We start from the raw sequence: 61,023 nt of genomic DNA, 5'->3' as shown, positions 1-61,023 counted from the left end.
AAGGATTCTGACAGTGCTTCCCTATACAGAGTACAACACTGACAAAGTGTGGAAGTCTGTTGAATCAAACGAGTTCAGCAATTGTTTTCAGAACATAACTATTTAGTAGTAACACAAAATCCTGCTGTTAGATGACACAGGCGTCAGCAGCAGTTAACTGCTTCACAAATCCACACTTTACCAGTCTGTCAAATTTTTCTGAATGATTAAAAAGGTTAGTTTTTGGAACATAATGACAATTGCACTTTATAATTGTGTGTTCCCCCCCTGCTCTAATCTCTTCAAGATTTATTCAAAATTGGGAAGGAAGGCTACAATTTTAACTGTTTAGATGTTTTATGGTTTTATGCTATTTTTATGGTTTTGTTTTTAATTGTTAATTGATGTTGTTTTATTTTGATGTAAACCACCCTTTTGGGGGCAGTTTTTGGAAGGGCGGTATATAACTTGAATAAATAAAAATAAATGAATAATAGAATAATATATATCTGTGTTGCCTGTGGGCCATCAAACAGGGGGATGCAGTTTTGAAATGTATCTTCAGTATTATATTCAGTGGTGTAGTGCAGTCCTGGTACTCCCCCACTCCCCCGCTCCAGGGATGCAAAGCCCTTCGATTCCTAAATGTAAATCACAGGCTGCTTTTACCATTTCACCAGTTTGTTACACAATTGGATATATAATTGAATCTAGGACTAGAATTGATTTTATTACCATTCTTCGTGTCTTCAGTCACAAGGAGTATCCTTTACCTTTTGTGGTTGGCAATCCAGACTGCTCTTCTGGGTTAATAACCCAAGAAGCCTACAGAGCGCCAAGCTCTGTAGGCTGAGGAAATTATTCTTGGCGTCTTGCAACAGAACCCCTCAAATTATTGCTGCCGGATCTAAGTGGAGTGGTGCCGCCATTGAGTTGGGCATGGCTATGGGGCGTGGGTGGTTGTGGCTACGGGGCTGTCATGGGAGCATAGGTCATAGGAAGCTGCTATATACTGAGTCAGGCCCTTGGTCCATCTAGCTCAGTATTGTCTACACAGACTGGCAGCAGCTTCTCCAAGATTTGCAGGCAGGAATCTCTCTCAGCCCTATGAAGAGTACACTTCTGAATTTGCGACTTTACCACTGATTGTATTTGATTAATTCTGGATGGGTTGTTTGTTTTTAATTGCACACATTCCTAGGCCTGAAGTGGATTGGACTATAAATGAAAATCAGTAATCATAAATGCACGATGGGAATCCTTTGCACAAGACTGCTTGAAAGCCACACCTCTGAATTCCTGCATAACTTCTTCGTCTTGGAATGCAGGTAGGGAGGCTCACGCCCTCCGGTAGGGCAAGAGGGGGCTGAAGCAAGTTTGCTTGATCTTGTCTGGGAGAGGATGGAGGCAAGAACTGAAAGGAGCAGGTTGGCTAAAAGGGCTTGGAGAAAGAAAGGATTGAAAAGGGTTCTCAACCTAGGGTCCACAAATGTTGTTTGACTACGATTCCCAACATCTCCCTTTAGCTATGGTGGACGGGGATGATGGGAGTTATAGTCCGAGATCCAAGATTCGGAAACTATGCAATTTAGGGCATTATCACATGCACATTCAAAAACACCACTGCCATCCTTCTCCCTAGCAAGTGATGCTACATACAGATTTGTCACAGATGGCAGTTCAGCATTATTGCCGTTTTTGCTTAGGAAGCTGCCATATACTAAGTCAGATCATCGGTCCATCTAGTTCAGTAGTGTCTGCACGGACTGGCAGCAACTCTTCAAGGTTTCAGGCTTTCCCAGCCCTTTCTGGAATGCTGCCAGAGATCGAACCTGGGCTCTTCTGCATGCAAAGCTGATGCTTTAGGACTTCTTAGAAGAAGGTAGAGCCATTATGTTATCACAGCTCATTTGGAAACACAGGGATGCCTGTCCTTTCGCTCACCTGGAGGGTTTTCATACAGCGGCTTTACTGTGGATTTACTGCAAGGCTTTACTGCAAGTTCAAAGTTGCCCCAAGAAGCTGATGCAAAAAATTGAATTTTTAAAAACCCTGGCTCTAATGCCTGAATCATGTGTGAAGTGCTCCCTGATACCTCACAGGGATTTCGGGGTAAATCTGGCCGATATGTGAATGCACACCTCCATTCTGGAGGAGATGTGAGCTAAAAGATAAAAGCCCTTGTGTGAAAAATGCCCTGGAGGAAATCCACTTCTGAATATGGGATAAGCATCAACCTGTTATGTGTTTGGAAAGCCATTCATGGAGAATAGAAATATTCAAGAAAACATCTTTTTGCCTTCCTGTCTTCCAACAGGCCAATCCAGGAGGCTTTACAGACAGGGCTTTTATTTCGAATCCACTCCGGATTGGAGTGTGCCAGTCCACATATTAGCTGGATTTACCCCAAGCTCCCTGCGGGCTATCAGGGACCAGGACAGACAGGACTTTGTTTTTCCCCGAATGGAGGCTGCACATTCTGGCTTAGCCTGAAGTATGTCCGGCTTTTAAAAAATCCTCTATTATTATTGTTTACATTTATATCCCACTCTTTTTCCAAGGAGCCCAGAGCAGTGTACTACATACTTGAATTTCTCCTCACAACAACCCTGTGAAGTAGGTTAGGCTGAGAGCGAAGTGACTGGCCCAGAGTCACCCAGCAAGTCTCATGGCTGAATGGGGACTTGAACTCAGGCCTCCCTGGTCCTAGTCCGGCACTCTAACCACTACACCACGCTGGCTCAGAGGCTTTGGGGGGGAAAAACTGGGGCTTCTGTTATGCCCCACAGTTTCTCTGTTATGTAGGGGGTGGACATGCCAGCAAATTGGCATTTTTTTCAAAACTCAGTGAAGGGTAGTTTGACAGCTGTTTGGGGTATGGTCTGCTCTAAATGATCTGCAATTGCAAGCACTGGGGGTGGAGTGGGGAGGTGTTGTTGCAGATTGGTGATACTCTGTTGAAGGAGTCCAGAAGGGGAGGGGGAGGGAGAAATTCCTGAGTTAAACACAAGCACAGGCTGCAAAATGTGTGTCTTGCTATGCTTTCCATAGGCTTTAGCTATGCAGAATGGATGCAACCTGAGCCCTTTTTTGTCTGAGCTGATTCCATTAGGGGTGTGTGTGGGGGAGTGAGAACATGAGGTTCTGAAGGCAGTCACTCACTCACAAAGGCAAGGGTTAAGCATCCTGCTGTTTGATCCATCTGCTACTTGGCAACCCGTCATGCCACCCTTCCGCTCTTAGCTGTGAAACAAACAAAAAAACCCCAACAACACTCTCTTGCCTCTTCCTGTGGTGGGAACGTACAGGAAAAAGGTCTGCCCGGGAATGCGGGGAGGAGCCGACGGCTATGTGAACTGTCAATTTAATCCCCTAAATTAAGCATCTGATTTGCTCTTCAGATACCCCACAGCGTGAAGCCATGTGTGAATAACTCCCAGGAGAGTTAAAATATATTTCTTTTTCATCTTGTAGTTATTATTAAAAAATACTTCTACCACTTTTCAACATAAAGTTCTCAGAATAGTTTACATACCAAAAACAATGAGAAAATGGTTTCCTGTCCCAAAAGGGATCACAGTCTGAAAAAAGGAGGCAGCAGCCACAGCCACGGGAGAGATGCTGTGCTGGACTGGAAAGGGACAGGTGCTCCCCATCGACCCTGGGAAAAATGAGAGAAACACCATTTTAAAAGGTGTCTCTTTGCCCAGGTAGCAGGAGTGATGTTAGTAGTGGCTTGCCCTAAGGGGGCCAGGGGAGCACCCCAAAGGAGGCAGCTTGGGTGGCTCCTCTGTCCTGAGCTGCATGCAGGCTGGCCATTCATCAGGTAGAGCTGCACGGTTAACCACATTGCTCCGCCTGATGAAGAGCCAGCCTGCAGGCATTGAGGTTTTTCTGGTGGGGCAGAAGAGAGAGGGGCCACCCAAATTGCCCCTGTTGGTGCCCCCTGGCTGCTTAGGACAAGAGAAACATAAAGAAGACACCAGCAACAGCCACTGAAGGAATGCTGTGCTGGGGTTGGATGGGGCAGTTGCTCTCCCTCTGCTAAACACAAGGCAGCCTCTTATCTGTTTTAAGGGATCTTTTAAAAATGAACTGGGCTATTGCTACTAGTAACTACACATCAATGCAATATTAATTACATTAATAATAATGTAAAAGTAATTACATTAATAATAATGTAAAAGTAATGTAAAAGTACAAACACTCATTTGTACAATAAAAATAGCTCTTCTTGATGGTGTAGGATATGCATTCACAAAAAAACCCTTTAAGGAAATGTAACTTTTGCAAATTTTATTTGAATTTTCCCCATTTATGGGAATAAAACATGAAACACACACTCCTTGGTAATGTAAACATCAAAATGCTAACAGATCTACCAGACCTAGTCCCATTCCTTTGGAAAGGAATGGATACACACACACAGAAGCTTATTGGGAAACACACCTGCAGTCCTATTCCCTATATCAGGCAGTGGGAAGGGAAGACAGGACTGAAGGGGAGAAACAGTCAGAAGAAACTGCCTTATTATTTTACCCCTACAGCATATTTAAATGCACAGGAAGAATGTTCAGGGTTGTGAGCTGGTGATCTGAATTACTGGTGCATCTATTCCATCAGGATCTGATGATGAACTTTTAGAGAGACAGTCCAGTTGCCAAGAGACTGCTCAAAAAAAATCAGATCATGGTAGCAAGAGGCATGATGGTGTTAGACTTTCTGTGCCTGAAACTGGGTTTTCAAACGTCACCCTTTCCCCTTTCCCAAGGGGCGGCTGCAATAGCCACCAATTGATTCCATGTGCACACTTACTGTATATGTGTGCACATGCCTCCGCCACCACATGGCATACAGCATGGCATGAGCATCTCCAGTCCACTAATGCCCTTTCCACATCTTATCTTCCACTTACTCCCCCTTTTCATTATCAGCTCAGCAGAAATCAACAGGGGAGAAGGAGGAGGAGATGGTGGCAGCGAATCTCTACTCAGTTGGGGAGGACAGTAAAGAGAGGCAGGCGAGGTGCCTGAGGACACCTTGCTGCCCTGGTGACACCCAACAATTTGCCGTCCGAGGTGACTCATGGAAGGACCACCCCAGCAAAAGGCATCTGAATGAGGGGTGTGTGTGTCTCAAAATACTGGCCACACCACACATTTCATGAAACTTGTCATTAACAGACGGGTTTAATGCTGAGAGCGGACCAGAAGTATACGTTTTGTTGATAAAAAGTAGCCACATGGTGAAGATTTGGCTTGGGATGGGGCAGTGGCACAGTGATTTTGGTGGCGTTCAAACTTTCTGGCAGTTTGCCACCACTGCCACTGCCCCTCCCACCACAGTCCCAGTTCACCCACCACTGCAGCCCTGCTAACTGCGGCAGCCGGCAAAGGGAAGCAAGCTGGTTGTAGCATGGTATAATGTCATGATACTGTCCCCTGGTTGAGTTGCTTCCCTTTGCCAGCCACGGTGGCTGCAAGGATTTGTGGGGCAGTGGTGGGGAGGGTGGGCGTGGCAGGATCACAGCAGCAGTGGCAGGCCACGGAGGCTGCAAATGGTGTGGCGGATGGTGAATGGTGGGGTGGATGAGGGAGGCCACGGCAGCTTCAGTGCCCCGTATTCTTCAAACACAGCTGTACAAGTATAGATTTGCTCCTGGGAGGGGAGATAAATAAAAATATAAATAAATAATAAATAAACATTTTCCCCTTGCAGCATGTCCCTACAAAACATCATTCCCTGAAGCAGGTATTTGCCAAAATGGCTATTTGCTGCAAATAACCTATTCAGGGTCAAGCAGTCACCCTGAGCGGAGGGCAAACGGAAGATTTTCAATCAAAAATGATATGGGGGAAACGTTAACCTCCCCTCCCTGCCTGCCACAGTCCCTAGGCTGATCTCCCCACTCCCTGCAGCTACTGCTTATTAAAAGAGGAACACTTCCCATCCACTTCTGTCTGTCTATGACAGGCGTTAAAAGACTACGTCGTTTGTCTCTTTGTCATAGAAAACCTCCCAAAGAAAATACTGCTTGAATGACTCTCTCTGTAATTTGAAGGGGGTGCAGATGGTGATTTCCTACACACCCAGCAATTCTGGGGGACAGAGTTGAAAGCCAGCTCTGTGTGTTCCTGGGAAGTCCCTGCAATGCCGACCTACAAGAAATACCACACATGTGGACGCACAATTGGCCCTTGAATCTAGGGGTTAGCATCAGGCAGCCACTGAGTCAAATCCAGCCTGTCGAGGATGCAATCTGGACCCCCAGTAGCCAAAATCCTCTCTCTCTCCCGCTCTATGTTTTCTGAAAAGACTTGGGAGGACTTGGAGGCAGGGAGAAAGAGTGTCAGTAGCCTTCAAGCAAGGGGGGAAATAGAGGCCATTCTCTGCACCAATCTTCCTCCATTCCCCTTCCATCTCCCAATTATTTCAGGCCATGTGGAGGAGAAAAGGCAGAGGAGCGAGTGGGCGGAGCATTGGCAGGGCTTCCCAGCTCAGTCTACCTTGTTCTCCTCTGGTTAGCAGAAGAGCGGGTGACAATGCACAGTAAATGCTATATGAGGTATATGGACATACAGTATATAGATAAATTCACATCCACCCACCAAAGATATTCACACACCACTTCAGTGTAGGGATGTGCACAAACCGGTTCAACGCTCCTTTTCTGGAGTGCCAAACCGGTTCGGAAGTCTGGCGTTGGAGCTGGTTCAGAGGCGGGGGGTGGGGGCTTTAAGCAGCAAGGAGGGTGCCATTACCTGCCCCACCGCTTTCCCCCCACTGGTGTTCTCCCCAAAACCATTGCCATGGGGCTGCAGCGTACCACCCTGCAGCCCTGGTTGCTGTCATACCGGAAATGGCCAATGCACGTGAGCATGCATGGCATGAAATCTGCATGGCCTCCCGGGAGTGCATGAACCAGGTCGTGCACATCTCGACTTCAGTGTGGATTGCAGTTCCTCTAGGTGCAATTATCCATAGACGTATCCAACAAATTAAACAACACATCAAACATGTACATGTCTTTGTTCTCCTGGCATTATGTAGTTGATGCTCACGGCTTGATGAGCTAGCTTTCATTGTGCCATGGGGCTAATACTGACTTAGAGATTTCTGTGGAGGGGAGGCGTCTCTTTCCTCACATCTTATTCAGCGAGGGAGGGGGCATTGCAAAGTTGCAGCAGAGGCAATAACAACAACAGCCACCTGCATCCATTTGTATTGAATCGAAATCTACATGGCCATCCGTCCAAAAGCTCAGCTTCCTCTCTACTTACTCCACTATTATTTTGTCCTGGACTGAAATCAAGCTGCTTAACGGATTTAAGGACATTGGCATTGGCTTGTGAATGTTTCGATAGGTGTCCAGATTGAGACTTCTTCTCACGATCAAAGTTAGGATAGGAGAGCCAGGTGTGCTCTCGGCTGGTGGTCCTGTGTTTGCAAAGATCAAAGCAGGAGGGGAAAGTGATCATGTGGGAGCCGGGGGCTGGGTAGGATGAGTGTGGCCCACCTGCAATCTGTCCCTAGCGTGTATCAAGGGTGGAGGAAAAGCCATCCTCCCCAGCTCCCGCCTCCCACGCCATCACTCTCCCCTCTTCCTACCTTGATCTTTGTAAACACACAAGACCGCCAATCATCGGCTCTTCTTTCCTGGCTGGGTGCTCCTCAGACACTGTTTAGGATCTTGAGAACAGCCGTAATATGTCCTGACAGATCTTCAAGAAGACTGAACTATGCTGTGTTCCTGAACTGCAGTCTGGGCCATGTGGTTGAACCCTTGACCAGACTGGGACAGTACACCCAGATCAACTGAGCTTGACCTCATGAAAACTTCTCAGGTGCACACCCAACATAGCAAGACAGGCAGCATGAAACGTACACCTTGAATCTTCTGCTTCCTTTCTCATTCTCCATCAGGGAAATTTCAATCCTGGTACCCTGTTTTGACTTGACTAGCTGTAACAGAGTTGTAGGGTTTTTTTTTAAAAGCCTCCGAATTACTGCAGCATGTAAACATGAGAAACAAGGGATACAATGGAAAAATATGGGAAAGAAGTACAAGTCAATGGCTCTGCCTGTCTCCTCCACTTATAATGATATCCCAAGGAGCTCTGATGGAAAATATGAGGGTGGGGAGATGACCCACATGACCTGCAAGGCAACGCAGCCTTACCCAACGGCCGGCATGGCTACACATACACAATCCTCTTTTGCCTTTCCAGCATGTAAAAGCCAGCCATAGTGGTATGGCACAAGAATGTGGTTGCACATTAAATTGAATGCTGCACATGCGCAGCAGAAGCATGCCTGCACATGTGCAATGGAACTAACATGGTTTCCCATATAAGTTCCGGTGTGCAAGAGCGGGTGTGCTGTTTCAAGCAGTTATGCAATGGCGCTCTTGCACAACACGTCCAGGGCTGGCTTTTACAGGCACAGGAGCTCTGCCAGTGAGAAAGACCAGAGTTGCCTTGGACATCACACAGGTTAGTACCTCCCGACCTGAGGTACTCCAGCTGTTGCTGAACTACCATGCCCATCATACCCAGCCACAATAAACTGTAGATGGAGATGATGGGAGTTGTAGATCAGCAGCAGCTGGAGCACCACAGATTGGGAACCCCTGACTGACGTAGGCCAATGTGTCTAAATCTGACTTGCATAACAGTAGGGGGTACAACACTGTGATTTCCACGTTTGTTTCTCCTTATCGTAAAATTTGCACTGCAAATTTACAGTTCGCAACGTCGACCTTGGTGGGAGGGGAATCCCTACAGCTTCTCCCATTACTTTTAGGAGACCTTTTTAGGAGGCCTCCCATCAATTTAAAGAGTCAGGAAAGGCAGGTCCTTGAAATATAAGTTGTGTTCTTGGGCCGATACCCATGGCACTTGGGTTGTCCTGGAGTAGATTCCTCTCTCAAGCCTCTGTTTCCTCCTGCCGTTCCACCCTCCAAAAGAGGCATTTCTGCCATGAGTCTTCCATGACCACTGCAATCATTCTCAAATCCATGATCATCTTCTTCCTCCTCCACCTCCCCAAGGAGTCCACAGGAGTCCTTTTGGTTATCTTGAATTCCTAATAGGGATATTTGTGTAACTTCTAGTCTTCCACAGCTGGCTTTGGGAAAGCCTGTTGCGACCGTGAACTGCACCCCAGCAGTGTCATCTCCTTCTGTTAAGGTGAAACACTGAAGCAAGAAATCTATGTCCACACTGGAAACATTTTGTCCTTCTTCTCCAGCAGTTGGACAACTATCTGGAAATTCAAGGGATCCCCCTACAGAGGAACCCTCTGAAAGTGAGCTCCTCTGACTCTCTTTGAGCCCAGAACTGGTCTCCTCTGTTTCCCAGCCTGTCCAAACAAATGGCTTCAACACCATCAAATCTGGTAAGCTCCCTCCATCTAGCTGAGCACTTTTGGATGCAGAAGATGGGTCATGAGCACTCTGACCCATGCCAGCCATTTGGTAGTTTGTGTCTTTCTTTTGGAATCGTAACGTTTCAGTGTAAGGTATGGGAGGTCCACTATCATCGTCATCTTCATCTTCTTCCTCTTCTTCGTTTGAATATGTAGGAAGCCCTATTCGGGGTGTAGGCCTTCTCCTGTTTTCTGATACAACAGGTTCCCCTGTACATACAAGAGTATCCACCTTGATCAATTCCCTCCTGCCGAATTCCAGCGACCTCTTGGGACCTTTGTGGTTGGAAAAGCCCTGATTAGGAAGAGAGCAAGAGGTTAATCCATTTAGCAATCTTTGAATTCTGGATATGAAGGACAAAAAATTATCAGCCGGTGTGGATCATGCTACTGGTCAACAGCAAGGGAGACTGTGGAGTCATGGGCAAAGAGCGGATATACATGAATACCTTCAGATATCCAATAAGTAACCCTTCCAGTTTTGCCATTCACATCCTGAAAGGGGGAGACCTTAAAATGGCAAAACGTTTCGGGGGACTGGGGAATAGAGAGAATGATGCTCAATGGCTAATTTAGATCTGCTGTGGGGACTATTCCGGGAATGTAGGAAATCTTTAGCCCTGTTCAGATGCTGGGGGTGGGTGAGGGGGAGTGCAGTCAATGGTTACAGCGCCAAAAGCAGTTTAGAAGTCCTGCCCCCAAGCGTCACTCCCCCTACCCCCAACCTCATCACTCATAGTTACAGTAGCATTTGTCCTAAGAGGGAAATGTCATAACCATGATGGCAGGCACAGCTGTTATCAGCAGCCTAGATAATCCGAGGCTACTGATTTTTATTTATCTTATTTATTTAACATATCTGTATACCACCCCAAACTCACGTCTCAAGTGTGGTTTACAATAAAAACAGTACAAATTAAAACAATTAAAACATTAACACTTTAAAACAATTTACAATTCGACACAAGGTTAAAACTGTTGAAAACTATTGGAACCTATAACCCAATTAAAAGCCTGGGTGAACAGATGTGTCCTGACTGCCTTTTAAAAAGCTGTCAGAGGTGGGGAGGCCCTTATTTCAACAGGGAACGCATTCCAAAGCCTCGGGGCAGCAACGGAGCAGCCACCAGATGAACCAGTGGCAACCGTAGATGAACCTCTCCAGATGATCTCAAAGGGCAGTGGGGAATCTGGGCAAAGAAGATGTTCTCTTAAATGTCTGATCACAGAAGGATCTGCCATCAAAGATATGGTGTTTCCCTATGAAGATGAATACTGCTGTAACTGTGAGCAGCAAGGTCCAGGGGGGTGAGTGGCGTAAGTGGGATCGGACAGCCGACCCACTTTCACCATCCTTCCATTCCACAGCGGTGGTCAGCCCCGGCTGCCTGATAGGATACAAAAAGGCCAAGAGCCCATTCTCATGACTATGTAGGGGTGGGCTGGAGGGGAGGCATGCCTCTGCCTCTGAGATGACCCAAATCCCTGATTGGGTCAACTTAACTAACTCCCAAATGAGCAGGCTGTGGCATGCTCCAGGAGAGAAGGAAACCCAAGCTGGGTCCTCCACTATCCCACTATGCATTGTGCCAACAGCAGAGAGGAAGCCCTCAGTACTGCAGCAGTGCAGCTCTGCCTGGCCCTGCAGGCCCAGAACTTGTTACGGGCACATGTATGTACCCCAACCCTAGACTTAAAGGTGCCAACTCAGAAGTATGTGGAATTCAGGCCTATGTCTGATTTTATTTTATATTAAGAGTTCAATTAAGGCCTGGACTCAAGGTGACTGACACCCAGGTCAACTGCTCTGTGAAGGAGGAAGCAATCCAGCATTGTATTGTGAAATGGACACTCAAGGGAGTACAAAAGCCAGGCCTGAATGCTGAATGCTATATCCAAATGCTAAAATGTGACTCACTACCAGATAATGTCTGTGGAAGAGGCCAGAGGCTGATCTCCCCTCTCCTGTTGCAAGAAGCCAGCGTTAATCCTTGTCAACAATTAACTCAATTGCTCTCTATAGAGATTCAACATAGGTAAATGCATACAAAGAAAACATCTGTAGACTTTAATTCTCACCTCACTGACAGGATGCTTCTGCCTTAGTCAAATGTATTGATTAACTCATCTTACACATGTACCCCTTTTTATGTTACTTTAAATATTCTCTTGTTATAATTACACACTAGATAGAGGAAGAAAGAAATAATGTAATTGCTGTCTCACACAAATAGAACTAATTCTCTCACTAACTCCTGACTTTTAACACCTTTTGGGAAGGGACCCATTTGCAACTCAGAGATGCAAATTTGCTTTGGGCAATGTTCCCCCCCTTCCTAAGCACACAGTTTGCAGAAGATGATATTCAGATCTCTCTGGACTGGCCAATATCCTGAATAATTAAAAGACATTATCCAGAAGGTAGCAGCAAGTTGTCACCTTTTGGGACCCAGGAAAAGATGAGATTTGAATAGATCAAAGGAAAATACAACTATAAAGAATGAGGCTACTGGACAGAGAGTTAGCAATCTTTTGCCTACATGCAAGAGCTGCTCACACGCAATCCCAGAGTTTGCTGCTAAGCTGCGGGGCAACAAGCAGGAACTCTGTCCATGGACAGGAGCTGTCTGTGACTTCTACTGCGCAGTGAGAAGTCAAGACTTCCCCAGCCATGGTGCTCTGACTCTCAGCCGTGATCTGAGCAACTGCTAAAACTCCTGTCTCAGCCAAGAGCCTCGCTCCTTCAGCTGAAGAGATCCACCGCTCTCAAGTCTCTCTGATCCTGGTAATATTTACAAGCCTTGGATCCCCTCATCCCTTCCCCTTCTTCTCCTTCTCCTCCCCCCTTTCCCTCTACTAATTCCTGATCTCCCCAAAACCATGCCAGCCCTCAGCCTTCCTTACCCCCCCCCTTTTTCTGTCTATATCTGAATTATGTTAGGCTCTAGGAAGATTTAATACACACACATATGTTAGTTAGGAACACTGGTTGAATATTGGTACTGGCTAGGATGTTCTGTTTAAATACTGTTGGTAATATTGATAGAGTGTTCTGCTTTCTGCTCAACTAGAATTGATGTTGTTATTCTTTTATACTCAATAAAGCCCATTGAATCTTTGAGGATTGGTTTGATCTCCTCTCTTCCATGCGCCCAGATCCTACATGGTAACCATATAAAAGAACTTGGTCACTTGGTGACACTATGAGCCAGGCCTAATTTTGTATGCTAGCTAATGAGCATATTTAGCATATAAACCAGGCCTGGACCGTAACACACTCTATGATAAACATGGCTGCCAGCAACCGGAGCTGCATCTATTGCAGATTGCATACACAGACAACCACAGAAGAAGGGAGGACGGGCCTGGTTGTCCTCCCATCTCATGTTTAACCTGGGTAGCGTATTTGGGCTACCCATGTTTGGCATGGCTGGGTTGGGAGGGCTTCTGGTTCCACCGACAACCAGGGATCCTTGGTTTAACCCTCTCCTACCAGGAATCTCTGGTCATGAGAACTGCCTCAAAGTTTATTTTAAGCTCATTTCCCACAACACAAGCATCCCCAAGTATCCCCTTATCCTTGAATTTTCTAACAGAAAACAGGGGTGTGCGAACCGGCTTGAAATTGAGCTGGTTCGAACTTGAATCAGTTCAACTTTATGGCTCAACCTTGAACCAAACCAGGTCCGGTTCAGTCTGAGGTAGAACTGAACCACTCGGGCTGGTTCAGGCCCAGCTCAAGGGCGGCAGGGGGCTTCCCTAGATGTAGCTGGTTGTAAATTGTAGTCCTCACAGTTGGTGTTGGAGGCAGCCGCGGCTGTGACAGCCCCGGGGGGGAGGGGTCTGCAGCAGCTCCCACTACCCCCGCTGGCCCTCCCTTGAGTATCCCCAGCCAGCTACGGGCACGTTTCAGCCTGTCTTGGGCCTCTACGTGTGTGTGGAGGCCCTTTTTAAAACCTTTGCACATGCGCACGGGCCATTTGCACAACCGTGAACATGCCTGGAGATCAAAAAGGCCTCCATGCACGTGCAGAGGCCTGAGACGGGTCCAAGCCAGGCAAAAGCCAGCAGGGGACACTCGGGGTGGGGCGGAGGCCAGCAAGGGTAGGGTGAGCCACCACAGCCGGTGTCTCTGGTGCCGCCAATGCCAATGGTGAGAACTTCAATTTACAACCAATTTACAACACCTAGGGAAGCCCCCCCCCCCACCACCACCCTTGAGCTGGATTCCAACTGGCTCGAATTTCAGCCGAGCTGGGCCTCAGTCCGGATTGGGGGGGAAATGAACCGGTCCAGTTCAAATGCAGTTCGGATTCGTCTGTGTCCAGCAGCTCATTCCCTTGCTGAAAGGGAATGAGCCTCAGTCAAGGCATTTAGCAAGAATCACAGGAATGTATGTTAACTGGGTAATCTACCCTCCATCGTTCTCATGGCTGGTGTCAAGGATTGGCGTCACAAGGCAGCTGTTGTCAGGCAAGCATTTGAGAAGGTCCCATGGCTGATCACAGAGGTCACTTCTATGCCTTAAGCCCAGGAGTTTCCAATCTCAACCCAGGGTCCCCAGGGTTTGTTGGACTACAACTCCCATCATCCCTAGCCACAATGGCCAAAGGCCTAAATGACCTCATAGTTTCCTTAAGACCAGGCTTCTCAACCTTGGGTCCCAGATGTTGTTGGACTACATATCCCCTGATCCCCTGACACAAAATGGCAGTTGTAGTCTAATAACATCTGGGGACCCAAGATTAGAAACCCCCGGGCCAAAGGCACAGAAGTGGCCTTTGGGATCTACTGCGGGCCTCAAGAGAGTTGTTTTGTCATTACTGTCATATAGAGTGACTCTCAGAACCCACTAAGTGTGTGTGTGTGGTGGGCGGGGAGATGGGGCAGGCAGGGCAATTTGCCAAGGGACCCCTGAAACCTGGAGCTAGTGTCCCACCCACTTTATTTCAAAAGTCTTCCATATTTCTCTTACCAAAGCTCGGGGCATCTTTACTAACGTCGCTCTGGTTTTGTACCAGTACAAGAAACCAAAGACACCAGCAGGTAAGATGAACAGGAGGAGCAACGGAAGAGCAACCAAATTCCAGTTTTCTGTTGACAAAAAAGAGAGGGGGTGGGAGGGAGAAGTTCAAGAAAGTGCAAAGGTAGAAAGCTGTTTCATGTTGAGTCAGACCATTGGTCCATCTAGCTCAGCGTTGTCTACACTGACTGGCAGCAGCTCTCCAAGGTTTCAGACAGGAGTCTTTCCCAACCCTCCCTGGAGATGCTGTCAGAGACTGAACCTGGGACCTTCTGCTTGCAAAGCAGATGCTCTGCCACTGAGCTATGGGCCGACCCCTTAGGGATGGGAGGGATCTTACAGCAGACAGTGCTCACATGTAGGCACCCATCCAAAAGCAGACCAGGGTGTACACTGCTTAGCACAGGGGCAATTCATGGTCACTAACTCAATTCCAGCTCTCCACCCAAAAATAAAGTACACAAGAAGCTCTCTATGTTTTCAGACAGGAATCTTTCCCAGCCCTATCTGGAGATGTCAGGGATTGATCCGTGCGCCTTCTGCATGCCCTTGATCCGTGCGCCTTCTGCATGCCCAGCATGATACTCTACCACTGAGTGACAGCCTCTTCGATAGACAGAGAAATGTTCTTCATATCCATATCCATGGGATTTGGGGGCATATCTGAAGAACACTAATAGTAAACAGGGGCCGTTACCTGATTTTTAAAAAAACACTTCATCAAATGAATTTTGATTGCTCAATTAAATCTTCATTCATTTGCCTACAACTAAAGCAATAGTGTTGAGAAAAAGGGGCATTCTTTGTTTTTAGATGCAACATATGTATGTCACAGCAGGAGGCATTCTCTTGTTATGTAAACTGTATTGTGAACTCTTTTTTGTTGTTGAAAAGCAGAATTAAAAATATTTGTATATATTTATTATTATTATTATTTGTTGTTGTTGCTGTTGTTTACACAGTCAGACAGGTGTTATTGACTGGTTTGTTTTATCCAGGCATCGAGTCCTTCCCAAGGACCTGGGATGGCTGAATTTTATTATCAGTGTTCTTGCTGTTATTATTATAGATATCATCGCAGAATAGAGGCTGTTCCCAGTAAAGTTGCTTTTTGTAATTGGCTGATGGTGATTTCTGTGCCCCCTATGGTGTTGAGGTGCTCTTCAAGGAGTTTTGGAATTGCATGTAGGGCGCCAATTACTACTGGGATGATTTTGGTCTTCTTCTGCCACAGCCTTTCACTTTCAGTTTGTAGATCTTTGTATTTTGTTATTTTTTCTGTTTCTCCCCCCCCCCCTTTCTGTTATCACCTGGTATTGCTACGTTGATTATATTATTATTTATTTATACACACAGTCAGACAAATGTTATTGACTGGTTTGTTTTATCCAGACATCGAGTCCTTCTCAAGGACCTGGGATGCCTGAATTTTATTGTCAATGTTGTTGCTGCTGTTATAGATATCGTCGAAGAATATAGGCTGTTCCCAGTAAAGTTGCTTTTTGTAACTGGCTGATGGTGATTTCTGTGGCCCCTATGGTGTTGAGGTGCTCTTCAAGTTGTTTTGGGATTGCACCTAGGGCACCAATTACCACTGGGATTATTTTGGTCTTCTTCTGCCACAGCCTTTCAATTTCAATTTGTAGATCTTTGTAATTTATGATTTTTTCTATTTCTTTTTCTTCTTTTCTGCTATCCCCTGGTATTGTTATGTCGATTATTTTCACTTGTTTTTCTTTCTTCTCAACTACAGTTGTATCTGGTGTATTGTGTGGCAGATGTTTGTCTGTCTGTAGTTGGAAGTCCCATATTTTTACATCTTCATTTTCTACCACTTTTTCAATTTTATGGTCCCACCAATTTTTGGTTACAGGTAGCTTGTATTTTTTGCAGATGTTCCCATGTATCATCCCTGCTACCTTGTCATGCCTTTGTTTGTACTCAGTCTGTGCGATCTTTTTACAACAGCTGATTAGGTGGTCCACTGTTTCATCTGCTTCTTTACAAAGGCGGCACTTGCTGTTTGTGGTTGATTTTTCGACTTTGGCTCTTACTGCATTTGTTCTTAGTGCCTGTTCTTGTGCAGCCAGTATGAAACCCTCAGTTTCTTTCTTCAAGTTGCCATTCTTAAGCCATTGCCAGGTCTTGGTGATGTCTGATTTTCCACTTATATTGTGCAAATATTGACCACGCAGGGGCTTATTTCTCCATTTTTCTGCTCGGTTCTTGACTTGTTCTTTCTTGTAGGCCTGCTTTGTTTTATTGGTGTTGAATAGTTTTGCGTTATTGACCATTTGAAGTGCATCTTCTTCACTGTCCTTGATATATTCTTCAAGGCCTCTTTTCTCCTCCTCTACTGTTTGATGGACTTGCAGCATTCCTCTTCCACCTGAGCTGTGAGGGAAGTATAGCCTATCTACATCATTGCGGAGTTGCAGAGCATGATTGATGGTAATTATTTTCCTGGTCTTACGATCCAGCGTCTCTAGCTCTGTCTGGGTCCAGTCTATTATTCCTGCAGTGTATCTGATAACAGGTATAGCCCAGTTGTTAATGGCTTGTATGGTGTTCCCACCATTGAGTTTGGACTTGAGGATTTTTCTAACTCTCCTGATGTATTCACTTCCAATTTTTCTTTTAATTTCAGTGTGTGCGATGTTATCAGCCTGGAGAATGCCCAAGTATTTGTAATGTTCCTTCTCTTCCAGGTTCTTGATGTTGCTTCCATTGGGCAGTTCTATTCCTTCTGTTTTTCTTATTTTCCCTCTGTTCATTATTAATGCAGCACACTTGTCTAGTCCAAACTCCACTGCTATATCGCTACTGAATATATGGACAGTGTTTAACAGTGTATTGTTGTTGTTGTTGTTAGCTTTACATTTATACCCCACTCTTCCTCCAAGGAGTCCAGAGAGTTGTGTACATGGCTATGTTTATCCTCACAACAACCCTGTGGGATAGGTTAGGTTTCCAAGCAAAAAAAGTTCTCAAAGCAGTTTACATCACAGCTGAAAATATATAATCTTTTCTGTTCCCACGGGGCCCAGAATCTAAAAAGGAGCTCAGGGGACACACCAGGAACAGCGTCCAGGAGGGGCGTTGTGCTGGGCTGAACCGGGAACGTTGCTCTCCTCATGCCGGATATAAGAGAGCGGCCACTTTGCCCATTTAGCTCCAGGGATCCCCAAGCTGTGTGCCACAAGTGGGCCTGAAGATGGTTCTAGGCACATAGCTAAGGGAGAGTGGGCTCGTGTTCGCCCCCTCCCCGCCATCCTTCATGTGCACCTGATGTCACATGCGGGCGGTGTGGCCAGCACCCAGAAGGCTCCACTATTGAGCCTATTTGCCTCCATTAGAAGCCTACCCTGGGAAGAGGAGAAGCAGACCTGAGAAGGTAGCAAGCTTTTCTTAAAAAAAACCCAAAAAAAACCATAAAGAAAACCCCAAAACAAAAAACCACCTTTTACCCTCAAACGAACAGGAGGAGTGGATTTTGAGGGGCTAGGGGCGAAGTCCCAGGGTGTGCGGTCTGTGTCTGGTTTTTGCCAGGGCTTGTTTTTGTGGCTGTGTGGCTTTCAGTTTCAGTTTCTCTCTTGCCTGGAGAAGGACAGTGGGAGGAGACAGCTAGGGCGGAGGCGAGTCACCCGTGGTGGGAGGGGCCACATGCCAGTTGAGCCTGTTTGCCTCCATTTGATGCCTACTCTCCACATAAGAGGTGGCGGCCAGCGGGCAACTTTGCGAGGTGATGCAAATCGCCTTTGTGCACACACGGAAGTTACTCTAAGTAGTAGTAAATTTTTTATTATGGTCCTTAGACCAGCTTAACATTTAAAGTAATACAATTATAATTTACAAAATATTCAGATTGCTAATACAAGCTCTACGAAGTTTGGATGCAACAAAACAGAACTTGGCCACGTTTATAGAAGTAACAAGTTTAAAATTTGACAATAAAACATCCAAGTAAAATTGATCTGTACGACCAGGATGGTTCTTTAAGAGAGGAGCAATCAACTCACTACAAGCATCCCTATAAAATTGACAATACAGAATAACATGAAGAACTGACTCTATATCCCCTGAGCCACAAGGGCAAGTCACTCTAATGGTTTCTGTGCATGCACAGAGGTCCAAACCGGGCTGCAGCCTACAGGGCCTGTCATTTGGGAGGCTGGGGGTGTGTGTTGGAAGAGCTTCCACTGTCCCCCACCGCCACGTTATTTTTAAGGTAAAGACTATATTTTCTCACACACACACACACACCCCACACTGCATTCACTTTAAAGAAAGCCTTTTATCTGTATCCACAATGGAGTCCCCTTTACAAGTATGCTGCTTGAGATGGCCCGCGAGCCAGCTCTTCGAGCCAGGCCCGGCTCAACTCGAGCTCAGACAGGCTTCACTCTTTATGGGGCTGGTCCGACCCAAGAGCGAGGCAAGCCTTTGAGCCGAGGCTCAAACTGGAGCACGGCTTGATTCGAGTCAGAGTGTGGCATGTATGATTATCCGCTTGATGGGCAGAAGTTGTGGGGGTGTGCTCAGTGCAAGGAGCTCCTGGCTCTCAGGGAACAAGTTTGTTCCCTCGAAGCCAACGTGCATGATTTGGAGAAACTCAAAGAGGTATGTGGAATACACTTTCAGGGACATGATAGAGAAATCCCACTCCTAGGCTGATTGCTCCTCTGCTGTCAGGGAGAATGACGGTCTCAGGGAAGAATGCTCTCTTAGAAGGGACCCCTTCCCTAATTTTTTTTAAAATTTAAATTTTTATTGATTTTAACTATCTTAACATTCATATCACATTAAACAAATATTGACTTCCTGCTCACACCTCCTCGTGAATCACCAACTATAGAATTAACCCTTGCTATAATAATAATTCAAAACATATATCTTAAACCTTACAAACTCGATTTTGATCTACCCAACCTGCTAATATTACTAAATTTCAAACCCTGTTGTAAAATCAATATTAGGAAAATAGTTCTTTAAGTATAATAAGAATGGTTTCCAATCTTCTTTAAAGCATTCCAAATTTTGGTCTCTTATCAGTACTGTAAGTTTTGCCATCTCCGCATAGTCCAAAATTTTTATCAGCCAATCTTCTTTGGAGGGCAGTTCATTACTCTTCCATTTCTGTGCATATATTATTCTGGCCGCCGTGGTAGCGTACATAAAGAATGTTAAGTTGGTGGTAGAAAACACTCCTTGCATTATTCCCCAAAATTTATTTATTTATTTTATTGTTGCATTTATATACCGCCTTTCGTTACAAGACAACTCCAAGGCGGTTTACAAAAGTTAAAACATACAATAAAAAGACAATAAAAATATTAAGCTAAAAAAAGATAAAAAAACAAACCAAATTTAAAATGATGAGCCCATATCCTCTTGCACAGGGAATACTCCTCCAGGGGGTGGGGGCCTCCTAGTAGTGGGTGATTCAATTATAAGGGGAGAGAGAGATGAATCTTTGACCTCCGTGTAGACTGCACGGTGACTTGCCTGCCTGGTGCGAAGGTTGCAGACATCACGTGGCATCTAAATAGACTGTTAGGCAGTGCTGGGGAGGAGTCAGCTGTCATGGTGCACACTGGCAAAAATGATGTTGGGAAATGCAGCCAGGAGGTCCTGGAAGCCAAATTTAGTTTGCTAGGTAGCATATTGAAATCCAGGACCCCCATGGCATAATTCTCAGAAATGCTACCTGCTGCACGTGCAGGGCCAGCAAGACAGGCAGAGCGGAGGGGTCTCAATGCATGGATGAGACGCTGGTGCTGGGAGGAGGGGTTTAGATTTGTTAGGCGCTGGGATACATTTTGGGGCAAGACGAGCCTGTACAAAAGGGATGGGCTCCATTTGAACTAAGACAGATGCAGACTGCTGGTGCTTAAAATAAAAAAGGTTGCAGAGCAGCTTTTCAAATGATACCTGGGGGATAGTTGACAGGAGCTAGGCAGTAGCCGGTTTGGCAAATGCCACCCCTTAAGGTGTGAGGGTGTCAATGCTTCTGACAAACCAGAGGGGGACAGAGTAGAACCAGATAAAAAGCAGACAGAAGGATGTGCTAGCCGGTCACAGAGATCAAATGGCCATAAGAAAGATAGCACACACTAGGTAAGAGATTCAGCGAATAGGTGCTTATAAGTCAATGCCAGAAGCCTCCGAGCCAAGATGGGTGAGCTGGAGTAATTGGTTGCTAATGAAAACATAGATATAGTGGGCATAACGGAAACATGGTGGAACAGGACCAGTGGGACACGGTTATTCCTGGATATAAACTCTATAGAAAGGACAGGGAGGGGTGAATTGGGGGTGGAGTCACACTGTATGTTAAAGGAGGGATAGAATCTAATAAGCTAGAAGACGGAAGACCGGAGTCCTCCACAGAAACTCTGTGGGTGACAGTACAAGTCCTGAAAGGAAATGTGTTACTAGGAACATGCTATCACCCTCCTGACCAAAACACTGATAGTGACTGGGAGTTGCAGAAAGAAATCAAAATCATCAAAGAGAGATGGAGCTGTAACAATGGGTGACTTTAATTAAAGTCACCCAGTAATTACCCACACATAGACTGGGTCAATTCACATCCAGGTAATGACAAAGAGGCCAGATTTCTAGACAGGCTGAATGATTGTGCCCTAGAGCAGTCTGTCATTGAACCAACTGGAGAAAAGGCAACCTTGGACTTAATCCTGAGAGGTGCTCAGGGCCTGATGTGAGATGTCAGTGTTGTGGAACTTTTAGGGAACAGTGAACATAGTGTGATCAAATTCAGCATACATGCAGGGAGAGAATCACCAAGGAAGTCTAACACAGACACTTGAACTTCAGAAGAGGAAACTTCTCTAAAATGAGTTTGGTTAAAAGAAAACTGAAAGGGGAAATCAGGAGTCAGAATGCATGGAATTTATTTAAAACCACAATAATAGAAGCCCAGTTAGAATGTATATTTAAAAAGGAGAAAAGATACCACCAGGTCTGGGAGGATGTCAGCATGGCTAACCTACTTCACAGGGTTGTTGTGAGGCGAAACTTAAGTATGTAGTACACCGCTCTGGGCTCCCTGGAGGAAGAGCGGGATATTAAATGTAAATGTAAAGTCAAGGAAGATATAAAGGGGGGAAAGATGTCCTTCAGAAACTGGAAGGCCTGCTCAAATGAAGAGAACAAAAAGGAACACAAATTCTGGCAGAAGAAATGCAGCGGGACAGCAAGGGAAGCAAAAAAAGAGTCTGAGGAACATTTAGCTAAAAGCATCAAGGGGGATAACAAAAACCTCTTTAAATACATCAGAAGCAGGAAACCTGCTGGGGAGGAGTAGATGAGGGCATGAAAAGGATTATTAAGGAGGATATGGAGATTGCAGAAAAGCTAAATGTTCTTTGCATCTATCTTCACAGCAGAAGACACTGAGTGTATACCTGTGCCTGAACCGAGCTTCTCAGGGACAGAGGCTAAAGAACTGAGTCAGATAGAGGTGACAAGAGGTGATGTTCTAAACTGTCTCGGAAAATTAAAGACTAGCAGATCGCCAGAGCCAGATGGCATCTATCCAAGAGACCTTGAAGAACTCAAATGTGGAATTGCCGATCTCCTTGCAAAAATATGAAACGCATCCCTACAATCAGGTTCTGTACAAGAAGACTGAAAAATAGCCAATGAACCAATTTTAAAAAAGGGATCCAGGGGGGAAGAAAGAAGTGAGTTCCCCCAGGGATCTGTACTGGGACCACTGCTTTTCAAATTTATTCATAAATGATCTAGAAGTTGCAGTAAGCTGCAAAGTGGCCAAATTTGCAGATGACACCAAACTATTTAGTGTAGTGAAATACAAAACAGATAGTGAAGAGCTCCAAAAGGATCTCTCCAAACTGGGTGAGTGGGAGACAAAATGGCAAATGCAGTTCAGTGTTAGCAAGTGTAAAGTGATGCATATTGGGGCAAACCCCCACCCCCAACTCCACGTATACTCTGATAGGGTATGAGCTGTCGGTGACTGACCAGGAGAGAGATTTTGAAGTCATGGTGCACAGCTTGTTAAAAGTGTCAACTCAGTGCACGGCTACTGTGAAAAAGGCAAATTCCATGCTGGGGATCATTAGGAAGGGGACTGAAAATTAAAATGCTAATATTATAATGGCCTTATACAAATCTACCATGCAGCCACATTTGGAGTACTGTGTTCAGTTCTGATCACCATACCCCAGAAAGGACATTAACTGGAGAAGGTGCAGAAAAGGCCAACCAAGATGATCAGGGGCCTAGAGCACCTTCTTTATGAGGCAAGGCTACAACACCTGGGATTTTTTAGTTTAGAAAAAAGACAACTGGAGGGAGACATGATCTATATACACGGTCTATAGAACCATGCATGGAGTGGAGAAAGCTGATAGAAAATTTTCTCTCCCTTTCTTGTAACACTAGAACCAGGGGTCATCCCATGAAGCTGATTGCCAGCTGATGTTTGATTAGGACCAAGAAAAGGAAGTACTTTTCCACACAATGCATAATTAACCTATGGAATTATCTGCCACAAGATGTGGTGATAGCATACAGCCTGGATGGTTTTAAGAAGGACATCGATAAATTCATGGAGGACAGGCCTATCAATGGCTACTAGTCCTATCTATTGCAACTAGTCTGAGGGGTATAGCCACCTCCAGCCTGATGAGGCCAGATGCCACTGAATACCGGTTGTAGGGGAGCAGCAGCAGTAGAGAGGGCATGTCCAATTTCTTGTGAGATAAATGTTTTTCCTTCTCTCACAACATAAGAACTAGGGTCATCACAGGAAGCTGCCTTCTACCAAGTCAGACCATTGGTCCATCTAGCTCAGTATTGTCTACTCTCCTTTCAGACGTGCAGAGTTGTACCTTCATTATGTAACAGCAGGCAATGAGTTTCTGAGAAGTTGCTCCATTTTCCTTCCTCATCTGCCAAGAATGCTCGGGCATTAAGGCAGTAATTGCCACTGCTGAATGCTGTCGTGTTAATGTGCACGGCATTTCTTTCTTTCATCTAAGAAACAAAGAAAGCAAAGGCTTGAAATCACCGGGGATATCGGCAAATGGAATCTTGGCTGCTCAAGGTCAGGGCAAGTGGTGGTAGAGCTTTCAGAATTGGCATGAGTTTCGCTCCTGTGTCTCCTCTAACACAAGGGTTAACTCATCTCAAATGCCAGTGGGCCACAACTAGGGATGTGCACAGAATCGGGCTGGGGAAGTTTGAAGGTGGGGGGGAGGGGTTAATTTAAGGGCGGGGGAGGGCGCACTTACCCCTCCATCTGCTTTTATCTCGCCAGCGCTCTGTTTGCAAAGGGTCCGTCAGGGCAGCAGCGTACCTCCCTGTCAGACCCTACGTCTGCCTCCTCTGCCCCACATTGCCTCGTCAGACCCTATGTCAGTGGAAGTATCCAACATGCCTGCGTGCATTGCGTGTGTACGTCGCGATTGCGTGCCCAACAAGCGTGCTTGGGAGCACGGTGCGGGAGCGCCAATGCACATAGGTGCATCGGATACTTCCGCTAATGTAGGGTCCAAGGAGGCAACGGGGTGGCAGGGAGGTACGCTGTCACCCTGACAGATGCTTTGCAAATGGAGCACCGGTGGGGGGGGGGAAGCGGAGGGAGGGGTAAGTGCACCATCCCCAGCTCTTAAAGCCAACTCCCCGCCTTCAAACCAGCAGAACCGCCGGTTGTTCAAACAGGTTCGGAGGTCCATAAAGGGCCTCCGAACCAGTTCCATGCACATCCCTAGCCACAACCAATCAAATTGTGGGGTGGGAGAGGGCTGAGGTCCATTTTCAGTACATGATCACCTTAGAATTAATTACAATATTAATAGCAGCAATTATTAGTTACTTGTGGATCTCCCCAACCACACGCTTACATTTGGAACACATCTAGGAGTTTGTAGAATAGATCTCAAGAACTTCATCAGAACAACCTCCAAAGATGCAGTTAGTCTACGGGCCCAACTGCAATCCATAAAGTAACTGAGAACAGGCTTTAGCCATAAATAATTTAATGGCCACTGGTAAAAATGGAGCCCCGTCCTGATGGAAATATCATTGAATGGCCAATGATGATTTACATGCATTTTGGGTAACATATTGCAGATGCGTGTTATGTTTCGTAGAGGCCTGAAAAACAACCCCTAGATATTTAAAGGTCTTTACTTGTTCTAGTTTATGTCCAGCCAAAGACCAATCTGGATGTTTAGCAAAGGCCATAATTTTGGTCTTACTATAATTAATTTCCAGGTCATACTCATGGCAAAAAGAAGCCAAAGAACAGAATGTTCTACGTAGACCAATAGGAGTCTGAGATAAAATCACAGCGTCATCCACATAAAGCAGGATATTAACCTGTCTATTGGCCAATTCGGGTGGATGAAAAGACAAATTTGTAATGAAATCCACGATGGAATTAATATAATAATTGAAAAGAGCTGGAGCAAGTATGCAGCCTTGTCTCACTCCTCGGAAGGTAGAAATTTTTTAGTGAGGATTCCAGCTGGACTGCATCGGACCTTCAAACATGAGTTCTTATGGAGCTTATAAATCAGGAGTAACAAACATCGATCAATTGAGGAATTAAACAACCTTTCCCATAATTTATCTCTGGATATCAAATCAAAGGCTGATTTAGAGTCAACAAAAGCATTAAAGAGAGTGGAACAGGATAAATTAGAATATTTCTCTGCTAGATGTTATAGAACTAGAGCATGATCAATAGTAGAGTGATTGGCCCTAAAGCCTGCCTGTTCATCAGCCAAAACCTTCTCTTCATCCATCCAATTCTGTAATTTGGTCAGTAAATGGGATGCATACATTTTACTAACATTAAGAAAGCAAATAGGGCGATAATTAGATGGTAAATGTCTTTGGCCTGTCTTATATATAGAAATAACGATCGCCAATCCCCATTCATTAGGGGGTGAGGCTGTCTGATCAATAGCTGTGAACAGAGAGGCTAATACCGGCAACCACTAGTCCATGTTATTCTTGATGGCCTCCACTGGTAAATTCTCTGAGCCAAGTGCCTTACCAGTTTTAAACTGGTTCACTATTGAAGCAATCTGTACATGTTACTGGGGTCCACTTAGGTAATATATTGGGATCCAACTCTTGTTCTCTTTGTAAAAACATTGTTGTTGATCCCTCTCTAGCATATAAAGTATGGAAATATTCATTCCATTCTCCAACAGAAATAAAAAAGGATGGCGGAGAAGTTCTGAAATTAGGATGACATGTTACCAAAGACCAAAACAAAGATACATTTTTAGCCTGTGCTGCAAAGATAAGACGTTGCCTGTCTAACCTTTTAGCCTCCTTTTTTTACTTTGCAAGTAAAATTTTACAAGATCTTTTTTTATCAATCATCAAATCTTGAGCAGTGACCTGCTTAGAATTAGGCCTATACGGATTATAAGAGCAAACAAGACCCATTTTTGCCATGCAACATTCATGATCAAGCTATGGCTGAGAAAATCTGGCATGAGGCTTAGCAATTTTTAAATTATTTACAGTTAAAATTGGATAAAAAGAACATATTAAACTATTATAATTTCCCATTAAAATATGATTATCTAGACCAGGGATTCTCAACGTTGGGTCCCCAGATGTTTTTGGACCTCACCTCCCATAATCCCCAGCCCCAGGGGCCTTTGGTTGGGGATTCTGGGAGTTGAAGTCCAAAAACATCTGGGGACCCAACGTTGAGAATCCTTGATCTACAGCATCTATTATCTTAGCACAATATTGCATGCAAACCTCAGTGATTAACAACGCATTTGTTTAACTGGGAGGTCCATTTAAGTCATCTAGGATGAACTGCATTAGATAGCCCTAAAGCAGTATCAGCAGGTCCCCTATTATCTTGATCAATCACTTTCAAATAAAGAGTAATTGGAGATGGTCACTTTCTAGGTAATTATCTATTTTAAATTTCGCTTTAAAAAGGGATGAAAGATCGAGATTTGGCTATATAATTAATCAATGAAGGTCTGGTACCTGTCCAATGTGAGTATTCCGCTGGGTAATCGTCATCTGTAGCACCATGTAGAATAAAAAGATCACATAGATCAAAAGTCAGCTTAAGAGCAAGTCCCTGAAAGTTACAACCCAAATCTTTGGACAAACGTTGAAGCAAAGGAGCATTCGCTAGAATATCAGGTGGACACTGATGATATTTATCAAAAAGTTTCAAATCATCAGGTCCTATCCTGGCATTAAAATCCCCAGCAATAATTACAAGACATAGCAGAAGCATTTTGGCATTCCTTAATATAAGTCTTCATTTTAGACCAAATGTTCTTAATCCTCTCTAACCAATATAAAGGAGGAATATATACATTTATTATTAATAAACTAGCTGTCTTAAACTTAAGAACAACTGCCATAGCAAGTTGATCAAGAGATGGAAGCCTAAAGATTTCCACTTGAAAAGATGTTTTAATATAAACAGCTAGATGATTATGATTATGATTATGATTATGATTATGATTATGATTATTATTATTAATTTGGTTTCTATACCACCCTTCCAAAATTGGCTCAGGGCAGTTTACAGATAAAACAAAAACAGTTAAAATCAATCAACAATTTAAAAAATATATAATACCATAAAACAAAAGTTAAACAATAAACAGTTTAAAAACCCTGAAAAACAGGTACATTAAAACACTTTACAACAATTTAAAAACCCTGGAAGGCCAGGTCAGATAGACCCCCTACTGGTCTGCCTCTTTTAGCATTAACTGCTGTCAAGGAGAATGAAATATAATTCTCCAAGGGGAATTCTTGAGTTGCCCAAGTTTCCTGCAGCATTAGTATATGGAAACTATTAATATAAGAAAGGAAATTTCCCAATACCAACTTTGATCTAAAACCAGCAACATTCCATGACAAGAAATTTAGAACTTCCTTAGTTATTTCAAGTCAATCGGCCTCAACTGAAGTTGAAAGGGTGCTAGGCCTATAAAGCCCTAAACAGCTTAGGCCCACGGTACTTAAGAGAGCGTCTTCTTCTGCATGATCTCCATCGTCCACTGTGTACATCAGGGGAGGCTCGTGTGTGGCTACCTTCATGTTGCTTGGTGGCCACCCAGGGACGAGCCTTCTCTGTTGTTGCCCCAAGACTTTGGAACGCACTTCCCATGGGAATCAGAGTCTCCCCATTTCTAGCGGCTTTTCAAAAGTGTTTGAAGACACATCTTTTTACCCAGGCTTTTTAACTTTTTAAATTTTAGACTGTTTATTGATTTGTTTTAAAAAAATTTTAGAAGTGTAATTGATTTTAATTATTTGTTTACTGCTTTGTTGTGAACCACCCTGAGACCTTGGTTTGGGGCAGTATAATAAATACGATAGATAGATAGATAGATAGATAGATAGATAGATAGATAGATAGATAGATAGATAATATTTCAACAGTAGAAAGAAACCACTGGTCTTGTGGATCACACATAGAACGCCCAGAAGCAGAAGAAACTTGACTTTTATAGTTTTCAACATTACTCCTTAAATCAAATAGGTTGAAAAATGATGACATAGAATTTGCTGCATCGGCAAATTTTCAAATAGATTTGAATCTGATTCAAATTCAAATTGAATTAGATTCAAAATGAATTTTCAGAATCCGATTCGAATTCAAAATGAATCGAAAAGTTCATTTCGTCCACATCTCTAGAAGCCACATTATATTGAGTCGGTGCACCAGGCTGAGCATTGTCTACACCAGGGGTTCTCAACCTGTGGTCCTCCAGATGTGGCTGAACGGCAACTCCCATCACTCCCAGTCACAATTTAGTAGCTCATCAGCAGCTGGAGGACCACAGGGAACCCCTAATCTACACTGACTGGCAGCAGCTTCTCCACAATTTCAGGCAGGAGTCTTTGCCAGCCCTACCTAGAGACGCTGCCAGGGATCAAACCTGGGACCTTCTGCATGTGCAGCAGATACTCTGCCACGGAGATCTGGCCCAGTCACCATATGGCCAAGTCCTCTTCTTTCCCTAAATCACTGTTGCTTACTGGGAAAACCGTGGGGCATATTTCTGATTAAACATACACAGGATGCACAGGACGTACTGTGAGGCAGTTTCTAGAGAAGATGCCCCCCCCCCCGAGAAGGGGGATCGAACCTGTCACCCTCTGCCTGTGCCTACCTGATACTGCAATAGCATCCGTCATTCCTGCTCACTCATAGGAACATAGGAAGCTGCCATATACTGAGTCAGACCATAGGTCCGTCTCACTCAGTATTGTCTACCCAGACTGGCAGTGGCTTCTCCAAGGTTGCTGGCAGGAGTTTCTCACAGCCCTATCTTGGAGATGCCAAGGACAGAACTTGGAACCACGATGCTCTTCCCAGGGCGGCTCCATCCACTGAGGGGAATATGTTACAGTGCGCACACATCAAGTCTCCCATTCATATGCAACCAGGGCAGACCCTGCTTAGCTAAAGGGACAAGTCATGCTTGCTACTACAAGACCAGCTCTCCTCTCCTGGGAGAGATTGGGCTGCCCTGGGAAGAACACCTATATGCTTGCGTGCAGAAGGTTTCAAGTTCCCTCCCTGGCAGCATCTCCAAGATAGGGCTGAGAGAGACTCCTGTCTGCAACCTTGGAGAAGCTGCTGCCAGTCTGTGGAGACAATACTGAGCCAGATGGAACAATAGCCTGATTCAGTAGAAGGCTGTAGGGATGTGCACGGAACCAGGCACGGGTGGCTTAATGGTGGAGGGGTGTCTCACTTTAAGGGCAGGGGAGGGTGCACTTACCCCTCCCTCCACTTTCCCCCTGCCGGTAACGTACTTCCCTGCTGCCCTGTTTGCTCTTTGACCAGAAGTGCCCGGAAGTACCTGGCACGAATGCACCCACTAGGCTCACGAGCGTGCACATTGCAAGCACTCGCATGTGCGGCCCATGTGCACGGACACAAATGCAACGTGCACCTGTTGGGTTCATGCGCATCAGCTACTTCTGGCCACTTCCAACCTAAGAGCAGACGGGGCAGCGAAGTACGTTGCTGCCCCGTAGGACCTGTAAAATACCGGGAGAAAGCAGAGGGAAGGGTAAGTGCACCCCCTGCCCTTAAAATGAGACACCCTCCCACCTTCGAACTTTGAAACACGCCCGCCCCCAGTATTCAGACCTGTTTGGAGGCCCGTAAAAGGGCCTCCGAACAGATTCGCACACATCCCTAGAAGGGGCAACTTCCTGTGTTCCTAAAAAAGCCACCAGATACAAGCTGCTGATAAGATATTAAACACCTCTCTAAAGAGGTGGGTCTTTCAGGGAGGTGTCCTTCCTAGCCCTATTTGGAGGTGCTGCCAGAGACTGAAGCTGGGACCATTCTTCACACGCCAAGCAGGTTCTCTACTACTGAGCTCTTCCTAGAGAAGAGCCTTCTCTAGCTTTGCTGCCTACCGGCCAAGACAGATGCACAGACTCAATATGCTGTGAACATCCTTTGGTCCCTCTTCTGCTGTTGTTTTAAAATGAGTCTCAGAAGTCTCTGGGAACATTCAACATTTTCTCAGATTCCCTGCACGGACTCAGCTCTGTCTATAATTATAAGAGCGTCTGCTCTGAAAAGCTTAGATCCACGCAAGGGGCTAACTTTTTGAAGATCCCTAGGGAGTACCACATCTGGGCTTGCCATGATTTTGCAGATCGGATGAGCCCACACGTTATCAGTCAACGGCATGCTGGCTCTTCTACTCAACAACAATACAAGAGGAGCTGATGAAATAATGAGGTCATTCACGCAATCGAAAATGGTGTGCTACCCAGGGTTAGGAGTTCTGTATGCTCCCAATTTTCGGTTGTGTGCAAGCAAGGTAAGAGGAAAAGCTGGATAGCTTTTCCTCCTATGTTGCTTCCACACAACCAAAAATTGGGCACACACACAGCTCCCCCAAACCCAGGTAGACCATCATTTTTGATTGTGTGAATGATTGTTATTCCAATGTGTTTCAATATTATCTTTTTCAAGGAATAGTTATTTATTTATTTATGTCATTTTTTTATACCGCCTGATATGTACATCTCTACAAACAAAAAAGATACACAAAATAAAACCTCTGCACATACGCACAGAAATATATATAATCATATATATTTGTCAGGCAGTCAAGTGAAAGTAACGATTGAATCTTGTTATTTACTTTTATATAAAATGTTTTTGGTTTTATGTTAGGGATTATATATATTTCTGTGCATTTAACTGTTTTGAGTTTTTAAAGCCAAGCTGAAAGGACACATATTTTAAGGAGTATATGGTGTTGTACCTTTATATATTCTTATATATTTTTATATTCTCATAATTCTTGTAGTTCCATATACATATGCACAGGGATTTTATTCTGTGTATATTTTTTGTTAATAGATATTCCTTGAAAAAGATAATTTCATAACACTTTGGAATGTCCCCCCCTCTCCCGTCAGTTTTTCATGTATTATTGTTGAAACCATCTCAGCTGACATGGATTCTCTATATTGTTTTGCAATTCTACTCACCTTAAAGTCTGACCCAACGGCCCAAACCTGCAATTCATTGGACAGTTCCCGTAAGATGTCCATCAAGCAGGATGGATACGAAAAACTGGTGTTCACAACCAATTGATTCTTGGTCTCTCTCACATGCAGAATCGGGGGAGCAAGTTCCACTGGAAATTATTGGGCAGATGTTAGGGCACTAGGTAGGTAGGTGGTAGTAACTATTTTTATTGTTCCAACCACAGGCCATAAACAAAAGCAGAGGCCACAATGCATACAGACAGGAAAATTGTATACAATAGAAGAAAAAAGATTTTAAAAACTCACAGCAGATACAGTCATAAGAACATAAGAAAATAAGATCAGGCCTGCTGGACCAGGCCCAAGGTCTATCTAGTCCAGCATCCTCTTTCATACAGTGGTCCACCAGAAACCTCCAAGAAGCCCACAGGCAGGGCTTGCCCCATCTCCTGCTGTTGCTCCCCTGCAACTGATATTTAGCAGCACTTGCCTCTGGGGCTGGAGGTGGCCTATAGCCACCGGATTTGTAGCCATTGATAGCCCTGTCCTCCATGACCTGTCTGTTGGAAGTTAAGGACTATGCGCTGTCTCTTGTCTCATTGACATAGGAGGACAGACTATTGAGTCAGAGGGCTAGAGGGTCAAGGCATTGGTCATCTCTTCTCTACTACTCTGACACTATCTCTTTGATATAGAGATTGCAAATCTCAGGGACTTCCTTCCTTCCTGCCACTTCCTCTTCCCTTCTTCTTCCCTTCCTTCTACCTTGCAACACGCAAGCTCTTCTCTCCCTGCACCATGTGTGCAGAGATGCAGAATCTATCTGCATCCAGCTAGCTAGCTAGATTAGAGATCCTATCTCTTTACTTTACTATCTAGAATGGAGTTCTATAATAAATACTCCTTATATTGATTTGAAACTATGAACTGGCTCCAAGTTATTTTATTCTCAGCATACACGCATGCCTAACCAAATTCCGCTGTGTTGTGCCTCTGTGCACTCTGCTATAATGAAAAAGGGTTTCTCTTACCAGAGAGAATTCCCAACACTGTCCTCCATACTTTAAAGGGTGAGAAAAACGGAATGTATGCATATATTATTGGATCCAATAGGATTCCAAGAAGCCTCGGAAGGGTTTCAAGCTGGCTGTGCTAGTGATTCTGTTGATGCTCTGGTGCAAATATGGAATAATGAACTTACTAGAGCAGTAGACACAATTGCTCCTATACGTCCTCTCCGACCTGCTTTAAAGTCAGCCCCATGGTATTCGGATGAACGGGAGTTGAAGCAGCGAGGTAGATGACTAGAGCGCAAGTGGAGGAAGACTTGGTGTGAATCTGATAGATTGCAACACAGAGTTCATTTAAGGATCTATGCTCTGGCAGTGCAGACGGCAAAAAAGCGGTTCTTCTCTGCCCGCATTGCTTCTGCAAATTCACATCCAGTTGGGTTGTCTAGGGTTGTGAGGGGGCTAGTTCATGCCCCCTCTGCCTTGAATTTGAATTTGGAACCATCTGTCACTTGCTGTGATGTTTTTAACAACTTTTTTGCAGATAAAATACCTTGTATTCGCGCTGAACTAGACTCCACAGTTACTGCAGAGTCTGTTGAAGAGGTACCCAGCAACCCCTCTTGTAGGACCGAATTGGATCACTTTCAGTTTGTTATTTCTGAAGATGTTGACAAACTCCTTCGGACTGTACACCCCACCGACTGCTCTCTTGACCCTTGCCCAACTTGTCTTATTTCACCTGACAGTCATATTATCAGAGAGGATCAGATAAATATAAGAAATGCTTCTCTGAGGGAGGCCAGGATGCCTCCTTGTCTTAAGGAGGCTATTATTAGACCTTATTTGACCCCTCAGCCTCAAAGGCGAGATGCTGCTAAATATCAGTTGGAGGGGAGTGATGGAAGGAGAAGAGGCAAGCCTTCATCTCTTGCCTGTGAGCTTCTCGGAGGATTACAGACCTGTCCCTAATCTTCCTTGGTTGGGTAAGGTGATCAAGCGAGTGCTTGCTTCTCAGCTCCTGGCAGTTCTGGAGGAAACAAAAAGGAAACACCTGCAACAGCTGTTGGGAATTCTCTCTGGTAGGAGAAACCCTTATTCGTTAAAGCAGAGTGCACAGAGGCACAACACAGCGGAGTCTGCCCAGGCATGCGTGTATGCTGAGAGTAAAATAACCTGGAGCCAGTTCATAGTTTCAAATCAATATAAGGAGTATTTATTAGAGAACTCCATTCTAGATAGGAAAGTGAGGAGATGGGATCTCTAATCTATATATCTAGCTGGATGCGGATGGATTCTGCATCTCTGCACACATGGTGTAGGTAGAGAGGAGCTTGCATGTTGCAAGGGATAAGGAAGGGAAGGGAAGAGGAAGTGGCAGGCAGGCAGGAAGTCCCTGAGATTAGCAATCTACATCTCAAAGGGATAGTGTCAGAGTAGTAGAGAAGGGATGACCAATGTCTTGACCCTCTAGCCCTCTGACTCACTAGTCCGTCCTCCTATGTCATTGAGACAAGAGACAGCGCATGGTCCTTCACTTCCAACAACAGCCACTGGAGGGATGCTACGTTGAGCTGAGTAGGGATAGTTGCTCTCCCCCACAAATTATAGGAAAGTCCCCACTTTTAAAAAAGCACCTTTATGCCCCTTTATCATGGGCACAGGGTCATAAATCTAATCAGGCAGATGCGTTCCAAGAACACGGACCCAAAGAGGGGCCACCATGGGCCGCTCATCTGTCACTTGCAGCTCACCCCTCCCTCCCTCCCCCCCCCCCGCTTGTTACTGCTTGCTGCTATTCCTGCCACCCGCCTGCCTGCTGGCCAGCCAGGCCACTGGCCAGAACCACTGCTTGCCAGCCAGCTCACACGGTGATAAGGGGCTGAATGGCCTCTTTCCTCTCTCAGTCGCTGGAGAGGGGAAAGAAGCTATTCCGCCCTCATTAGTAAGCGAGATGGCTTTGAAGTGGAGGGAAGGGGCAGGCAGCAGAAGCAGCGGTGGGCGGGCGGCTGGAGTGCAACATGGCGCTGCATGTGCTGAGCGGGCGGACATTTCCGGGGGGAGGGGGCTTTGCGTTGGCAGTGGCCGCTACCCAAATAAGATTCTAAATAATTTCACAGCACCAAAAATTTTTTAAGGGGGAGGGTCTAATTTTCATCTCTTGATTATGGGCCCCCTCTGACCTTGCTCTGAGCCACCTAATGGCTAAGCAGGGAAATAACTTGCCTAGCAAGCATGAGGTTGCTGGTTCGAATCCCCACTGGTACGTTCCCCACACTATGGGGAACGCCTATATCGGGAGCAGCGAAATAGGAAGATGCTGAAAGGCATCATCTCATACTGCGCGGAGGATGGCAGTGGTCAACCCCTCCTGTAGTCTACTAAAAAAAAACCCACAGGGCTCTGTGGTCGCCAGGAGTCGATGCTGACTCAACGGCACACCTTTACCTTTACCTTGCTACACCACTCCATGGGTGATTCCCAAACTGTGTACTATCAGAAGGTCTGAAGATAGTGGCCTATCCCAGAGGGGCTCCCAAGAGGAGACATCACTGCCAGCTAGGGGTCGGATAGGGACATTTGCTCTCCCCCTGTGAAACTCAAGAGGACTACCCCTGTAGAAGGTGCCTCTTTGCCCAGAGCTGAAAGCAAGAATTGGGATCATTAGCAATACAAGTCACACCGTAGACTGACTTAGGACCAGAAGGTGCCAACCGTACCAAGAAGTGGGGGATCTATCCATTCTGAATTCACCCACACTGAAGCAGATCCGATCTTCGTCAGAGCTTGCACCCGAACCTTAAATCGGTTGCTTCGGTCTGGATACACACAAGTTATATTGCAGATTGTTTCTGAGATGCTCCTACAATGTGTAACGTTGCCCCACTCTTTGCGATATCGGTTCCTGGAAGAGGAAATAAGATAAGTGCTCGGTTAGTATTCAGATTCCAACAGGATGTGGTGGTTTCAGCAATCAAGATGAATCTGAGAGGTTCAGCTGCACATGGGAGGCTTTTTGGAGGAGAAAGTATCACAAGAATTAAGCTCCCAGTTTGGTTTCACAGATATTTTTTTTTACTTACCCCCTCCGGGGGGGGGGCTTCTCCAACCGCAGGGGGAGGTGTCCCGTGGTGGTTCCCCTTGCCCCCTCCAGCCTTCCTTTTGTTTAAAAAAAAAAAAAAAAAGCTCCCGGTTCAGGTGATCTTGGGGCCTTTCCCCCATCACGATGGCCATTTTGGAGGCCACCATGCATGGTCACCGGGGAAAGTCCCGGAAAGGACCAAAGATCGCCCAAACCAGGTGCTTTTTGACATAATGCTGGCAAGGGGAGGGGAAATGTCCGCGGATCCCCTTGCGGCCTCAGAGAAGCACCCTGGAGAGGGTAAGTAAAAATAATAATAATACAATTTTAAAAAATATTCGCGAACCCTCCCAAATGGGTGGTGGTGGGGTATATTCCAACGTCAAGTTGAACTGGGGAGAGGTTTGGCTCGACATTGAGCCATCGAACTGAACTGGTTCGGCTTCGAGCAGGTTCAGATTCAAACCTGTTAGCACATCCCTAACCACAACTCCTGTAGAAATGCCAGCATGGTGTAGTGGTTACAGTGCTGGACTAGGACTGGGGAGACCTGAGTTCAAATCCCTATTCAGCCATGAAATTCACTGGGTGACTCTGGGCCAGTCACATATCTCTCAGCCTAATCTACCTCACAGGGTTGTTGTGAGGATAAACATACCCATGTACATCGCTCAAGGCTCCTTAGAGGATGAATGGGATATAAATGGAAAATAAATAAGATGCCAAGATGCACTGTCAGTTTTCAACATGACCGAGGTCTGAGTGATGGACCACGCTCCTCTGATCAATAATGGATCTTGCAAAATCTTTAGAGAGGGGCTACAACAGGGGTGTAACTACAATCCTGCAGGCGCATTCAAAGAATGCGAGTCACCTACTTGTGAGGAGTTACTGAGGCCCCTCACCTGTCACCCCACAGCTCCTCTCTATTGTCATGTGGAGGGCAGCAATAACTCCTCCATGCTACCTTCTGCTCTTCCCAGAGCGGCTCCATCCCCGAAGGGGAATATTTTCTAGTGCTCACACATCAAGTCTCCTATTCATATGCAACCAGGGCAGACCCTGCTTAGCTAGGGGGACAATCAGTCTTGCTACCACCAGACCAGCTCTCCAAGGGTCTGTCTCAGTCTAAGGCAGCTTCCGATCTTCCTGTGTATTTAAAGTAAAGGACAAACACATCTTCCTTTAATACTCACCGCCACTGGACAGTGTAGAACACTCCAGAAGAGCCAGCGTCCACTGGCAGCCATGTCACAAACAGATTGAAATCCTTGGACACAGGCGTCACATTGCGAGGAGGTGGCAGGATCTCTTTGCCTGCAGAAAAAAGGGTATCTAAGTGCTCTGGTGTTGATTTCTTGTACTGGACCAAGACATTCTCATCATGCCTCCAGCAGAAAAAATCTAAAGGGCCAACCACCGGTGTTCCCTCTAACAGGGATTCCCAGATGTTGACTACAACTCCCAGAATCCCCAAGCAAAAGCCATTACAGCTGGGGATTCTGGGAGTTGTAGTCAACAACATCTGGAAATCCCTGTTAGAGGAAACACTGCCACCCACCCTTCCACTTACTCACAGGAGGCACAGTCCTACCGGGAAGTTCTCAGCCAGCAAATGGTTGAATCAGAGCAGATGTGTGTGTGTCACATGATGTATAATAAATAATAAAAGTTGGAGCGGATGGTAATAAATGAGTATTATTTATGTGGGGGCGAGCCTTCCTTATGAGGCAAGGCTATAACACCTGGGGCTTTTTAGCTTGAAAAAAAGACAAAAGAGAGAGCCAGTGTGGTGTAGTGGTTAGAGTCCTGGACTAGGACTGGGGAGACCCGAGTTCAAATCCCCATTCAGCCACGATAACAGCTGGGTGACTCTGGGCCAGTCACTTCTCTCTCAGCCTAACCTACTTCACAGGGTTGTTGTGAGGAGAAACCTAAGTATGTAGTACACCGCTCTGGGCTCCTTGGAGGAAGAGCGGGATATAAAATGTAATAAACAAATAAAAAAAACAAACTCAGGGGAGATGTGATAGAGGTCTGCAAAATTATGCATGATGTGGAGAAAGAAATTTTTTCTCTCCCTCTCTTATAACACTAGAACCAGGGGTCATCACATGAAGCTGATTGCCAGGAAAAGTAGGACCAACAAAAGGAAGCACTTTTCCACACAGCACATACTAATAGTTATTGTTATTATTTATTTTATTATTTATTCGATTTCTATACCGCCTTTCCAAAAATGGCTCAGGGCAGTTTACACAAAGAAATAACAAATAAATAAGATGGATCCCTATCCCCAAAGTGCTCACAATCAAAAAAGAAACACAAGATAGACAACAGCAACAGTCACTGTGCTGGGTGTGGATAGGGCCAGTTACTCTCCCTCTGCAAATATAGAGAATCACCACGTTAAAAGGTGCTTCTTTGCCAAGTTAGCAGGGGATGGATGGATGGATGGATGGATTGATTAACCTGTGGAATTCTCTGCCACAGGATGTGGTGATGGCCACCAGCCTGGATGGTTTTAAGAGGAGCTTAGACAAATTCATGGAGGACAGGTCTACCAAAGGTTAATTGTCTTGATGGCTATAGGGTTGTCTCCAGGCTCAGATGCAGGACGATCTGAGTTAAAATTATTTTAATTTTTAAAGTTATTTTAACTTTTGTAAACTGCCTTGAGATGCGTTATGAAAGGTGGTATATAAATTGAACAATTAGATAGATAGATAGTTGCAGGAGTAACAGCAGGAGAGAGGGCATGCCCTCACCTCTTGCCTGTGGGCTTCCCAGAGACATCTGGTGGGCCACTGTGGGAAACAGGATGCTGGACTAGATGGGCCTCCTTGGGCCTGATCCAGCAGGGCTGCTCTTATAAGCACCCTAGGGTGGCGGAGGTGGCAGAAAGCATGGTGATCTAAGTGCACTGCACTCACTCGCTCAGTGGTGGTTCCACCACTGCGTTTAATATTTATTTATTTACAATATTTATGTATGTACAATGTTGACATCCCACCCCTCCAGTACAGTACTGCTCGGGACGGCTCACAACAGTAAAAGGAATACAAGCTTCAAAACAGTAACAACAAATTTAATTTAGATTTTTAAAAGTTTAGGTTAAGATATGCCCGACTTTGCTGGGGGAGGGGGCGGGATTAGAACCCAGGTCTCTCTACTCCTGCTCTGATGTTCTCACCCCCTGGGCCACATAATTGACTCTGGAGGATCAACGCTCTCACGGCTGAGCTCTCATATCTCCAGGTTAGGCTCGATTTTGCTGGAGAATCTGGCAAACCAAAAAGCACAATCATGTCTTTGGACTCTGCACCTTTCAGATATGACGCCGGAGCTGTTCCAGGGTGGGGGGGGGAAGCAGAACAGCCACCGAGATTCGTGCTTACCTGCCATCACTTGAAGCCACCTCAAGGAAGCAAGAACTGCCAGGATGCCGACCCCCAGAAAAGACATCTGAAGTGGAGACCAGAGACTTCTGTCTGGTCTGGCCACTTCACCTTTTCACTTTCACTCCTATGTTTCCGGGAACCCTCACCTGAGGCACACGCCAAGACACAGCCGCCCTCTGCAGGCCTGAAAGAAACATTTTTGTTGCCAGCCTAAATGCTTTCTCTCGCACGTTCACATGCCCACTGAAAACCACTTCTTCTCTGCAACAGATGCGCTGCTCTGTAGCCTGCAGCCTTCTGCCCTGCCCTGCTTTTGTCTGCCCTACAATCCTACCGTTTGGGGGTGGAGAGCCGGTCTTGCAGTAGCAAGCATGAATGGCCCCCTTTGCTAAGCAAGGTCTGCCCTGGTTTGCATTTGAAGGGGAGACTACATGTGTGCACACTGGAAGAGATTCCCTTTAGGGGATGGGGCCGCTCTGGGAAGAGCATCTGCATGCTTGCATGCAGAAGGTTCCAAGTTCCCTCCTTAGGTTGACAGAAACTCCCGCCTGCAACCTCAGAGAAGCTGCTGCCAGTCAGTGTAGACAATGCTGAACTAGGTGGACCAACAGTCTGACTCAGTATAAGGCAGCTTCCTCCTGTGCTCCTAATCCGAGAGTGGGAAGGGACCTTAAAGGTCTTCTACTCCAACCCCCCTGCTCAATGTAGGAATCGGCTACTGCAGGGGTAGCCAACCTGAGGCTCTCTGGCTGTGGCTGGGCTGCAACGCCCATCATAAAAACATAAGAAGCACTTTGCTGGATCAGGCCCAAAGCCTATCCAGTCCAGCATCCGGTTTCCCACAGTGGCCCTCCACATGCCACTGGGAAACTCAAAAGTAGAAGATGAAGGCATGTCCTATCTCCTGCTGTTAGGAACAGAGGAAGCTGCCTTATACCAAGTCAGACCCTTAGTCCATCTAGCTCAGTAATGTCTACACAGGCTGGCAGCGGCTTCCCCAAGGGCACAGGCAGGAGTCTCTCTCAGCCCTATCTGGAGATACCAGGGAGGGACCTTGGAACATGCAAGCAGCCCCACCCCCTAAGGGGAATCTCTTACCTTGCTCACACATGACTCTCATTCAAATGCAAACCAGGGTGGACCCTGCTTAGCAAAGGTGGACCCTGCTTAGCCTATTGGCAAGCTAAGCTACGCCCCCTGCGTCTGACATCAGGCACAGGGGGTGTGGCTTAACCACACACCCTGCACTTGACATCAGACGTGTCTGATGCAGGGGGCGGGGCTAGGGCCTCTGCGGTGGGCTGAACCCGGGCCCTCCCTGGTCTCCTTCCGCCCTTGCCTCCTCTTCATAATTCTTTAGAGAGACTGGGAATACATTGCATAGTTCAAATGACCCTGATTGTTGAATAGTATTTTACACTCTTGTGATTTGATTTAATTTTTTCCCCAGCAATACCTTTTTGTGCACTAGATGAGCCAGCGTGGTGTATGATATAATTATATTATATAAATAAAATAAAATAAAATAAATAAAATAAAATAAATAAAATAAATCCCCCTGGTGGCTGGTTTTAGTTATGAAAGGATCAGGCAGAAGAGCCAGAACAGAAATACAGGTGGCCTTATCTATTTACAGTGACTAAAGTCAACTCAGCATTATAAAGATTAAAAATAATCATTGAATAGCATTTAAAAATAAGGGTCTTTCATTTATTTATTTACGTAATTATTACATTTCTATACCGCCCTATCCATGCAAAGTTTCTGGGCGGCGTACAACAATCAAGAGCAAAAACAATCAGCTTCAAACAATATAAAAACAAATTTAAAACCAGTTTAAAACCAGTTGTAAAAAACCATTTAAGAACAACGTAAAAAAAAAAAAAATCCTTGGAAGGTCAGGCCAAACAAATAAGTTTCCAGGGCTCTCTTGAAGGCCATCAATGAACCCAAACGATAAATTTCTGCTGGGAGTGCATTCCACAGCCCAGGGGAGGAAAGCATTTAACAGCATATGAAAAAAAGAATTTAATAGCATTTGAAATAAGGGCCTAGTAGTGCTATTGTTATATATCTATATCTATATATGTAGCATCATAGGAAACTGCCATATACTGAGTCAGACCCTTGGTCCATCTAGCTCAGTATTGTCTTCACAAACTGACAGCGGCTTCTCCAAGGCTGCAGGCAGGAACCTCTCTCAGCCCGATCTTGGAGATGCCTCCAGGGTGGGAACTTGGAACCTTCTGCATTTTATAGCATTTAAAAATGAGGGCTACTGTCTGTAAGCAATCTGGTAACTTTTACCCTCATGGGCCAGAGGACTGGATGGAAAGAGGGGGTAAGTTTGTTTCTTGCAGAGCAACTGGGCAGAATTCTCGTCCTGCCTGCTTTCCCTTCGAGCTCCCAAATAAAAGGGAGGAAAAGACTTACTTTTTAGTGAGAACTGAAAATGCAGGGAGGGGCCCCCTGTGATCCTCTTTGGCTCTAGTGCAGGTGGGTTGCAGCTTGCCCTATGGAGAGGAAAAGAAAAGGCAAACGGCACTCCCCACCCCTCTGCCTCCAAGCAAGCAGGTACTGAAAAGGCTGAGAAATACTCCCCCCCCCCCGCCACTCCCCGCCCAGCGACCACCCACAGAGCTGTTCTTCAAAAGGAACTGAATGGCACTGTGGCTCCATGCATTTGCAAAGGGGAACCGAAAGAACTGATCTTTAACATCTGTTGTTGTTTTAAATTTTGTATTGTATCCTGTGTTTTTGTGTTGTGTTGTGTTTGGTTGTTTTCTGTGGTTTTGATTGGATGTTTTTAATGCTGTGTTGTGAGCCACACAGAGAACAATTTGTTATGGGGTGGCAGTTAACAAATACAGTCTATTGCTGTTATTATTACCATTATCAGAAGGATTTAGGAACATAGGAAGCTGCCTTCTACCGAGTCAGACCATGGGTCTATTTAGCTCAGTATTGTCTTCACAGACTGGCAGCGGCTTCTCCGAGGTTGCAGGCAGGAAAGGATCCTCCTCAGTTAAGCAGCTAAGGAAAACGATTTCTGGAGAGATTCTAGAAGTGGGTTTCTTAAAACCTGATTTAGAACGTAAACGCTACAAACACCGCACTTCACAGTACTTGTTGCAACCCGACCACCCTATCGGTCTCTTTAAAGAGAAAAAAGTCCCTTTCCATTTATGGGAAACAAGGTGGCGCTTGTACCATCAAGTACTACCACTTAATGCGGCTAAGCCATGGCTCCCAGAGGACCAGCAAGAGTGCCCTAAAATCACCTGCAAACAGAAAGCTAGCGAGCTAGGCAAAACATTCAGGGAAACCCACTCACATTACTTAAAAGGGTGTGTGGTAGCCAAAAGAGTGTGGCAGGGAGTAAGCAAGCTGTTAGAGTGGCCTGATTTGGAAAAACAGACTTGGGAAGAACTAACCTCGGGTTTGAGCGATAGAACCTCCTTTCGATGTCCCAGAAAGAAACCTTCAAGGAAACGGGACGGGACGGGTGCTCTCATACTAGGGAATTGGAACGTTCCCCTTCTCGTAATCAGGTTAGTAAACCTGTATGTCATTTATGCAATGCTCCTGCATAGGAATAGGGAGGGAAGACGCGACCAAGAGGTTCACGCAGATGAGGCAGTAAATCTCTTCTGGAAAAGTTTGTATGGTTATGTGCAAAAAGACAAGAGTATCTCTTCTAAACAGCAATGGGACAATTGTGGAAATGGATGTCGGACGTAAAACGCCCCCCACCCCCGATTACCTGATGTGCCTTGAAATCCCCCACCCCCGAGTTACAGTACTACCTGCATATACTTCATAACCTTGTGGGTTTCCAAATCCTTGTGTGTAAATCTTTGTAGATCTATCATGTACAAACAACCACTTTGTATATAATTGTGCTTTGGCAACATACTGTATGCTTTGGTAGTTTGTTGGTTCAATAAAAAAAATCTTGTCCTATTTTTTTAAAAAATAATCTTGTCCTATCTTGGAGATGCTGCCAGGGAGAGAACTTGGAACTTTCTGCATGCAAGCAGGCAGATGCCCTTTCCAAAGTGACCCCACCCCCTCAGGGGAATATCTTACAGTGCTCACATGTAGTCTCCCATTCAAATGGAAACCAGGGCAGACCCTGCTTAGCAAAGGGGACCATGCATGCTTGCTACCACCAGACTAGCTCTCTGAAATGTGCAGCATTTCATGATGGGGCAGCCCTTTCATGAGGCAAGGTGAGGCCATTGTGAGATGCTGCACAAAGCTTTTCCTGGTGTCTGAGGAAGATAAGGCTGCACAAGCAGCTTTATTTCCACCAGGGCTTGGGATTATGGGAGTTGTAGTTCAACAACCTCTGGAGGGCCAAGTTTGCCCAGCTAGGCTACAGAGGCCTAGCATTCTCCTCTGGATCTCCTGCAAAACCTGGCCTGGATTTGCCTCATGCGCCACCCAGTTACAAGTACAACTAAAATGTGAACTGGATTTCTAAAACACTACGGCAGTTGCTTCAGGCAGCAGCTTTTTGGGACCCCAGCCAGGTGGCAAGATGCCCTCGACTGCTGCCGTCAGAGCAGCTCTGTGGGACAGATCTAAGCCTGGCACGCTTTGCAAGAAATGCCTCTCCTCACACTCAAGAAGCACAAAGAGAGGAAGGGAGGAGAGCTGGGCTTGGGGTAGCAAGCATGGCCTGTCCCCTTAGCTAAGCAGGGTCTGCCCTGGTTGCATATGAAAGGGAGACTTGATGTGTGAGCACTGTGAGATATTCCCCTCAGGGGATGGAGCCGCTCTGGAAGAGCAGAAGGTTCCATGTTCTGTCCTTGGCATCTCCAAGATAGGGCTGTGAGAAACTCCTGCCTGCAACCTTGGAGAAGCTGCTGCCAGCCTGTGTAGACAATGTTGAGCTAGGTGGACCGATGGTCTGACTCAGTATATGGCAGCCTCCTATGTTCCTATGAGTGAGCAGGAATGGCGGATGCTACTGCAGTATCAGGTAGGCACAGGTAGAGAGGAGAGAGGATAGCTGGTCTTGTGGTAGCAAGCATGACTTGTCCCCTTAGCTAAGCAGGGTCTGCCCTGGTTGCATATTAATGGGAGACTAGAAATGTGAACACTGTAAGATATTCCCCTCAGGGGGTCTAGCTGCTCTGGGAAGAGCAGAAGGTTCCAATTTCCCTCCCTGGCATCTCCAAGGTGGGGCTGCGAGAGATTCCTGCCTGCAACCTTGGAGAAGCCGCTGCCAGTCTGTGAAGCCAATTCTGAGCTAGACAGACCAATGGTCTGACTCAGTATGTGGCAGCTTCCTATGTTCCTATGTAGGTGAGGAGGCTTCTGGCCACCTGCCCTGCTCCACCTGCAGAGCTTGTGAGGGTCGCTTTTGAAGGAGCAGAGGGGCAAGGCTGCATTTGGCTCCCCACCTCATGTGCTGCCATACCTTGAGCCACCCCTGTGGGCATCCTCCCTTTCCATGGGGACTGAGGCCGACCCATATTTAAACACCGTTGGCCTTAAATACTGGTCCCGTTGAGATCACTCACATAGCCGCCAACTCCGAGGGCCCCTGACAAATGAGGTGAGGTGGGTGGCTACCAGGGAGAGGGCCTTTTTGGTGGTGGCTCCCCGACTTCAGAAAAGCTTCCCCAATGAGGCTTACCTGGCGTTGCCACTTTGTGTTTTGTAGATGTCAGATGAAGAACTTTCTGTTCACTTGGGCTTTTAAAACATTGATTTTAATAAAGTTTTATATAGTATTTTTTTATTATTTTGTGTTGTAATTTATCTTGTTTTATGTATTTGTATTGGACTTTCTTATTGCTGTGCTGTTGTGAGCCGCCCAGAGAACAATTTGTTACAGGATGGCTAACAAATATATTTTTAATTATGATTATGATCATCATGATCATCAAAATCATAATCATTTCACAGGTGAAAGCAGGGACACACTGGTTGTTAAATCCTACCTCCTAACTGAACAAAGTGGCACCTTTCAAAGTGGGGACTCTATGCTATTTAGCAGGGGGAGAGCAACTGGCCCTATCCATCCCCCAGACAGCATCCCCTAGTGGCTGTTGCTGGTGTTTACCTTATGTTTCTTTTCAGATTGTGAGCCGTTTGGGGACAGGGAACTGCCTTCTTTATTGTTTGTTAATTTTTCTTTGTTAACTGCTTTGAGAACTTTTGTGGGAAAGTGATATATAAATATTTGTTGTAGAAGTAGCAGTTGTTGTAACACTGTTTTTTCTTGTCAGGTTACACATTGCTGAACCTTTGACCCCATCTGCTTTATTCTGCACTTCCTTGATCAACAATAGCCTTATAGGAACTTAAGAAGCTGTCATATACTGAGTCAGACCATTGGTCCAACTAGCTCAGTATTGTCTACACACTGACTGGCAGTAGCCCAAAGTTTTAGGCAGGAGTTTTCCCCAGCCCTACCAGGGATTGAACTTGGGACCTTCTGCATGCAAAGCAGATGCTCTTCCCCTGAGCCATGGACTCATCCCCTCAAGGGAATATCTTACAATGCTCACATGTAGTCACCCATCCAAATGCAAGCCAGGGTGGACCCTGCTTAGCAAAGGGGACAATTCATACTTGCTACCACAAGACCGAGCCACCTAATGGCGCAGCGGAGAAGCAACTTGCCTAGGGAGCAAGAGGTTGCTGGTTCAAATCCCAGCTGGTATTTTCCCCAGACTATGGGAAACTCCTATATCGGGCAGCAGCGATATAGGACGATGCTGAAAGGCATCATCTCATACTGCGTGGGAGGAGGCAATGGTCAACCCCTCCTGTATACTACCAAAGACAACCACACAGTGTTTCACAGTAGTCAGACTCCTTCCTAATGGAGTGAGGAGCATCACACTTCAAAGCTGTCTTGGATCCCTTTGCAGAATCAGCATTCACGATGGAATAAACTGACATGCAGGAATGCCCAGGAAGTTTTTCACACGGGGCTTGTAAAGCCCTTTAACTCGCATCTCCTCCGGAATGGAGGGGGTGCGTTCACATATTGGCCAGATTTACCCCGAACTCCCTGTGAGTCATCGGGGAGCACTTCACACACAGATAGGGTTTATCCCTGCACGTTAGGGTGTAGCCTGATTTATATTTGCGTCGTCATTTTGGACAACATTTGAGTTTGCAGGAAAGCCTCCCCGTAAAGCTTGCTGTGTGTAAAAGTCCCAGGGTGTGAGAGTGTTTTCCTCCCACAACATTTGTTTCGACTCTAATAAGAACACACTTATTTTTATTTTTATTTTTTTTAAAACCCTGGTGGCAACTTCCCAGCGTATTTCAGCTGGGAGGGGCCGACTTGAATGTCAGCCAAGTTTCATGCACCCTTGCTTGAACAGCTGGAATGAAGGTGCCACCACTGTATCCCTGCGCGACAAGTGAAAATGAAATCAGACGAGCAGTGATCCGGCGGGCAGGTTTGTGAGCTTTGCGCATTCCTATATCAAAGCCAAACTGCACACCCCAGGGCAGAACCCAGATGATGAGAGGAGCTGGGTGTTGCCTCGGTGGATAGGAAACAATGAAAAGGGGCAGTCACAGAATGAAACAAACAATAAAGAGGAGAAAGGGAAATCCCACCGTGACTACAAAACAAAAAAATGCAGATAATGATGACCAAACACTGAAAATATAGATAAACACTGGAAATGTATATTCAGAAATAATAAGCCAGTAATAAATAATCCATAACATTAATAAACAAAACTCATGAATCTAAACTAAATAATTCCACAAGAAAAATAATAATAATGTATGCAGTAATACTCCAACCAACCACAATGCAGAATACATAAATAATAGCATGTGCAATCACAGTCAAAAGTTAAGGAAGGAGGTGTAACTGAGCCAGGTAAGAATTGGGCTGCAGGATGAAATAGGCAAAGTCAAGTGTCAAAATGGAAGTGGCAGATGACAAAAGCACTGCGTCAGACGTGGTCTCAAAAAAAGGTGTGGACGTCCTCAATGGCGAAATGCTCAATACCATCCGCACAGAAGTGGAGATGTAAAATCACAAACATGCTGATAGCAAAGAACCCGTTGAGCATGCTTCCATAAATAAGCTGACCTGGATCAGAGATAAAGCCCACTGCGTGTCCTTGGGGAGAAAAACAAACTTCATGAATCGTAGTTGAATGGCTCTTCCGGATATGTGCCGTTTCGCCCACAAAGCTTCATCAGCCTCCAAAATAACATTAGTTGTTGTACCCCATTTCTTAAGCTTAACACAGTATTACAGTCCTTTCCGGAAAAAGGAAAGCAGAGAGAAGAAGGGGTCTCTGAGCTGGCAGTGCGGAGGGTCACCCCGGCCCTGGAACTCCCATAATGCACCATTATGGGGATTTCCCTGGAGGCTGCTGATGTGTCAGAGCTATGTGGCACCTAGAGTGCTGGACTAGGACCGGGGAGACCCGAGTTCAAATCCCCCTTCAGCCATGAGACTAGCTGGGTGACTCTGGGCCAGTCACTTCTCTCTCAGCCTAACCTACTTCACAGGGTTGTTGTGAAAGAGAAACTCAAGTATGTAGTACACCGCTCTGGGCTCCTTGGAGGAAGAGCGGGATATAAATGTAAAAATAACAAAAAATAACAATAACAATTTAGCTCGGGTTAAGGGCGCGCCCGCTGTGATACATACATTTAGATGGGTGACCATATGTTCAATGGGATTTACTCCCAGGTAACTGTAGGACTGCAACCACAGACAAGCATTCTATTGCGTCAGCTACTGGATCAGCAGCCGATCTTGCATCTCTCCTCCCGCCCCATGCTTTGGGTAACCCCTGCTTTTTAAATATCTTTAAACTGTGATACATACACACATACCTGTTCATCTGTTCAACCTTTTTCCTGGTTTTCCCCCAGATGCAAAGCAGCGCGAGGGATTGTGGGTGAGGGTGTCTTGGTGATGCCACAGGAGTTAGCCTATCAGCACTATCCCCAGCCAGCTTTTGCTGCAAATTTGCAGGTATGTCCCCTCCCTCCCCCACCCCACCTGGAGAGAAAAAGGTCTTGTATTAAACATGGTGAGGGCACTTCTTCCAAATCATCCCTATAAACAAGCATCCTCCTGTGTCACTGCAGCGTTGGGGGTTAATCCGTTCCTTGATCCTGGCCAGCTTTTGAATAAGGCTTCAGTTACTTGTATTCCAATCCTGGAGTGGAGGCAGAGCTAACAAACAGCCAGCAGCAAGAGCACTGAAAAGCAGTCTGCACTGGCCTCTCTGTAGATAACTTCTATTTCATCAAACTATTAATATCCCTGATTCCACTCCACTGCCCTGTCCTTGCACACCATAACTCGGGATGTGTACGAACCTGTTGGGAGGCCCTTTTATGGGCCTCTGAACCGGTCTGAACGTCCGGTGGTTCGGACGGTTCGAAGGTGGGGGGGATCTCTTTGAGGACGGGGGAGGGTGCTCTTACCCCTCCCACTGCATTTCCCCTGCAGCATACCTCCTGGCCACCCCAGTGCTTCCTCAGACCAGAAGTGGCCATAAGTGCCCGGTGCGCATGCGCACATCATGTGCACGCACACTGGGCACTTCCAACCACTTCCAGTCTGAGGAGTCACCAGGGCGGCAAGGAGGTATGCTGCCACCCCACCAGACTGTTTTAAAAGGCACCAGTTCCATGCACACCTCTACCCACAACCCTTTCCCTTGGATTCTAGAATCACTGGCCAGTTCTGGGTCAGCCCACGGAATGCCTATTCTTCCAAACCATGAAGTGAGCTGGTGGCTTAGATATGCATTCCAAAGGTGCCAAATCACGCTTTCAAAAAATAAAACCAAAACGGTGACTGTCTCACTTTGTTCTATGAATATTAAAAATGCCTACACAGAATGTTCTTAAAATAGAACACATAATGTCCAATTAAATCTTGAAGATATCCCACAGCAGGCTTTTGCCCCTTGCTGTTAATCTTACTGCCCCTACTGAAATCTGACACCCTCTTCACGAAAAATCCCAAATGGCACCCTTGGCCAGGGAAAGGGGGCCATTCCGGTAAAATCCTCAACTTAATAGACTGAATAAGTTGCTTAATAAACTAAATTATCCAGTGCTTAATAGACTACATCATGCAATCAAATTGTTTTGAACTTGATTTTAAACGTGTATCAAGTAACTGCAATAAAAGCAAAATTTACTTTGAAGTGCCCTTGGCACCTGGTAGCCAGGGTGGGGCCAGTGGGTGCACTGCCCCACCTAGAACACTGCTCCACCCCACCTAGAATTGTTTTAATTGGCTTTTTAATTTGCAACAGGAGAACGACAATTTGTTATAATTGGTTTTAATTGGTGACAATGAACAGAGGTTGTCATTAAGGCATGGCAGAGGGGGTGAGAAAGGGGGAAAATGAAAGGGAAAAAGGCGAGGGAGGCCTACCTCGAAATGTGGATGCCCCATCTTGCCCCTAACAAGGAAGGATGGCTAGAGGGCTGAGTGCCCAGTACCTGAAGTAAGTCCTTATATATATATACCCTTCACCCAGGATGGACTATGCAGTTGTGAAGTTGCAGTGACAAGGGGCTGCCACAAGATGGCACTGCAGGCCACACAAAATGCACGTAGGAACAAAGCTCTTTAAAGAAAGACTTTTAAATAGGTCAAAAGAAACATATTTTAATGAGCTGCCAGTTTGACGTATTGTCCTTCTTTTCCAGAGCATTCATGGGTGTCCACAGGGGGAGGAGCAAAAGCTGCAATTCTATACTCACTTACCTTACTTATCCAGTTACATCCCCTCCGGTTAGATCAGCTCAGATGGCCCTTCTGTCGGTCCCTGATTTCCGAGATGTTCAGGGCTCTAGGACCCATGAAAGGGCCTTTTCAGTAGCTGCCCCGCTCCTTTGGAACTCTCTCCCCCTACAGATCCAGCTGGCCCCTTCCTTACCAATCTTCAAATCCCTATTGAAGACTTTTCTTTTTCGCCAGGCTTTTGCCCTGTAGTTTATTTTTCTGTTCTTTGGTAGTTATTTTAGTTTTTAATTTAGAATGTAATTTTTAATGTTGCCTGTTTGCATCTTGTTGTGCACCGCCCGGAGTTTTCAGAGTGGGCAGTATATTAAATGTATCGAATAAATAAATAAATAAATAACTGGGAGTAAGCCCCATTGAGTTCAATGGGATTGGCTCAATGGGGAGGATGGACTGCCCATATATTATTCTACTATTTTTTTCAACAGCCCAGTAAGTAGTTCAGAATTATTACCCCCATTTTGCAGACAGAGGGAGATTGAGCTGTAGACCTGTAGCTACTCTATGGCCACTTGGTGAGTTCATGGCAGAGGTCACATTTGCACCCGGGACTCCTTAGCTCACACTCTTCACTACTCAGCTCCCCTTCTCCCTTTATACATGCTTTTAATTTTTACAAATGTTTATTGCTCTCATTCTTACAATAGCCCTGAAATGTAGGCCACTATCGTTTTTCTTTTAATAGATGGAAAGCTGTGGCTGGGATGGAATGACATGCCCAAGGACATACTCAATGTCCTTGGCAGAGGAAATTTTTGCAAGGGGAGACCAGTGGACATCTCATAGCAGTGTGGTTCTCTTGTGCGTGTCTGTGGATATCTGGAACCCCGGCTAACTGGGAACAGAGGCACCTTTTTAACGTGGTGATTCTCTTTATTTAGCAGGGGGAGAGCATCTGGCCCTATCCAACCCCAGCACAATATCTCTCCAGTGACTGTTGCTGGTGTCTATTTTATGTTTCTTTTTAGACTGTGAGCCCTTAGGGGACAGGCATCCATCTTATTTGTTTGTTTGTTTGTTTGTTTGTTTATTATTTCTCTCTCTAAACGGCTTTGGAGACTTTTGTGGGAAAGCGGTATATAAATATTTGTTGTTGTTGTTATCATCACAGTTACTGTCAAATCTTTGCATGCCAAAAAGTGTTCATGAGGGGAAAGAATGCAAAATTTGTGTCTCTACAAACATGTCTTCTCTAGGGGGTAAGGTGGGAGGAACCATAGATCCCCAGAAAGTGCCTGCTCCCAGCAAAACCCTCCCAAGCTCAGGTCCCCAGCAATCCCCATGTTCCCTCTAACACGGATTCCCAGATGTTGTGGACTACAACTCCCAGAATCCCCAAGCAAAAGCCATTGCAGCTGGGGATTCTGGGAGTTGTAGTCAACAACACCTGGGAATCCCTGTTAGAGGGAACACTGCCTAGAGCAGGCCTGCTCAACTTAGCCCCCCCACAGCTGTGTTTGGTCTACAACTCCCAGAATCCCCAGCCACAGTGGCCAATAGCCAGGGATTATGGGAGTTGTAGGCCAACATCTGCAGGAAGGCCATTGCAGCTGGGGATTCTGGGAGTTGTAGTCAACAACATGTGGCAATCCCTGTTAGAGGGAACACTGGTCCCCAGCCTTCTGCCCGACATTCTCCACCAATTGGTACCCGACATTTGGAGCTGGGTCGAGAATGTCAGGTGAACGTCCGGCAAATGTCGGGCGAGGGCTCTGGACCTGGACTTGGGCAAGTTCAAGTGATGAGCATGCCCTCTCATGGAACCTCTGCTTTCCTTACTTAAGGAAACTTACCTCACTTCTTGGCAGGTCATTGTGAACCCCCCCCCTCCATTTGAGTCACGGCATAGCCAAGTTGGTGTCAGCCCATGGCCACATTTTATGGCCACCCACGGCCACCACATTGGCCCTGGCAGCCCACCATCACTGCAGGCCTTAGGAACTGCCCTTGCCCCCTTCAGCCAACTTGCTTTCCTTTGCCAGCCATGATACAGTATAATGATGGCACTGCTCCGGCCGGCCCTTTATATGGCGCTGTAGCTGGCAAAGGGGAGCAAGCTGGCCACAATGGCTAGTGGAGGCCGACAGTATGTGTGTGTGTGTGTGTGTGTGTGTGTGTGTGGTGGGGGGCGGGTGGATGCAGCAACTCAGCCCGGATAGCCCATGTGCAGAGCACATAGTCCCTCAATTGTAGATTCACCCCGATGTTCATGGCCCCCACTTCTGAATGGGCATGTTACATAGGAACATAGGAAGCTGCCTTCTGCCGAGTCAGACCCTTGGTCCATCTAGCCCAGTATTGTCTTCACAGACTGGCAGTGGCTTCTCCAAGGTTGCAGGCAGGAATCTCTCAGCACTATCTTGGAGATGCTGCCAGGGAGGGAACTCGGAACATGCTCTTCCCAGAGAGTCCCCATCCCCTCAGGGGAATCTCTTCGTCTCCCATTCAGATGCAAGCCAGGGTGGACCCTGTTTAGCAAAGGGGACAATTCATGCTTGCTACCACAAGACCAGCTCTCCTCCTCTGATGTTGCTAAACTAACAGGCCCTGGATGTTTTTATTCGCCTTTCTTTGTAAGAAGGGTGCCCCAACCGTTCAGGCTGTCCTTTTCTACACCTTTCCCAGCCTACGCCCTCCTTTTTAAAGACGAGACAAATCTGAGTTTTCTGTGCCTCAAATGTAACTTGTCTCAAATATCTCAAAACCGGGACTCCAGCCCTACAGACAATCAGCATCCCTGTTGCATGAGGAAATTTAGCAGAAGGTGCTCCTTCAAAACACACACACACACACACACACACACACACACACACACACACACACACTTACTTAAGACTTGATCTGACTAAACGCCATGCCCAGGGTTGTGTTCACAGTAAAGCACTGAATGACAGACACAAAGCATTTCAAGCAAAGCCCCTGACGAAACCCCCACACCCTTTTTCAGACATAATGGACTCATTTTCCCTTATGGAAAGTGTGCGGGATTAAAGCCTGGCCTGGGAGATCCAAGGGCTACATTCCTTCCAGGCTTGTCTCTCAAAGTTGCTTTAACTGCTAATTGCCTGGAAACAAAAGCCAGGTCAAGCATCCTGAGATGGGAAGCGTCCAAAGGTCTTTCAAGATGAGTTTTTTTTAAAAGAAATCACTCCCAATAGCGTGGACCTGGTGCAGGTAGTTGTGTGATCTGTGATCTCTTGAGCCCTTTCTCACGATCCGAGTGAGAGGGCTTGAGGGCGGGCAGAGGGGAAGGCAGAAGAAACTTGCCTTCCCTGCAGATGATCTAAGTAGAGTTGCTGGCTGTGCGAATTGCATGCCCAGATGGTCCATGGCTGCTCTGGGCAGTGCAAAGGTGAAGAGGTTCATTCATTCATTCATTCATTCGATTTCTATACCGCCCTTCCAAAAATGGCTCTGGGCGGTTTACACAGAGAAATAATAAATAAATAAGATGGCTCCCTGTCCCCAAAGCACTCACAATCTAAAAAGAAACACATGATAGACACCAGCAACAGTCACTGGAGGGGTGCTGTGCTGGGGGTGGATAGGGCCAGTTGCTCTCCCCCTGCTCAATAAAGAGAATCACCACATTAAAAGGTGCCTCTTTGCCAAGCTAACAGGGGTACATTGCTTGGGGTTGGGGTACATTGGGGTACATAGGTTGAGGTACATTGTCCCGGCCTCCGGAAATCCCACAATGCACCACACGAGTGCACGGTGCATTCCCACCCCCAGTGACGGGTGGACACCTGTCAATGTCTCAGCGCTGGCTGAAAGCAGCCAATGCTGACACACAGCCCATTAAATGGGGTTCTCTGCTTGCTCCCGTAAGCTTGTTTAAGAGCCTGGCTAAAATGCCAGTTGGCTCCCAGCGCTTCCCGCGGGCAGCAAAGTCCTGGCTGCTCATGAGAACAGCTTCCTTGTGCAGCCTGCCTTTTTATGTCTTGTCTGATCATTGCTTTTGGTATAAGGATGTTTTTATTCATTTCCATTCATGAACCAACTGGCAGCAACAAAAAATAGTTACCCATCACAGCATTTTCAATTTGTTGCTGCTGCTTTCGAACACATCTGCAATTTGTTGTGCTGAGGGCAAAAAATACTGCAGGTTTTTTTCAGCATGGTTCAGTTTGAACTGAAGAAAAGTTAGCTCTCGTGGGTGCCTATTGGCTAGTGCCTGTAACATCACCAGTGCACTTCCCTCCCTCCTTGCCAATCCTTGGAGAAATTAAATTGATAATTAATATGTTTTTTTTACATTTCCCCCTGATCAGATTATTTTTTGTTGATTGTTTTTTAAAAACCTTTTTATTCTAAGCTGTTTCGCGTAAGTGGGATGAAGACATCCCATAAAGTAAATGGGTTGAAAGAGATAAAACCAAAAGAGATAAAGAGATCCATTTTAATTTTTGCTCTTGGTACCTGAGCCTGGTGAGATACATCATTTGATTTCAAAGTTTTTACTCCTGTTTAATACTTTGATTTCATCCAGTAAAATACAGTAACAGTATATCAACTGGTATCCAATTCTCAGGTAAAATTGCTCAAGGCTTAATGAAATTAACTGGATTTTAAAAATTCCTAATGGTACATAGATTTGTGATGAACAAGATGAAATACTTTAAGAGTGGTGGAAATAGTTTGAAATTGTTGTTGCTGTCCTTCAAACACTGCACAGCTCAAAGAAAGCTGACTGCAGTGGATGCATATTGGCTAGTGCCTGTAACATCAATGAACCTCCTTCTCCCTGGCAATAACGTTTTTGTTAATTTTATTTAGCTGATTTTGAAATGGCGAAGAATTAATATATACATATCCACTCTATTTTTTTTTTAACAGACAGTTAATCTAACACATGTGTGGCAAGGAGTAACCCATCTTCCTGATGTAGGTGTAGGAAGGAATTCACCAGACCAGAGTTCAATTTGCTAGTATTTATTTTATGTATTTTTACATTTATATCTCACTCTTCTTCCAAGGAGCCCAGAGCAGTGTACATGGTTATATTTATCCTCACAACAACCCTGTGAGGTAGGTTAGGCTGAGAGAGAACTGATTGGCCAAAGTCACTCACTGAGGTCTTTCACACAATCAAGAACGCACAGTGTTCTACATGGGTTTGGGAGCTGTGTGTGCTCCTAATTTTCGGTTGTATGGAAGCAAGGTAGGAGGAAAACTTGGGTAGCTTTTCCTCCTCCCTTGTTTCAACACAATTACTTCTGCGCAGGTTATTCTTCTCCCTTACTTCTACACAATCACAGCTCCCAAACCTGGGTAGAACACCGTTCTTGATTGTGTGAATGACCTTGCAGAGTTTCATGGCGGAATGGGGGGTCAGAACTGGGGTCTCCCCAGTCCTAGTCAATGCTCTAACCACTATACCATGCTGGCTCAGTATACATGTGTGTAACAAATTGCAAAGATAGGTTTATATATGGTGAATAACTAGGTGGCTTGTTTACTTTTAAGCAAAGGTTGAAGACTTTTAAATGTCATCAGGCTGTTTCCTTACTCTCTACATATGGAAAAGGATGGCCCTGGCCCACCTAAATATATGAACTGGCAATAAAAATTATTTAATTATTTAAAAGGTTTATATGCCACCATTCTTTATAAATGAATTTTCATTTAAAAAAAATCTTTTAAAAAGATTGTTTTAAAGACAATCTTCAAAACAGGGTAGTCACAGAGAAATGTAGAGAGTAAGGAAACAGCCTGATGACATTTTAAAAGTCTTCAACTTTTGCTTAAAATTAAACAGGGAGGGGGTGAACCTAAAATCAAGAGGCAGGGAGTTCCAGAGAGCCATGGGTCTCTTTAAACTGCACAGAATGATTCAACAAGGCAGCTGTGACATGTCACTCTTCATAGCAATAAAAACTCTTCCCAAGATCTGGGCTGAACAAACCCTTCCTGCTTAGTCAACAGAAAATTACTACCTGCACCGGTCAAAAGGTCATATTTTACAGTTGTGCTTCCATCAAATAGGAAGTTGATCAGAGTGTACTCCAAAAAGCACTTCTTCCCAGTTATTACCGAATAGAAGGTGACTCTGAATTTAAGACGTTCCTCATTAGAAACAGGGGTTAAATACAGGTTAACTTACCTGAAAGGAACAGGACTCTGAATTTAAGATGACCTCCAATTTCTAACTTCCCCCAAACTTGGAAAAAACCTAGTCTTGGATTCAGGTAAATGCAGTAAGAATGTTGTATCTAATAAAGGGGACCCTCCGTTTCTGTTGAGTTATGTGATGTTGATATGTTTTCTTGTATTATTTAATATTGGCTGGTCGTGTTTTATTTCAGTTATTTATTTCAAAGCCCCACTTTGGCTCTAAGCAGAGTAGGGAAAATAAAAAGAAGAACATATATATGAAATAAGGAATGGGAGACTTCACATGATTGGCAAGTCTGCATGCAAAGCAGATGTTCTGCCACTGAGCAACAGCCCCCTCCCTTAAAGGGAATCTCTTATGGTGGAGTCAGTGTTCACATGTAGTCACCCATCCACTTGTAAACCAAGGCAAACTCGACTTAGCAAAGAGGACAAATCATGCTTGCTACCGCAAGACCAGCTCTCTACTAATCTTCACATTCCAACTTTCTTTCTCCCTAGTCTTTGGAAGATAAATTTTTATGGGGTGGGAGGGGTGGCATCATGTTTCTAGGACATGTGCAAGCAAACAGATGTGCATACCCATTCCGTCACGTTCTGGCACGGGGCCTGCCCTTTCCACATGCCCAAGCTGCCAGCTGGTGAGATTCATTTTTTACTGCTGGCCATGTAGCATAGGGCAATTGCACCTTTCTGGTATATGTTTTTTGAACACCCTTTTCTTTTTTTAAACACTCTTTTTGTTTTTAAGGACAGCCTGTGATTAGGCTGTCCTTAGATTGCAACAGCCAGCATGTAGAGTTTGGCCATGTATAACAGGGGGTGGGGGTGGGATTACCACCAAGGGAACTTGGGCCTGGTTCAAGCGAGTCCCAATTTCCAGCTGTGAAATGTTGGAGAAGAACCAACGTTTCCTGGAGCCCCACCCCTTTACCTGTCAAGGGGAATCCTCACTGGATTCCCCTTTACAAGGATTAGCTACCCGAACCGCCGAGCCGTTTCGGTCAAACAGAACGGATTGGCTGCTTTGGCAGCATGTGATTTGGCTGGAATTCGATTCGAATTTGAGCCGAACCACGATTTTTGGTATGTGCACACCCCTGTACAGGCACCTGACGGTCTCCTTTCTTGCTGGCTGTGTTCTGGGCTCACTTCTTTGTCTCACACTAAAAAAAAACACACTGGGGCTATTCTTACAATCACAAAAATCGGGCTAGGAGAATCCTAGCCCGGTTTTTGTGATCGTCAGAACCACCGGGCTCACAGCCAAGCCCGGTGGTTCTGGAGTGGCTAACCCGCTCCTGTAGCCCGCCCCTTAGCCCGGGTTTGCGGAGTGAGGGCCCAGCTCCTGAGAGACATCTGACTCTCCCCTCCCTATTTTTTTCTTCCTTTCCCTCACTTCGGGCAAGAAAGAGAATGAAGAAAACACCCAGCTAGCAAGGGAGCTGGCTGGGTATTGAACTCAGGACGGCCAGGTGGGCCATTCCGGGTGTTGACCACGCCCCTGCATGTGACATCACATACAGGAGGCGTGGCCAGTGCACGTGAGAGTCTGCCAGGGAGAGGGGCAAACACGAGCCCCCCTTCCCCTAGCTATGTGTCTGTTCCAGGCAAATGAACAGGCATTCCCATGCAAAAGGTGAAAGCAGAAAGAAATTCTTGATGGCAGGCCTTATTTAGAACTTTGCTTTAGATAGAATCTGACATTTATTTTCTCCCATCAGCCGCTTGAAGAGTGGACCTCTCTTCTACTACTACTACTCTGCCTACTAAAGGTCAAGTGTGTCGTCAAGTCGGTGTTGGCTCCTGGCGACCACAGAGCCCTGTGGTTATCTTTGGTAGAATACAGGAGGGGTTGACCATTGCCTTCTCCCGTGCAGTATGAGATGATGCCTTTCAGCACCTTCCTATATCGCTGCTGCCCGATATAGTACCAGCGGGGATTCAAACCGGAAACCTTGTGCTTGTTAGTCAAGCATTTCCCCACTGCACCACTTAAGGTGGCTACATTACTGTTACTGTATATACTACTTTTCAACAAATGTTCTCAAAATGGTTTACATAAATAAGATGGTTGCCTGTCCCAAAAGGGCTCACAATCTTAGATATATAAAGTAGACGCTAGTAAGGGCCACTGAAGTGATGCTGTGCCGGGTGTCTGTTTCTGTGTCTGTGTGTAGGGTAATCTCTCCCTCTGCTAAATGGAAGGGAATTGCCCCTTTATCGTGTGCTGCTTTGCTTTTGGGACCTCTTTGCATACATAATGGACATGGGAAAATGCTGGAAGAGAAAAATCTTCCCGCAATAATGTAAGTTCAGTCGGTGGGCAGCCCGCCCCCTGAGGCGACACAGGGGCTTTGAAGAACCCCTCCACCCCACCCTGCAACCCTTTGAAGTCAAACCACAAACCTTGTTTATGAGTGAGGAAAGAGAACCAGGTTCCGGAGCACAGGCCTCCCTGTTTATGCGAAGTGCTCTCAGGTGTTTGCAAAACACCTCTCAAATGGGGCTTGTTCACACTTGTGGTTTATAGAGCTCTTAATCTCTGCTAATTTGCACACACTAGGGAGGTGTGAATTAACCCTCCACCGCCCTCTTCTAAATTCCTCTGAGATCTTGACTTCTGGACTTCACTTCCATACCTCCTGGGAACTTGGAACTTGGAACCTGGGAACTTATTCTATCTATCTATCTATCTATCTATCTATCTATCTATCTATCTATCTATCTATCTATCATATTTTTATACCACCCGATATGTACATCTTTAGGCAGTGTACAACATTTAAAATATTTAAAAGTCACAAATTATTAAAGTCACACAACACAATAAAAATTGAATAAAATAGTTATTAAAACAAGTTTTTAAAATTATTAAAATTAATTCTAATTCAAAGCCTGCAAAAACAGGAGAATCTTGAGGTTCTTCCTGAGAACAAACAGAGAAGGAGATGCTCTTATTTCAGCAGGGAGCATATTCCAAAGTCCTGGGTTGCCACCAAATGAGCCAGTGGCAACCATAACCGGACCTCTCCTGAAGATCGTAAAAGGCAGCAGGGTTTATGACAAAGGAGGCGCTCTCTTAAATAGTCTTGACCCAAGCTGTGAAGGACTTTATAGGTAATAACCAGTGCTTTGTATTTCACCCAGAAACATACTGGCAGCCACTGCAGTTCTTTTAAATGTGATGTTATGTGGTCCCTTCATGTTGTCCAATCTGGCTGCCACATTCTATACCAATTGTAGTTTCTGGACTACGTACAAAGGCAGCCCCACATACAGCATGTTACAGTAGTCTAGCCTGGAGGTTACCAACATATGTACCTCTGTTTTAAAGTCATTCGCCTCTAGAAATGGACATCACTGACGAATTGGCCGAAGCTGATAAAAAATGCTCCTGGCCACCGCCTCAATCTGAGAAAGCAAAGAGAGCTTGGGGTCCAGGAGTACTCCCAAGCTACATACCTGATTTTTCAGGGGGAGTGTAACCCCATCTAGAACAGGCAGATCTAAACCATCTCTCGGGTCCTGGCCCCCCATAGCCAGTACCTCCGTCTTATTTGGATTCAACTTCAGTTTGTTATCCCACATCCAGACCATTACTGCCTCCAGGTAGGCATTTAGGGAAGATATGCCATTTCCTGATGAAGTCAACATGGAGAAGTAGATCTGGGTAGCATATTGATAACGCCCAGCACCAAATCTGATGATCTCTCCCAGTGGTTTCATGTAGATGTTAAAGAGCATTGGAGACAGTATGGAGCCTTGTTGGACTCCATACTTTAGCTCTTGCTTTGCAGAGCAACTGTCTCCAAGTGACACCATCTGGAATCTGCCAGAGAGGTAGGAGCGGAACCACTGTAAAACAGTGCCACCCAATACCACCTCCCTCAGGCGGCACAGAAAGCTACCATGGTCAATGGTATCAAAAGCTGCAGAGCAATCAAAAATGATCAGCAGAATCACACTCCCTCTGTCGATAGCCAGTTGGATTTCATCCATCAGGCCGACCAAGGCAGCCTCAACCCCATAGCCCACATTAAAGCCAGTTTGAAATGGGTCTAGATAATGAACTGCCTGGGACTGAGAGGCCACCACCCGCTCAACCACCTTGCCCAACCATGGAAGATTAGAAACAGGTCTCTAGTTAGCTAACTCTGAGGGATCCAATGTAGCTTTCTTCAAAAGTGCTCACCCCTTCTAACTTGGCAAAGAGGCCCCTTTTAACGTGGTGATTCTCTTTATTTAACAAGGGGAGAGTAATTGGCCCTGTCCACCCCCAGTATAGCATCCCTCCAGAGACTGTTGCTGGTGTCTAGTTTATGTTTCTTTTAGATTGTGAGCCTTTGGGGACAGGGATACATCTTATTTATTTATTATTTCTCTGTGTAAACTGCCCTGAGCCATTTTTGGAAGGGCGGTATAGAAATCTAAGAAATAAATAAATATAATAAAATAATAAATAATAATAGATTTTTTGTTTTTAGATTGTGAGCCCTTTGGGGACAGGGATCCATCTTTATTTATTTGTATTTCTCTATGTAAACCTCTTTGGGAACTTTAATTGAAAAGCAGTATATAAATATTTGTGATATTTATCTACATACCTTCCCAAACTTGTCTCTCCAGATGCAGTTGGATTGCAGTTCCCATTATCCCCAGCCACAATGGCCTTCAGGATTATTATTATTTCTTGTTTACACAGTCAGACAGGTGTTATTGACTGGTTTGTTTTATCCAGACATCGAGTCCTTCCCAAGGACCTGGGATGACTGAATTTTATTGTCAGTATTGTTGCTGTTGTTATAGATATCGTCGCAGAATATAGGCTGTTCCCAGTAAAGCTGCTTTTTGTAATTGGCTGATGGTGATTTCTGTGGCCCCTATGGTGTTGAGGTGCTCTTCAAGGTCTTTTGTAACTGCACCCAGGGCGCCAATTACCACTGGGATTATTTTGGTCTTTTTCTGCCACAGCCTTTCAATTTCAGTTTGTAGTTCTTTGTATTTTGCTATTTTTTCTATTTCTTTTTCTTCTATTCTGCTATCCCCTGGTATTGCTATGTCGATTATTTTAACTTGTTTTTCTTTCTTCTCAGCTACAGTTATATCTGGTGTATTGTGTGGCAGATGTTTGTCTGTTGTTGTTGTTGTTGTTGTTGTTGTTGTTAATAATAATAATAATAATAATAATAATAATAATAATAATAATAATAATAAACATTTATATCCTGCATTTCCTCCAAGAAGCCCAGAACAGTGTACATGGTTATGTTTATCCTCACAACAACCCTGTGAGGTAGGTTAGGCTGAGAGATAAGTGGCTGGTCCAGAGCCACTCGGTGAATTTCATGGCTGAATGGGGATTTGAACTCGGGTCTTCCAGGTCTTAGTCCAACACTCTAACCACTATGCCATGCTGGCTCGGGATTATGGGAGTCGTAGCCCAACAACCCAAGCTTGAGAAACTCGAAGGTAGAGAAATCAATATAAGCTTTGTGGCAATACTCAAGGACATGGGTTGCAAAATCCGCCAGCTCATTTTCTTTCCGCAGGCCAGGTTCTGAAACACGTCAGAGTGCAACAGAGGTGTTATTTTGGCCGGGTTCCTGTCGCTATAGCAAAACAGAGGAAGATTACAAAACCCCAGGGTTTTGAGGCACAGAGTGGTGCATTCACATCTC

The 61,023-nt window shown here is 45.5% G+C and overlaps 1 protein-coding gene across 1 annotated transcript; it reads right to left on the bottom strand.

The window, feature by feature from the left end:
* Positions 1-4,260: 4,260 nt before the first annotated feature.
* IFNLR1 (interferon lambda receptor 1) lies at positions 4,261-51,038 on the bottom strand. Its single transcript, XM_053268519.1, has 9 exons — positions 51,019-51,038; positions 40,885-40,964; positions 36,247-36,367; positions 34,689-34,873; positions 30,959-31,107; positions 26,447-26,482; positions 23,308-23,452; positions 14,381-14,499; positions 4,261-9,700 (listed from the first exon to the last, which is right to left on the bottom strand). Exons 1-9 carry the CDS (start codon positions 51,036-51,038, stop codon positions 8,819-8,821), a joined length of 1,737 nt encoding a protein of 578 aa, XP_053124494.1. The 3' UTR covers positions 4,261-8,818.
* Between the last annotated feature and the right edge of the window lie 9,985 nt (positions 51,039-61,023).

This window comes from Hemicordylus capensis, chromosome 7 (genome assembly GCF_027244095.1).
Source record: "Hemicordylus capensis ecotype Gifberg chromosome 7, rHemCap1.1.pri, whole genome shotgun sequence".
NCBI classification, from domain to species: domain Eukaryota; kingdom Metazoa; phylum Chordata; class Lepidosauria; order Squamata; family Cordylidae; genus Hemicordylus; species Hemicordylus capensis.
Note: the sequence above shows the minus strand (reverse complement) of the source record. Positions and strands in the feature narration are given on the sequence as shown.

Coding starts and splice junctions, on each gene's coding strand:
- IFNLR1 (XM_053268519.1), bottom strand. CDS start 51,038: ATGACCTGCCAAGAAGTGAG. Junction 26,483..30,958: donor CCGTTGGGTCAGACTTTAAG/GTGAGTAGAATT, acceptor ATGGTGCTACAG/ATGACGATTACCCAGCGGAA. Junction 23,453..26,446: donor GGAATACTCACATTGGACAG/GTACCAGACCTT, acceptor TTTGTTTCTTAG/ATGAAAGAAAGAAATGCCGT.